Genomic DNA, 72,089 nt, shown 5'->3' with positions numbered 1-72,089 from the left:
GTTTATAATTGACAAAGGTCTTGACCTCTCATTAGGTGAATGTGAAATATTATCCTATCTCTAAATAGTATTAATAATTTAGATTATATCTAAAGTCACCAGCCTTGGCAGGGATAGAGCCCCAGTGGCACTGACCTGCTCCTGGAAAGATGAAAGGCAAATAACCCAGGGTCAGATGGTGGGGAAACAGTGATTTGGATAATGCCTAGGGCACACAGTAGGGAGGAGGGCATACCTGAGAGGCAGGATTTACTGAGACATCTTTCCAGGAAAAAGGATGCTGCAGGTGCATTTGTCTCCCCTGTCCCTCAGTGTAAACCCAGAACCACCTGAGGGAAGCAGCACAGCACAGCACTGGCTGCCTAACCCACCTACACCAAGTCCCACATCTCTCCACTCTGGCTAGACTACCCTTCTCAGTCAAGCTTGCCTCAGTTCCAGGATGGCAGAACCCTCCACAAGAAGACCAGCATGGACCTTTGCCCATACCACAGCTCTAACACCTGGAGTTTTATTTGTTTGTTTGTGTTTTTAAGATTTATTTATTTACTTGAGAGAGAGAAAGCACATGAGAGGAGGGAGCAGCAGAGGGAAAGAAGCTTCAAGCAGACTCCCTACTGGGTCTGGAGACTGATGGAGCTCCACCTTATGACCCAGGAGATCATGGCCTGAGCTGAAACCAAGAGTCATACACTTAACTGCAATATTAAAGGTTAGCAGGCTTGGCTAGGATAGAACCAGGAGGCTACAAACAACCTGGAGAAAAGGCAGACAAACAACCTGGGGGCCAGACAGTGTGGAAACATCACTCTGAAAAATGATCTACAAAGCCCTGCCCACACCACATCTCCCAATGAGAGAGTTCTATAGGACCTCAGTTCTCATGAAAGTGCTACCAGATCTCATTTCACAAGCAGACCAGAGCACACTTAGTTAAAACGCACCACACTCAGGCCAGGGACCAAACACTACACACAGCAGGCAAGAAGAGTCTCTGTGAATTACTGGCCTGAAGGATAGAGTAACAAAAACACAACAGCAGAGAGCATGCAGCATACACAAAGATACTTACTGAAATGCCAGGCCATAGACACTATATGACCTCTTCTTCATAAATCCATTACTTTCAGGAGCAGGAGACATAATTGACTTTTCTAACACAGAGAAGAAGTCAGAGACTTAGATAAAATGCCAAGACAAAGGAATTTATCACAAATGAAAGAAAAAGATAAGGCCATGGTCAGAGATCTAAGCAAAACAGATATAAATAACATGCCTGATGGAGAATTTAAAACCACAATCTTAAGGATACAGAGGGAGCTTGAAAAAAGAATAAAAGACATCAGGGAGACTCATACCACAGAGATAAAAGAGTTTTAAAAGAACCAATCAGGGATGAAGAACACACCAAATGAGATTGAAACAGGCTTGGAGCAATGAACAGCAGGCTGAAAGAAGCAGAGGAATGAATCAGTGACCTTGAAGACAAAATAATGGAAAATAATGAAGCTAAGCAAAAGAGAGAAAGAAGAATTATGGAATACTAGAATAGACACTTAAGGAACTCAGTGACTCCATCAAATGTAATAATCTTCATATTATAGGAATCTCAGAAGAAGAGAGAGAAAAGGGGACAGAAAACTTATTTCAAAAAATAATGGCAGAAATCATCCCTAATCTGAGAAAGGAAGCACAGAGAATTCCCATCAAAATCAACAAAAGCAGGCCAATACTAAGACACACTGTAATTAAATTTGCAAAATACAGTGTTAAAGAAAAAATGCTAAAAGCGGCAGACAAAAGAAATCCTTAACTTATAAGGGAAAACCCATAAGGCTAGGTGGGGATTTCTCAACAGAAACTGGGCAAGCTAGAAGAAAGTGGCATGATATATTCAAAATGCTGAATGGGAAAAATCTACAGCCAAGAATATTCTATTCAGCAAGGTTATCATTCAGAATAGAAAGAGAGATAAAGAGTTTCCCACACAAACAAAAACTAAAGGAATTCATGACCACTAAACAAGCCTTGCAAGAAATATTAAAGGGGACTCTTTGAGCACAGAGGAAAGACCAAAAGTGACAAAGACAATTAAGGATCAGAGAAAGTCACCAGAAACAATGACAAAATAAGTAATAAAATGACAATAAATTCCTATCTATAAGTAATTACTGTGAATGTAAATGGACTAAACTCTCTGTAGTCAAAGACACAGGGTATCAGAATGGATAAAATAAATAAATAAATAAATAAAAGTCCTATCTGCACACCACCTATAAGAGGCTCATTTTAGACCTGAAGCCACCTGCAGATTGAAAGTGTGGAGATGGAGAAACATTTATCACACAAATGAATGTCAAAAGAAAGCCAGAGTGGAACACTTAAATTGGACAAACTAGACTTTTTTGTTCTTGTATTGTTTTTATCCTGCTTTGGTACCAAGGTAGTGCTGGCCTCATGAAATGATTTTCAATGTATTCCCTCTATTCCATTATTTGTAAAATTTTTATAAAGATTGACATTAATTATTTTTTTTAATGTTTGGTTGAATTCACCAAGGAAACCATGTATTCTCGGGCTTTTCTGTGCTAGGAGATTTTTGATTCATAATTTAACTTTCACTTAAGATCTTCTACTTTGTGAAATCAAGATTCATGATTCAATCTTGTAACTTATCCATTTTTAGGAATTATTTGGGTTTTTTCCTAAGTTATCTGATTTGTTGGTATATAAGTTTTTGTAGTATTCTATTACCATACTGTGTATTTCTGTGGTGTCTGCTGTACTGTTTTCTCTTACATTTCTCATTTTTTTTCTTAGTGGGTTAAAGCATTGTCAATTTTGTTTTGTTTTTCTTTGAAAAACTGGTCATTACTTTCAATGTTATGTTATTATTTATTCTGGTCTCTATTTTGTGTATTTCAGATTTTTCTTTGTTATTTCCTTCCTCTACTAAATTTCAACAAACTTTCTTCTTTTTCTAGTTCCTTGTGGTGTACTATTGTTTATTTGCACTTTTTCCCTTAATACAGCACTTATAGCATAAATTTCACTCTAACATCTGTTTTTGTTTCATCCCATAGGTTGTAGAATATTGTATTCTCTTTTCTTTTGTTTTGAGACATATTTCAATTTCATCTGATTTCTTAATGGCCCACTGGTTGTGCAGTAGTGTGTTGTATAATGTTTACATATTAAATATTTACAAAAACAAACAAAACTACAATGAGATATCCCCTCGCATCTGTCAGAATGGCTAAAATCAACAGCACAAGAAACAACAGGTGTTGGCAAGGATATGGAGAAAAAGGAACATTTGTGCACTGTTGATGGGAACACAAACTAGCGCAGCCACTGTGGAAAACAGTATGGAGGTCCCTCCAAATTACAACTACCTTATAGTCCAGCAATTGTACTATTAGGTATTTACCCAAAGAATACAAAAACACTAATTCAAAGTGATACACGTCCCCCAATGTTTATAGCAGCATTATTTACAATACCAAAGATATGGAAGCAACCCAAGTGTTCATCAGTTGATGAATGGGTAAAGAAGATATGGTATATACGCACAATGAGATGTTACTCAGCCATTAAAAAGTACAAAATCGGGGCACCTGGGTGACTCAGTTGGTTGAGCCTCTGCCTTCGGCTCAGGTCATGATCCCAGGGTCCTGGGATCGAGCCCCACATCGGGCTCCCTGATCAGCAGGGAGCCTGCTTCCCCTTCTCCCTCTGCCTACTACTCCCCCTCTTTGTGCTCTCTCTCTTTCTGTCAAAAAATAAATAAAACCTTTTTTTTTTTTAAGTACAAAATCTTGCCATTTGCAACAACATGGATGGAACTAGAGGGTATCACACTGAGTGAAATAAGTCAACAGAGAAAGACAAATGTCATATGACTTAGCTCATATGTGGAATTTAAGAAACAAAAAAAGACAAAACTAAAAATCGACTTTTAACTATAGAGAATAAGCTGATGGTTATCAGAGGGGAGGTAAGGGGAGGGATGGGTGAAATAGGTGAAGAGGATTATAATGTTGATCACTTATTAAGATGAGTAATGTATAGAATTATTGAATCACTATATTGTACACCAGAAACTAATATAATGTTCTATGTTAACTATTGAAATTAAACTTTTAAAAAATATAAACATAAAAAATAAAAATGAAAGTTATAATATTATGAATGGTTGAGACTGTACTAGACAAGAGTGAGAGAAAACTACAGCTGAGCATGTTAAAAAAAAAAAAAAGTACAGTTTTGCCCTAAAGTAGAAAGTAAGTTGGTCCTAGAATATGAAAAAAACATAGTAAAGGACAAACGTTGAAGCAAGTGGATTTTATTTTCTTGGTTTATAACTCCTGAATTTAGAGGGAAAAAGATATATAAAATGCATTCCAACCTTGGGACACCTCATGGCTCAGTACGTTAAGCATCCAACTCTTGATTTCAGCTCAAGTCATGATCTCAGGGTCATGACATGGAGCCCAACAGGCTCCATGTTCAGCACAGAATGCTTGAGATTCTCTCTCCTTTTCCCTCTCCTTCTGCCACTTCCCCTGCTCATACTCTCTCTCTCTCTTTCTCTCAAATAAACAAATAAAATCTTTTTTTAAAAAGTGCATTCAACCTTTAGCAAATTTGTTGTACAGTTTTGATGGTCTTGTTTTCTAGCACATTTATCTACAACTTTATAGATAATTCTTTATGTTTCATAAACCTATCTAGATTGCAGAAATTCTGTTTCCTACCAGAATAATTTTTCTGCTCTTTATGTGGACACATTTACTCAATTAATTAAAAAAAATGCTAAGGACAAATTTTTTTCACCTGTGAAAGAGTTGTTTCCTATACTTGAGAAACTTTCTTCTATGTTCATTTTAATATATTTTGTGTTCACTTTGGTTGACTAGAAAACCAAGCATTATTTCTTAGGAACCCATGAGCCCATCTTCAAAAATTGACAAAATCTCCTCTGACAATTGCTCACTTTGTTTTCCCAACATGACAGCCTATGGTTAGAAAAAAGTAACAATAAACTAAAGTTTCAGGATATCCTTTATAACTAAAACTATCTTTGACATTACCCAGAAGATCCCTGGAAAAATCACAAAGATTTGTTCTTTCATCTAATAAAAAAAAAAGGATGGTCTTGACCAAGATGGTCTTAATGTCCTCCTCAACTTGACTAAACTTTAGACCAGCTTCTTCCAGATGCTAGACCTCTAACATCCCTTTCTTAGCCTATTTACTTTAGAAAACTTGCAATAATAAATTCTTTCTCTTTCTCTTCAAGACATAAATCTTTTAAAAACCCTCTTGCCAGTTTTAAAGAGCAGGACCATCCTTTGCAAAGACCTAGGAGGCATCTCTTTGAAATGTATTATCAAGGAAGATAGTGCCCCTATCCCTTATTCTGAGTAAGAGACTAGCTGTAATGACTGCCTTGCTCTAAGTTGTAAAACCATCTCCTGTCATGCAAGTACAAGAAAATGTACTTTTCCTATGGGAAATACCACTTAGCAAACATGAGTACCCTACAATGCTCTCACCTCAGCTCTTCAAAACTCTCCTGATGTGTTCTTTTGTTTTGTTATTTTACTGTAGTTAAGATTTTAGATCTAACCTATGTCCCCTATTGCAGTAGCCTCGAATAATGTCTTTCTTGCCTCTTTAAACTTGTCAGGTGTAATTTCTGCTTTGACCCTACAAATAATTAGATTTGATTTGTTCCACAGGATCTTAATCAGATTCAATAGAGGAAAGGCTGCATAGGAAACATTGTCAAATCAAAAGAGGTACTTAACCTTCTTTAGATTAAGGTAAAAATGCTACCAAGGTAAATATTTCAGAAAGTTTACATGTTATGGAAAAGCCTTAAAGATTTGTCAATGCCTTACTGTTAATAACTAGCTTTTAACCTCAGGGAAAGTGTTGATCAAACTCTAAGAAAATAATATGTGGAGGGGCGCCTGGGTGACTCAGTGGGTTAAAGCCTCTGCCTTTGGCTTGGGTCATTATCTCAGGGTCCTGGGATAGAGTCCCACATTGGGCTCTCTGCTCAGTGGGGAGCCTGTTTCCCTCTCTCTCTCTGCCTGCCTCTCTGCCTACTTGTGATCTCTGTCTGTCAAATAAATAAATAAAATCTTAAAAAAAATAATATGTAGAATACTCCAGTAAAGAATTTTACTCTCCTCCAGCCCATATTAGTGGCTATACTAGATTAAATTAATCATAACAATTCAGTTTTGGCATCTGGACTAAAGGAACAGATGAAGGAAATTTAATTATGACTGCTTATTTAGAATATTATTAATATTTTAATTTTATGTATATGTATGAGATAGCACCTCCTCTTTTTTCTTAAATAATCTCTAAGCTTCAATTTAATAAAATCTGCTTTTGAAAACTGACATGAAATATTTTAAAATTGAATCTAATTCTTACTGGACTCCCCCAGATTTATAATTTCTTTAACTGAGTGTCTTACTTTTTATGGCAATACGGTTATTTGCATAGATTTAAAAAATCTCTCCTTTCTACCACAACCTAATTAGACAAATCAGTGTTGAACCTGGAGAAGCATATCTAAGAATGAATCTCATTTAATCAGGCATGACAAGACACTGTTAATGAAAAAATTTGACTTTATATATGGATCTATTGTCTACAATGTTCTTCCAGGAAAACTGGCCTCACAGGGGCAAAGGAAGATCACTTGCTGACAGTTCAGGAACCTTAGCAAATTTTAGGACCTCAAGAAGAATTCACATAAACTTATAGTTATTATAGGTGAAGTCTGATGGAGTTGGTTTCCTAATCTTGGGAGAGAAGAACAAATAACAGAGCCTTTTAAAGTCTAATCCAGGATTCCTTATAATGACTTTAAAATCAAACTTCCTTCTATAGCCTCTCTAGTTTTATATTATTGGCTGGATATATATTAGAAAAGCAAACTCAAGGAGGCCATATGGATACTACTAGTCTTCCAATAAATTATGCTAATAATCAGACAAAACCTGATGAGACCAGCCTTTTGGATATTATTTTATGATCACAAATGAGGGGGGGTGTAAAACTGTCAGAAAAGTTGCCAAAGACTTGGAAAAATAGCAAAAGAAATTACTGCGTGTACTTCACCCCACCCCCAGAGTTCTAATGTTCTTTAAATGTTATAAACATTTATTTTAAAGATACTACAGAGGAGAAATATGTATTCAAAAAACACAGAGTCATACACAGAAACAAAATATACTGGACCAAAAAAGAAAAAAAAGATACCATATGCATTCTTGAAAGGAAAAATCTATTAGACATCATTTATTAAAAAGCAAGTCTATAAAAGGATGTAATGCCCTTCCAGCGGAATGTTGGTCATTTGTCTAATAAATTCTCCAGAAATATCTGATTCCATGGGGCTGTACGCCTTGGATAGTTTTAGGTTGCCTAAACTATGTAACAAACTCTTTAAGGATAGAAGTTAACTTGTAGAAAATAGAACAGTAATACATATGTTTCCAGCTTATAGCAATTTAAATTATTCCTGTTCAGAGTTGCAAATAAATTTCATCTGATAGAGAATATAAATTTCTGTAAATCAAATTCTCCTTGAATTAGTTTTAACACTACTGGTTTCCTCATTAAGTAAAGAGTTAATTGAAATCTTTGGCACATATTCATTTTCATATTTGTATGAGAATCATGACTTTGTGTTTTTGAAAATTATACTTTATTTACGTATTTATTTAAGTAAAATTTACATAAGTGAAATATTAAGTATGTAAGTAAAACAATAAGTGAGAAATACATTTTAATTGGATTGGATTATATGTAAGCAATCATAATAGTTACTATTTATTAGATTTCTAATAAATAGTACCAATACTGTGATGATGCCAATGCTTTATCTCTCCAGTGACCCTGCATTATTACTGTACCCACTTTTTAGATGAAGAAACATGTTCAAAACTATGTAGTTGCCCAGGATCCCAGAACTGGGAAATTAAAATCCAAAAAATGAAAGTAAATCTAGCTGATTTCAAACCTATTTCCCCTAGCAATGCTGCCAGCTAATCTCTTAATCTTTCCGGGTGTTAGTCTTTCCCTTGTTACCCAAGGGCAACCTTTCAAGGTCCCACAAGTTTTTAATTGCCATACCTTTCCCAGATACAAGGCTTCATTCACGCAAGCGAAAGTGTATTCAATATATCAAAAAGTGAACTTTTAGTTTGAAGAGTCAAGAGACAAAAATAATACAACACGACACTAATTAAAGTAATTGAAGAAAGTCAGCTAAAGTAATTAATAAAGCATCCAGTTAAAATACTTATTTAGGTACCCCATTGTGAATGGGCACATTTTAAACAAGAAATAAATGTGAGAGGAACCACAATAAAAGAAATTAATGACCCCTTTTAACATTACAAGTGATGGGACGTCTGGGTGGCTCAGCGGGTTAAAGCCTCTGCCTTCAGCTCAGGTCGTGATCCCAGGGTCCTCAGATCAAGTCCCACATCGGGCTCTCTGCTTAGCGGGGAGCCTGCTTCCTACTCTCTCTCTCTGCCTGCTTCTCTGCCTACTTGTGATCTCTGTCTGTCAAAAATAAAATCTTAAAAAAAAAAACATTTCAAGTGATAAATTGAAGCTCAAGTAAAATAGCAACTCAAATTATGTGTAAAGAGTGTTGTAAGTTCGAAATTCGGAGATACCAAAACAAGATAGGCAAGAATGAAAAACCCAGAGAAAGCTGTCTGCAGAGGCAGTGGGAGATGGCCACTAAACAAGGTCTCCAGCCTGAGTCTCCACAAAGTCTTGCGGAGGACATAAGAAAGCTACCCAAAAAACCTGGGTCCTCTAACCTTTTATCTATATCACTATTCAATTCGTCAACTCATTGTGCCTACATAATAGAGCCAGGAGGTCTGACACACTACAGGTGTCAGCTGCAAATAACTATCAGAAGGAAAACACACACACACACACACGAAGAATCATGCTAATCACATGCTTCAAAACTTCTCACCAGATAATCTGCAAACCTAAAATATTTATTTTTTTAAAGATTTTATTTATTTATTTGAGAGAGAGAGAGAGAGTGGGAGGGAGAGAGCACAAGCAGGGGAAGAGGCAGAGGGAGAGGGAGAAGCAGGCTCCCTGCTGAGCGGGAGCCTGATGTGGGTCTCAATCCCAGAACCCCAGGATCATGACCAGAGCCAAAGGCAGCGGCTTAATCGGCTGAGCCACCCAGGTGCCCCAGCCTGAGATAGTTAAATTGGGTAAGCCTTTGCATTGGAAACTTATATGTAACCTCGACCTTAACTTTTTCTGAAGCTGATCTGATTTCGGGTGATGTAAAGAAAGGGCCCCCCAATCTGCTTCACCCCTGAGGCCACGTGATAGAGCTTGGAACTTCAAGTGAGAGACAGCTGGGTTTAACTGGTTCACTTACCAGCTCTGTGACTGTGAGCAAATTATTTTTGTCCTCTAAATCCCAGTTAGATGAAGCAAAAGAGCAAAAGAATACCTACCTCATTAAGTGATAGTAAGAATTCAACATAATAAAATACTGAGTACCTAGCATGCGCCTACCATAAGAGATCTATTCAACAAATGTTCTCATTCCCTTCCCTTCTTCTTGCAAAGTGTAATGGGAATGATTCAATGATCTCTTGCCTCATTTAAAATATTCTATTCCAGAGACAAGTTATGCCTACTGAGTTTTTTCCCAATAGAATTAAATCACTGGAAACCTTTAAGTTCTATAGAACTGAGTGCACCTCCAACTTTTCCGTGTCTTGGCACATTTAGAAAGTAATACTATTCACACGGCACACAGGGATTAAAGAGTGAAGACTGATCGCAGTCAGAGGCAACAGGCTTATGACTCTGGCACTTCTGTGACCCATTTCCTACCCCAAAGATGCAGTTGTCCATATTTAAGCTCATCAAAAACCCACTTGAGGCACAAAAGTGAGTCACGGATCACCTATTAGAACTCTAAAATGGTTCTCAAAGTGTGGTTCCCAGAGCAACAGAAACCTGTTAGAAATGCAGTCTCTTCACCACCAGACTCCTGCAGAATCAGAAATTCTGGGATTAGAGTTCAACAACCTGTTCTAATAAACCCTGCAAGTGAATCGGATGCACAATTAGGTTGAGAATTACATATGCTCTGTATGGCTCTCTGAAGTTCTTAAATAACAACACTTTCCATTTTATTGAATGTTCTCATTTTTAAAAAATCTTGCCAATGTAGTGATACATGTAACCCTGAGGTAAGACCCACTCTTGGATTATCTTTCTCCACATACGCACATCATCATCAAGACTGAATAGGAGAGTTCTATCCCCTCTTACAGCCCAGCAGCAAATGTATCCCCTCATGGGCCAGACTTTGGTATTTGCAGGGAGAGGGATAAGGGAAATAAAATACAGAGTCCAACTGGAAAATACTTCTTACAAAACCTTTTCAAAGACGCTTAGGTCCTTTGCTCCCCTCTAGGACCTATTTCCTTGAGCACCTATGTAACTTGATCTTTTGTTAAAGCCATTCTTGCCTAGTAAATGAATGAGATTTCCTACAAGAGGGGAGCCCTTGACCTTTCTTACTCCATTACATTGTGAAAATTAAAGTTAAATAGCCTAATGGAGAAGAGGGGAATTTATTTCATATTTAATAATTAAAGTCATCATGATGATCAATTGAAAGCATGCAGGGTATTAGGTAGCAAATGTGCAAAAGAATTGTTCTCTAGATTAAAGTGCCATTTTATTATAAAGTAAGCATTTTTAAAAATACTTTTACAATTCAAACAGCATCTCTTATCCCTTATGACCACAAAAATGAGAGACTTGTTCTTTTGTTTGTGAGTGATTTCCAAGTGAAAGAGTCACAGTAGGAGTGAGACTAAGTACAGGTCCGAAAGATCTTAAAAGAAAAGACTGATTCATCTTTTGACATTTTGGTTTCTTGTGTACTTATTTAAAAAGTATACTGTTTTAGTGGAATGGGTTTTAACAAATGTCAACCCCAAGCATTTTTACATTTTTTAAAAAAGACAATTCTACACATCAGCTGCTTCCTTATTCACACCTCCAACCCTGGTCCAGTCTGAAGAGTGTGCACTTAATAGTCGCTAGTCTCCACGGAACATTCATCAGAGGACTTAAGGTCTCCCAGCACTGTGGTTAAAGATTTCTCTTTGTTGTTCCACTAGTTTATATTTTGTGTGTTCTCTTCCTCTCATGAATGAATGTTATTCATTTCTATTTTTAATTTTGCTATTTTATACTTAATTAAATTCTATAATATTCATTTCTGAAAAATACCTTCTAAATTTCATAATGTTCTCTACCAAACAGTCTCTAAATTAGCCACAGTCAATAAACAATTTACTCTCCTATATTTTTTTTCTGGTTATATTAATCTAAAAAGAACTTTATTTACGCCAGATAATTAAAATTTTATGTGTTTATTACTTTGTCATTCATATGCAAAATAATGTCATTATTATTGGCTTTCAAAAGATATAATCTACTTATTTACAATATTTAAAACTGTGTTTTTGATTATTTTGTCGTGTTTCTGTGTTTTTGTTTGCTTGTTTGCTATCTGTAGGTTAATTTTTGTCTCTACCAAACAAATGATTTTTAAAATGCTGGATGGGTGTCTTTTCATCCACCATCCAATGCTTTATGTACAAATATAAGGAATTGTAGCCTTCCATCCAATTAAAAAACGGGCAGAGGACCTGAATAGACGTATCTCCAAAGACCTACAGATGGCCAACAGACACATGAAAAGACACTCAAGATCATGCATCATCAGGGAAATGCAAATCAAAACCACAATGAGATATTGCCTCATACCTTTCAGAATGGTTACTTTCAGAAAGGTAAGAAGTAAGTGTTGGTAAGAATGTGGAAAGAAGAGAAACTTCATGTACTGTTGGTGAAATGCAAAATGGTACCGCCACTTTGGAAATCACTATGGAAGTTCCTCAAAAAATTAAAAATAGAATTACCATGTGATCCATCAATTCTACTTCTGGATATTTTTTTTTAAGAAACAAAAACATTAATTCAGAAAGCTATATGCATCTCCCCCATGTTTACTGCAACTTCATTTACAATACCCAAGATGCAAGCAGCCCGAACATCCACCAATAAATGAATGGATAAAGAAGATGGGGTATATAAAAATAAGGGAATACTATTCATCCATAAATGAGAATGAGATCTTGCCATTTGCAATAACATAGATGGACCTAGAGGGTTTTATGTTAAATGAAATGTCAGATAGAGAAAGACAAATACTATATGATTTCATTTGTATGTGGAATCTAAAAACAAGACAAATGAACAAATAAAACAGAAACAAACTTATAGATACAGAGAACAATTTAGTGGGGAGGCAGGGAGAGGAATGATGAAACACGGGGAGGGGATTAAAAGGTACAAACTTCCCGTTACAAAATAAATTAAACATAAATGCAATGTATAGCATAAGGAATATAATTAATAATAAGTTATAATAATTGCATATGGTGACAATAGCTAGATTTATTATGGTGATCACTTCATAACATATATAAATATTGATAAACTATATTATACATCTAAAACTAAAATAATACTGTATGTCAACCACACTTCAATTAAAAAAATTTGTTTTGGGGATGCCTGGGTGGCTCAGGTGGTCAGGCATCTGCCTTTAACTCAGGTCATGATTCCAGGGTCCTGGGATCGAGTCCTGCACTGGGCTTCTTGCTCAGCAGGGAGCCTGCTTCTCCCTCTGCCTACAGCTCCCCCTGCTTATGTTCATTCACTCTCTCACTCTCACTCTCTCTTTGACAAATAAATAAATAAAATATTTTTTAAAAATTGATTTTAATTAAAAAAAAAAAAAGAATGGTAGCCTTCCTCTGGTGATTTTACCAAGAAATTCTAATTTACATAGAAATAGACAATAAAATGTAATGGTTTTGAAATCAGAGATTCCTGGGTTCTAATTCTAGTTCTCCCTCTTATGCAAGTTGAATGAGAATGAGAACGATGCTAAATTTCCAGTGTATGGCATATAGCATGCCTAACAGCAACCAAAAAATACTTTTAGGGTATTTGGCTGAGACATATCACTTTTTGACCTACAAAGTAGATTCAGTCAATTGAGTTGTTTACATGGGTCCCCACTGTATTCATCAAAATCCCAGTCATTCTCAAACACCTTATCTAATCCTTCTGGATAAAATTAATTTCTTTTTTTTTTTATTTTTTTTTTATTTTTTTTTTTAAAGATTTTATTTATTTATTTGACAGAGAGAAATCACAAGTAGATGGAGAGGCAGGCAGAGAGAGAGAGAGGGAAGCAGGCTCCCTGCTGAGCAGAGAGCCCGATGCGGGCCTCGATCCCAGGACCCTGAGATCATGACCTGAGCCGAAGGCAGCGGCTTAACCCACTGAGCCACCCAGGCGCCCTGGATAAAATTAATTTCATTCTCTAGAACCTCTCAAATACTGTGAAGTTTTAACTCACAGACTTCATTTGACTGCTGAAATTCTCTTTTCAGAATTAGGTCAGACATATATGCATTAAATAAAATAGCATAGCTCTTATGTCATACTGCCTTGTATCATAATTGCACATAATATTATGAAAACTAGGCTTAAAGTCCTCTCAAATCCTTAAACCTTCCATTAAATTCTCCACACTGCTTAACATAAAGTAGACATTCTGATATATGTCCCACTTGATGACCCATAATTACAACAGATTATTTGAAGCCAGTTGAGGAAAGAGAAAATTGAGTTTGTTTCCAACATTCCATTCATTCTCCATCTTGACCCACATTTACTAGACTACACTCCTTAAGACAAGAAGACAAAACAACATATTTTACCTTCTGACATCAAAATATCACAGAGAAAGATCCATCTCTAGTTTAATGATTTCTAAGAACTAGGTCATATGCATCTTATTACCACATAATTTGGGCATTTCCATACAGCCAGAGTGAAGATTACAGTGCAGCTAACGAATGCATTCAAATAAATGTAAAAAGTCAGTGTGCATTATTCAAATCCAAAATACATTAAGAGCGGGTTTTATTGGCCTGTATCATCAGGAGAATTTCCTCTCCACTTAGTTTACTTGCATTGGTACAGCTTTAGGGAAATGAATCTACAGATAATGCTGTACTTTAAATCGAGCCATGGAGGGAATCCTATAATTCTCATTTATTTCCTGTATTATCTTAACTTCCATTTCATAAGAAAAATATTCCCCAATAAACTAGAGTTAAAACTTTGGTGAGATGGGATCTATCCAAAGAGCTTCTTGAACTCTAGCCTTCCAAAGGACATAAATTCTGGGAACTGGTGGGCACTCCTAACTTCTTGAAGATTTTCTTTTAGTTCCCTTTCATTGTTGGTCACACTCCTAGTCCTCAACGAGTTTTCCAGTCCAGCCCTAATTTTCCTCTTGCAGCTCCATGGGTTGTGTCTCCTTCTTGCTTTAGTCTAATATGTACCAAGTACACTAAATTTAGCTGTATATCACTCTCTTTTAGGTATCAATTGTGCACTTTATACGTAAGGAATAAAACAAACCTCAAAATTCCTTACATGAGAATTTATCCCTACTTCCTTAAGCCTATATACTATATATTGGGTTCATTAACAAAGAATCTATTAAGAATGAAGGGAAGTGTGTGTCCATATTACCATTCTTGGTATCTTTTCTCCACAGGCTCAGGGAAATAATTGGAACAACACATTTATTTCTAATGGTGGTTCACATTCAGTGGCACTTCTCTAAGTGCTCTGCATGGATTAGTTCATTCAATCCTCACAACAACCTCATCAGGCAGGTACTATTATTATCTCCATTCTACAAATGAGTAAATTGAGGCACATGAGGCTAGTTAACTTGCCCCAGATTAAACAGTTAGTGACAGACACGGTATTTGAACCCAAGTAATCTGGCTCCAAAATAAATGTTTTCAATTCTTACACTACACTACCTCTTTTGAGATGAGCAAAAAAAGTCAATCATCTGAAATCTCCATATTAAGAGATAATACAATTAATATTTTAAGTATTCTTTCAAGCATGTCTTCATAAACCTTTTCACTCCCAAGATAGTTCTTTCACTCATATGTCTGGCACAGTGACCTCTCTCTCCACATGGCTCCTCATCTTCTAGGGCCTCAGGGTCGTCACACTTCTCTCATGGTGGCACAAGGCTCCAAGGGAAAGTGCTCCAAAAGAAGAAAGTGGAAGCTGCCACTCTCTTCAAGCTAAACCTGGAAAGTGGTGGAGCTTCACTTCTGCTATGTTCTGCCAGTCAAACCAGTCACTGAGTCTGTCCAGATATGAGGGGAGAGTTCATGGATGTCCACATCTTGACAGGAGGGCCATCAAGATATTCTTGGCCATCTTTTATCTGCCATATCATAATTAGTATATATTAAGCAGTCTTTCAAGAACGTCTTTAGACACATAGTCACATACACTATAAATTTTAAAGAAATGGAATTACCACACAAATGCTATTTTTGTGGACATCTCTCTTTAGGTAGTTGAATTTTCTCCTCCCACACACAAGCCTCCTCCCCCCAGCCTGGTAGCCAATGTTAAAATCCTTTCCTGTAGTTATGTAATTATATGTTTTACACACACATACACACACACACACACACGTACACACACATCTTTATGTAGTCATTTAACAGTAGACAAAGATTCTTTCCTTGACTAAACTTTAGTTAGGCTCTGCTAAGCCCTCTTTTCAGCCAGACTTTGCCCTTGAACTTCAGTGTCTGTCCTGTTACATAGCCCAGTTTTAGAAAGAATCCTAAGTCAGTTTATAGCAAATATACACTAGTTATCTGATTCTGTAATATATGAGGAGATGCCTCGTCCCCTACCTCAGATATCTGATCACCTTGGCTGCCTTCAGCAAGAGTCCTGTGAAGTTGGTATAGACAGAATGCCCCCTTACTCCTAATGTTTCCTCTTAATGATTTTTTCATCCACTGGTCCCACCCAGCTCCTTGCCTATAAATTCCCACTTGTTCATGCCATATTACTAATTGAGCCCAGTTCCATATGGAGGGATTTCTCCCCCTATTATAATAGTTCCTGGATAAAATCTGGTTTCACTGTTTTAACCACTGTCCTGTTCTAGTTTTTCTTTAACATAATATATTGGAAATCACTCCAAGTTGCATGGAAAGGAGTTAATATTCTTTTTATTGGATATATACCTAGGCTATTAATATACCAAAATGCATTAGGCCATTCCCTTGAAAGATAGAAAATGATATTCAAGAAAATTATAAAAAGAAAGTGCTGATGGGGGGAAAGAGGTGGATTAAACAAATGGGTCTACTCCTGACTCTTCCTGAAAGCTTACTAACTTGCATTCACGGGAATTTTTTGCAAATCTCAAACCTACAAAAACAGGGATAATGGAACAGCACGTAAGAGCAACAAAATCTTAGAAGCTAGAAAGCAGATGATGTTTTGTCAGTCATGTTTCAGACCTGAGAACATGAATTTTTGTCAGTATTGAGGAAAGCTAAAACAAACCAATTTATACTATTAAATCCCCTAAGGATCAGAATTGGTGACAACGCTTATCTCTGGAAGAAGGGCTGAATGGGGACTAAAGTGGATTGGTTGCAAGTCTATTCAAGAAGCAAGAGAGAGAAGGAGACTGGGTGGGTCAGTTGGTTAAGCATCTGCCTTCAGCTCAGGTCATGATCCCAGCATCATGGGATCAAGTCCTGCATCGGGCTCCTTACTCAGTAGGGAGCCTGCTTCTCCCTCTCCCTCTGCTTGCTTCTCTCCCTGCTTGTGCTGTGTGTGTGTGTGTGTGAAATAAATAAATAAAATATTTTTAAAAGAAAGAAAGAAACAAGAAAGGTGACATCATCAAGATGGCAACATAGGTCATTTCTGTCTTCAGTACCCCTCACGAGAAGACCAACTACCAACTATCTATAGACAAGACACCACTGTGAAAATCCCAGAACCTGGGGGTAAAGCTGAGACACATCCCTGGGTGATAGGGTCAAGAAGGGCCACGGTAAAAGGGTAAAACCAGCAGTTTCATTTTTACCTCACTGCCCCTCCTCCAGGCCAGCACAACACCATGAGGAGAGGGCCCCCTTGAGCCTATGATTTCTCCAGTGTGAAAACAGAACCCAGAGAGGACATCCAGCTGCCCCAGCATTGCATGCAGGATACTTCTCAGGAGGTCCACTCAGGTCTTTCATCAGGAGGATCACTGAGAGAATCTGCAGGGCCAGACCACTAGAGATCAGACAGAGAAGGAGTTATTGCAACCAGTGCTCAGATCTTGGAGGACCACATTCTTTCTCTCAACTATGCCTAAGCAGAGATTTCAGCCAGCAGCTCTGTCCATCTGAAGAACCGAGGCAGTGGCCTAGTCTGGCCAGAGCTTGGTTGGCAATTTTCCCCAATTCGGGTCCCTAGCCAATGGGCTAAACCTGCTATGGAGTCTGTTCTATAGCCCCAGGCAGTCAGGGAAGCAAATTCTCAGTTCTATCCAATGGCAGAGAATAACCTCCAATCCTACCTGATCACAAAGTCCAGGCTATCATATGATCCAGCAATTCCACTTCTGGGTCTATATCTGAAGGAAAAGAAATCACTATCTCAAGGAGATATCTGCACTCCCATATTTATTGCATCATTATTTATAGAAGCCAAAACCTGAAAACAACCTAAGTGCCGATTAATGGATGAATGAGTAAAGAAAATGTGAGAATAAAGAATAAACACACACACACACACACACACACACACACACACACACAGGACTATTATTCAGCCATAAAAAAAAATAAAATAAAACAAAAAGCCCAGCAATCCTGCCATTTACAACATGGGTGGACCTTGAGGACATTATGCAAAGTGAAATAAGAGAGAGAAAAACAACTGCTGTATGACCCCACTTATATATGGAATCTAACTGAATTCACAGAACGAGTAGACTGGTGGTTCTCATGGACAGGGGGAGGTGGGAGAAATGGACAAATGTGTTCAAAGGTTAATCTTTCAGTTATAAGATGAATATGTTTTGGATAGCAAGCTCCTCAGGAGCTTCCCAGGTATAATCTGAAACTAGTCCCCCCGTGTAGATAGTGGGGAGATACCAAAGAAAGACACAAACATTGCAGGTTGGTAGACAGCCGTTTCAGAAAGCAAAGGGAACTCACAAGCAAACCTTGTCTTGGGCAGCAGCAAGACATGTAGATCTCTGCACCTGTCACCAAATGTTGAACATTTATATAGAGGTCTTAACTGGGTTCAGTCACATATAATGGCCAGCCCCAGCCAGATGGTTTCAACACCACATCACCATCTCAAGGTTATGTCCTCGGAGCAGCCTTCAGGAGCAGGGAAAGCAAGGGAATCCACATTTCAAGGATAGGGGAGGGGTGAAGAGCCTTCAGTTGCCAAGGTCCAGCTCACAGGTCAACTGGTGGTCAGGTCTTCTCAACGATTTTCCCCAACAATGGGTTCTGGGATATAATATACAGCACAGGGACTACACTTAATAATACTGTATTCTTCATTTGAAAGTTGCTAAGAAAGTACTTCTTGAAAGTTCTCATTACTAAAAAAAAAAAAAAAAAAAAAAAAATCTATCTATGTGAGGTGTTGGATATGATAACTAACCTTACTATGTTTACCACTTAATAACATATATGGGTATCAATCATCACCTTGTATACTTTAAACTTACACAGTGTTAGATGTCTATTATATCTCCCTAGAGCAGGGGCAGGGTAGGGGGGAGGGTGGAAACAGATCGCAACTCCAATCAGAACAGACAGAAGATTGCCTCCTCACCCCACCCAACCCCCAGCAGAAGACTGGAGGTTTATTCTCTGAAGAAGGAAAATAAAAGATGTGGCAGTTACTGCTATGTGTTCACCAAAATCAGTTTTCCTTTTCCTTCTAGAACACAGCTAAACAATATCTACCAATCTCCCTTGCAAGGAGATACAACCATGTGACTGAGTTCCAGCCATTAGAATGTGAGTGAGAGTGATGAGTGCCTCTCATCATAATTTCCCATACATTTGTCCCCTTTTGGCCAACCAGATGCAATGGATCCAGCATAAATTTCAAGGCCATAAAATTGAAATAGCCTGACTCCCTAAGGTGAAATAAGTAAGACCAGCAAAAGACAAATATGGTATGATATTCCTTATATGTGGAATCTAAAAAAGCCAAACTCATAGTTATAAAGACTAGAGTGTGGTTGCCATGCTGGAGAGTTGGGAAATGGGGAGACATTGGTCAAAAAGTATAAACTTCCAGTTAAAAGATTAATAAGTTCTGGGCATCTAATGTACAGCATGGTGATTATAATTAATAATACCATATTATCTCTTGAAAGTCTGCTGAAAGAGTAGATTTGAAATGTTCTCACCACAAAAAAAAGAAATGGTAATTACATAACACAATGAAAGGTGTTAGCTAGCACCACAGTGGTAATCACTGTGCAACATGTAAGTGAATCAAATCAACATCTTGTACACCTTAAATACATGCAGTGATAGGTGTCAATCAGATTTCAGTACATCATTCTGTCACACAACTCCAGGGCACGCAACCACATGGGGAATTGTGAATGATGTCCTTTGGACTGATGCAAGATGGCAGCCTGAATTCCTGTTAAACTCTCTCTGTTTTGAATGGCAGTAAGTTGCTTTAGACTTTTCTACATTTGATACAGATGAAAGAGTTCTCAGAGGACAGTGCCATTCTGGTGAATGAGTGCTCAAAATCCCTACTCCCCATTGTTTTGCTCCCATCACTTTTATTGTCCTCACCACATGGTATTGTCATGTCTCTGTTGATAGGCCAGTTTTCCTCACTGAACTCCTCAAGGGTAAGGGAGAGAAGATGACATGGAGGAGGACGTTCCTTTGCTTTTCAGCATGAAGGCAGAGGTTGAATGAAAGAGTGATGGGGGAAGATGTCAGGTTTTTCTCAAGTGGCTATTATCTAAAAGCTCAAAGATATATCCATGTAGTGTGGCATGTGGCTAGATTTTGGCCTAAATAAATAAGTCTTCCAGCTCCCTAAATAACCATATAGAAAACTACATACTGAACATTACATTACATTTGGAGTAAGCAAAGTATGGACTTTTACTGTGTTAAGCCATTGTGATTTGGGAATTTGTCTATTATAACAGCTAATATTCTTTATCCTAGTTTCCATAGGACCTATCACCCTGAAGTGGGGAGCTCTTATAACAAAACAAAGCTACAAAAAAAAAAAAAAAAACCCTCAAATGTGTGGGGTTGACATGAAGTTCAGGTAAACAAACATGAGAGTCTGGAAGGCCAGAGACCCTTGCAATGCCAGGTAAAATATTTGCTAAAACTGCTGTCTATGATAACTTGAAAGGTAGGCCCCTGCCTACAAGTCTGGAGCTCCAGAGGAAGTGGCTGGAAAGTGGTAGATCATATATAACGGCTACTATTTCCTGCTGTCAGCAAGGTATTACATGTAGAAGATGAGCTCAGGTAAGAATTTGTCTGGTTTTCAAGCAATAACAGAAAAGGATAGAATCCAAAGTCAGAATGCTTTACAGGGTTGGAAAATCTGTCTCTTCTTTCATCAAATATTAAGAAATAAGATTTTAAAATACCTTAAGCAACAAAATCCAAGGAGACTTTTCAGCTAAGCGAGGGAATTCAGCTTTGCAGCAGATACAAAATAAGTGCGCCATCTTCCAACCAAGCCACAACTCAAAGCAGTCATTCTTAAGTTGAGCAATGTGAGAGTGAAGAAATACACAGGGAAGGGCTGAAAATTATGTTCTAAGGAAAATCTGTGTGAGTGGTCACCAGTATTTGGAGCTTACTGAAAGTAACTTTTTGATCAAAAACCACCAAAATTTTGGTAGTACTGCCAATGAAATCCTGAGGCTGGTTTAAAGAAACCTGATTCGGAAAAATATTCATACAACCCTCCAGAAGGAAGGGACAATGAGAGCTACACCCACTCCCAAAGAAGGCAGACTCATTAAAGTCTGTGTCTGATGTGAACATAAAAGGTAATGGAGGAGAAAGAACCTCCCGGAAGGAGAGCCAGGGGCCATGAGGAATGGTATCGAGGAAATTGCTCTCCAAAAGCAAAATGAGCAACACAAGGAATTTCTTCATCCTGAGGCAAGGACACCTTTATAATGCTTGCTTAACAGAACTTCAGAATCTATGGATCAGAGATTGTTGTATGTCTCCATTCTTTTTTTGTTTTTTTTGTTTTTTTTGCTTTTCTTTTCCTGAGTAGAGTTTTCGAGTTTTCTCTGTGTTTATCCCATCCCTGCTCCACCATCACCATGCTGGTAGGAAGAGCAGACAACTTTTCTTCCTTGTGTATATGTCAGTGCTTCACGAGTAGTCATATCCTGCCCTCATAGGGGGACTGCGTATCACTCAGAAATCCCAAACTCAGAACTGGATGTAGTGACCAGATAGACCGTCTGCCCTGGGGAGGTGTGGGAGGTGATATGTTCTATGTGTAGGAGGAATATGAGACACATCCTAAGTGGCCAGCAGAGAAAATGATCAAAAAAGTCTCTTCATATTCACAAAACCCTCTTTTTCTCCTCCTGGACACATGCTAGACTACATTTTTCCAACTTGCTTGTATTTAGGCATGACTGAGTTTGGCCAATGGGAAATAAATGTAATGATGTATACCAGTTCTAGGCCTGACCCATGAAAACCTCCCAAGGTGATCCTCTCTCTTTTTTCCTATCTGCTAGCTTGATTCAGAGATCCAGAGGATTCCAAGGCCCTCAGGGAAGGGAGAGACACAAGATCAAACAAACAATAAAAAAACCTGGGTCCCTGTAGAACCATGAAAGAATAAGGTCTCCTCCTCAACAAACAGTTGAGGAAATTTTCCAGAACAAAAAGATAAAGCTCTATCAAAGGAAAAATGTACCAGACAAAGTTGAACAGGCAAAGAAGACTTTATTCAAGGCCATGGCAACATGCAAGAGAAACCAGAACTAAGTCCAGCTCAACTCCACTGAAACAAATTTTGGAGAGGCTTTAACACACAGGTGAGGGGATTATAGGCCACTTGTTTTTGCTAATTGGCCTTCCCCAAAGGGAGAGTAAATTTTCTTGTATCTTTTCTTTTTTAAGATGTATTTATTTATAAGAGAGAGAGAGAGATCAAGGGGGGTAGTGGGCATCGGTAGTAGGAGAGAGAGAATTTTAAGCTCCCGGCTGAACACAGAGCCCATTGTGGGTCTCAGTCCCACCACCCCAAGATCATAACCTGAGCCAAAATCAAGAGTCAGATGCTTAACGGACAGAGCCACCCAGGCGCTCCAGATTTTCTTGTATCTTTATGACAGGAGGTAGTTTTAGAACGTGGAGCAATTTTTGCCTACCTAAGTTAGGCAAAAATCGGTCTCTGTTAAACCAATGTATTCAACTCAATTTGTCATTGGTGTTGGAAAGGATAAATAGTAAAACACAAAAAAAGCTAAACCCAAGTAGATCTCACTATATAGTAACTTAATTATGAAAAAGGTGATATTTAAATTCTGTAGCAAAGAAGAGCTTGGCGCAAATGACCACTCATCTGAGAGAAAATGAAATCCTACCCCTATCTAAACAATATATGAAAATAAATTTAAGCTACATTAAAGACTTAAATATACAATACGGGATAAAAAATTTTAAGAAAAAAATAACAAAAATAAGGTTTTTTAAGAAGGTAGATTTATTTGACTTTATAAAAATAAATTGTTATATATGTGAAAGATGCCCTACCAAAATCAGTGAAGAAATAACAAGTAATCTATGAAGATACACTTGAACTTGCAGGTAATTAGAGAAAAACAAATTAGAGTAGCCATATTATGAGTTTGTATTTAAATTAGATTTGCAGTTTTTCTTTACTGAAGTCAACTTCGGTGGTGCTGTCAGGAGAAGGCACAACTAGCAGAAATGTGAGTCATTAAGAGTGTTTTTAAGAAACAATCTGCCATTATCAGTTAAATTTAAATTCATATAGCCTCAGACCCAGAAATCCCCTGCGTGGATATCAATCACATAGAAATAAAGGGCCAGTGCATAAGAATATCAATATAAGGATATTTATTGTAGCATTGTTTGAAGAGGCAAAAACTGTCATCCTAAAGGGGTTTTTAAGGGCACCACTGATGAAAACAGCTATTTCAATAGATTAAACCACAAAAACTGAACCAACACACTCCGTTCCATGTAAACACCATAGTTGACTTATCAAGAAAGCTAGTATTTTCCTTCCCCTTCCTTTTTTACGCCCTGTCTCTTGGTTTCAATCATTCAGACACTTTGAAATCTTGGAATTCCATATCAGCAAAAATCACCGGAACCCACAGAAACAGTCACATGTCCAGAGCTTTTCATCAGAAAGAAATTACTCTATTTCTGTTTTCTACACTCACCACTGTTTCGCTTTAGACCACACCTCCTTCTAATAAGATACTGCTTTGAGATTCCAAGAAACTGAGTAATGATTATACAACTCAAAAACAGCAGTATCTACTGTAATCCTCCTCACATGTAACAATAATCATCTTTCTCTAGAAAGGCGTACACCAAATTCTCAACAGAAGAATAACTCTACTTGCTTGATGAAATTACCATTCATTTTAACTTTCTTCTTTCTATTCTATAATTTCCACATTTCACTCAATAAACAGTACTTTTGTCATCAGAAGCCACAGCAAATATAATGTTTTAACTTAGCATTATCACAGTTCTAATTTTTGTCTTCACCCATATTGATAAGTGTATTTGAGAATGGGAGGGAAGGAATAATCTTTTCTAAAAGATACTTCTTTGAATAGTGAAATGAAAAATCTCATTAACAACATATAAAAATGAACCAATAAAATGGCACAGTGATTCTATGTCTGGGCCCACAAATAAAATTTTCGATGTAGTTTTAAAGGAAATGGTCCTTCTATTTTAACAGCCTCTAAAACTTGAGAAGCTATTCAAAGAACTACTCTCTACTTCCTTTTGTCCAGTAGCTATGTATACAAAAGATAGATGGTAATACACCTACATAAGTAAAATTTTTTTTTCTCTAAGGAAGATTTCAGAAAGCATAACTCTATGGAAAATATATTAGCCAATAAAATCAAGTTACTGCTTTTCATATTGGGGATCTTACTGAGAAATAAGTCTCTATAAGGTTATATCATAAGCAAAGATAATAGAAAGCATCTTGAAGAGGTCACATACAAAAGAAATCATAATTCTCACCTAACAGGGAAAAATCACATTATACGTAACCTTTGTAGGAAGAGGTATACTGAATGCACCATGAGCTTGAGGAGTTTATGCCAAGGAGAACTAAGTCTCCACGTGAGTTGTCCTTTTGATTTAAAGTTATAATACCTCGCCCTCCCCCAGTTCCATATGGTGTTATTTCAGCAACTCATAGCTCTGAAGGGAACCCATATAATAGAGACAAAAATCTATCTCGGTCTCATGCTTGCAAATATCCAGAACATAAAGCAGTGTGAGCAGTGGTAAAACAACACCAGAACCAAAGTCAGGAGTTCTGGATCTTAGGCCAGGAGGTGCTGCCAGCTGACATTGAGTGAGTCCCAGAATTCACTTTCCTTTCATGCATCCCGGTTAAATTAGATGATTTCTAAGTATCCTACCAGAAAGTCTATGACTTTGGGGCTGGCTGTTACCGGGACTGAGGAACTAACAGCTTCTACAGCCTGCAGAGGCCACCAAGGGCCCCCATTCTTAACCCACCATTCCCTCGTGTATCTGGCCTGCCTTCCTTCCTTCAGTCGGCCCTTTCCTTCCTCCTTCTGACAGTTCCTTGCCTTTATTCAACAACACCACCCATTATTCCCCAACAATAATGGCAAAATCCATGGCACCCTTTCTATGGGTCATACAGTTTACATTCATTTCCTCATTGAACACTGACACCTACCTTATGAAATAGGGTAAATTATTTTCTCATGTTATAGGCCATGAACCTGAGTTAGACAGTTTTTTCTTTACTCTACCTCTGATCACTACATTCCAGTATATACAATAAAGGGGCCATTAAACACCTGATATGAAGTCCTTGGCCATGGTGACCAGAATAAAAGGATCACGTGGGTGATCTCACAATGTCTCAGCTCATGGCTGCTATTCATGGATTCTTTGGCAAATCCTTTGAGTAATGCCTGAGGTTTACGTGGGGATGTTAAATCTCTTGGGAGAAAGGAGTGATTTCTTTCATCCTACAGTAGCCTGTGCCAGGAGTTGTACTTTTCCACTGTAACAGAAGAGTGGGTGTGAGGTGTCTACTTTGACCAAGGACAAAATCACCACACTCAAAGCAACTAAAATTCAGCAGGTCAGGAACCAGAGACAAACACTTTGGTCACTGAGACTTTCTTCCCTATTTAATCAATTGACTATAAACTCTCCCATTTCTCTATGCATATATATCACTAAGATGTTGTGAAAGTTAAAGGAACTATCAAAAGCATCGCATTGTGTTTGTAAAGAATAAAAAGGCTTTGTACACTTCAAGAGGTTATTTTTCTCTAAGCATCAATTTCTTGATTTGTAAAATGAAAGAAGTACCTATTTTCAAGGGGTTTGTACAGATTAAGCAAGATAACTTACATCACCTCACAGCTGTTAGAATGGCTATTACAGAAAAGACAAGAAACAACAAGTGTTGGCAAGGATGTCCTGGAGCAAAGGGAACTCGTAAGCACTGTTGGTGGGAATGTCAATTGGTGCAGCCACTAGGGCAAAGAGTATGGCAGTCCCTCAAAAAATTACAGGTAGGGGCGCCTGGGTGGCTCAGTGGATTAAAGCCTCTGCCTTTGGCTCAGGTCATGATTCCAGGGTCCTGGGATCAAGCTCCACATCAGGCTCTCTGCTCAGCAGGGAGCATGCTTCCTCCTCTCTCTCTGCCTGCCTCTCTGCCTACTTGTGATCTCGATCAAATAAATAAATAAATAAAATCTTTTAAAAAAATTTTTAAAAATTACAGGTAGAAATACCATGTGATCCAGCAATTCCACTCTGGGATATGTTTCTGAAGAAAACAATGCCCCTCATTCAAAAAAACATATGCACCCCCATATTTATTGCAGCATTATTTACAATGGTCAAGACAGGGGAACAACCTAAGTGGCCATTGAAGGATGACTGAATAAAGAAAGTGCAGAGTGTATGTGTGTGTGTGTGTGTGTGTGTGTGTGTGTGTGTGTGTATACAATGAAATATTATTCAGTAATATAAAGGAATGAAATCTTAGTGGGCTCCCTTTCCTGTCTCACTCTGGCCATCTTGGTGGCTGCTCTTGGCTGGGGCTGCCCTGCACCTAAGGCAGGAAGATGGGGGCCATAAAGAAGGTAAAAAAGTCACTGGGGCTGATCAACTCTAGGCGCCAACTGATTAAGAAAAGTGGAAAGTACTCAGTGGGATACAAGCAGACTCTGAAAATGATTAGAAATGACAAGCTAAAGTGGTCATTCTCACCAACAACAGCCCAGCCTTAAGGAAATCTGAAACAGAATAATACGCCCTGTTGGCCAAAACTGGTATCCATTGCCACAGTGGCAATAATATTGAGCTGGACACAGCATGTGGGAAATAACATGCACTCTGGCTATCATTAAGCCAGATAATTCTGATATCATTAGAAGCATGCCAGAAAAGACTGGTGAAAAGTAAGTTGTGCAAATATTTTTCTTTAGTTAAACTGTCCAGAGCTTGTTTAAAAAAAAAAAAGAATGAAATCTTGCCATGTACAGCAACATGGATAGATCTTGAGGGCATGATGCTAAGTGAAGTAAGTTAGTTAGAGAAAGACAAATACTGTATGCGCTCACTCACATGTGTGATCTAAAAAAACAAAACAAAACAAAAAACAAAAACAAAAAACTGAGCTCATAGATACGAGAACAGATTGGTGGCTGCCAGCAGTTGGTGGGGGGTGGAAAAGGGGAGTAAGGGGTCAAAAGGTCCAAATTTCTAATTATAAAATACATAAGCCACAGGCATGTCACGTATAGTGTGGTTACTATAGTTAATAACACTATATTGTACACTTGAAAGTTGCTAAGATTCTCATCATAAAATTCTCATCATAAGAAAAAACATTTTTTGAGGCACCTGGGTGGCTCAGTGGGTAAAGCCTCTGCCTTCGGCTCAGGTCATGATCCCAGGTCTGCCTGCCTCTCTGCCTACTTGTGATCCCTCTCTGTCAAATACATAAATAAAATCTTAAAAAAAAAAAAAAAAAGAAAAGAAAAAACATTTTTCATCACTATATGTGGTGACAGATGTCAACCGGTCTTACTGTGGTGATCATTTTGCAATACATACAACTATCGAAACATGTTGTATACCTGAAAGTGGTATAATTTCATACATCAATTTTGCCTCCCTAAAAGAAATAATAATTTATGGATGGTAAGAGTCTAGTACCATTTAATTCAGGAAACATTAGATACAGATGTAGGTAGAGATAGTAAAGGATATGATGTAACGATACACACATATATACTCATAAGCAAACATAGATGATAGACCGACTCCCATCCAGGAGGCTGAACAGACGGAATCTGATGCTTACTCTCAGCCCCATGGACATTATTTAGACCTCGGAATATGCTCAAGCTATCATAATATAAACACAATCACACAGACACACACACACACACACACACACAAATGCATCCTTCTCTGTTTACAGCGAGTATGAAAAAGTCTGGTGAAACCATGTAAGCAGAAAGCAGCTTCAGCCGAGACCCCAGAATAGATGAGTTCATTTTTACTACAAAGGGCTCTGGAGCCACCGTGTGGCCACATGGCACAGCAGCCCACCACCAAATCCACACCACAGAAGCTGTGAGGTCTGAGCTTTCCAATACCCCCACACTGAGAAGATGAATCGTTTCCTTGATTGGAAGAAGAACCCTAGCCCTTCTCAGACGGAAACAGTGCAGAGAGCTTGCTCTATTGTTTGAAACTATTTTTGGTGTTTTGTGTTGGATGATCCCAACTGACCGCTCTCCCCTTGAAGCTCGCGGTGGGTCCTGAAGGATTCTGTCACTGCCAAGCAGTAGGAAAGACGCCTGTTACGTGACGAACAAGGGCATGATCAGAAATGAGCTCTAATAGAGGTGTGTGGACAGAAAGGAGGGCTGTTCAGGAAGCTAACCGCATGCAAAAGCAGGACTGACAGGCTGACCAAGGGCTGGGTAGGAGAATTCAACTCAATTTTTTGTTGTTTTGTTTTTCGAGCGGCAGCTACGAAAAAGGCTAGAGACAGGAAGAAAGCTCACACCTTCATTAGCTCAGTGAGGAGGGAGGAATCTTGAAGCGCTGAGGAATCACAACCAATATACGATGTTAGAAATTCTCTGGTTTACCCAAAAGAGCAGTGCTCTAGGGAAGGAGCCCCACTAAGTTTATAAAGCTTTTCTGGACATAACGTGCTGCTAGACCAAAGAAAACTTTAATCCATATAAACCACTTCTGATTTGGAAGAGAAAACAAGACCTTTCCTTTTCTTTGCCCCCGGGAAAAAATCTCTCACCCTTTGGAGGCCAAGTTCAAAAGATCCACTTCTCCATTGTATCTTCCCTAACCAACAAAATGCCAAAAGCATTGCTTTATCACTTCTTTGAATTTGGGGCACCCCTGACTTTATTTGATTACCCTGTACTTGGTTCTAAGTAGCTCTGATTTCTTTTCCCAGTGAACTCAGGTATTCATAAACTTTTCATCCCATTTTACCCAAACAAATGTTAGACACTGAAGACAGAGAATACCTTGTCAATTTTTGCAGGTTCAGTGTCCTTACCTTGCATGCCCTTCCCTTCCTTGCGTTCCCTTCCTGACCGGCATCAAACCTAAGCTCACTCACTGTCCTTCGCCCCTCTTTCCACAAGGCTATGTACATCTCACATTTCTCTTCTTCTAATCCCCGAGAAAACAGGGTCGCTGCTTCTGCTCAAAGACAATCTTTCTGCCATGGACTGCTTTTCCTCTCTGTTCACTTTTCTCCAGCACCTAACTCCATCAATTAGTCTCCTTTTTTCATAGCTGGTCAATCTCTCTCTTTACACAGCTCTCTTCTCAGCCTATAAGAAGAATCTAATCTCCCTCACCCTGTTCCCTGACTGTTGCCCTAAGTCTCCTTCCTTTCTTATCCAATATGTTCCCCATTTCCACCTTGATACACTCAGTCTGGCTTCCTCCCTCAATTCATTTCATACAGTTAATAAAGTCATCTCAAATGTCAAATCCAACATTTATTCCTTACCTTTTATTTTATTTTATTTATTTATTTGACAGACAGAGATCACAACCAGGCAGAGAGAGAGAGGAGGAAGCAGGCTCCCCGCCGAGCAGAGAGCCTGATGTGGGGCTCGATTCCAGGACCCTGGGACCATGATCTGAGATGAAGGCAGAGGCTTTAACCCACTGAGCCACCCAGGTGCCTCCCCACCCTTTTTTTTTCATAGCACTTCCACTGTTTTATTATTATTATGACAACATTCTTCTTAAACTCTCTCCAAGGAAAAGCAGTTTATTAGCTCTTCACTATATACTATGTTCTTTAGGGAGCCTGAGAAGTCAAGTGAAAAGAAATGGTCCTGGCTCCCAACAGGTTACGGTCTAGCAGAGAAAGTTGAGTAGGAGGTAAAGAAAGTGCACAAGAAGTTTCTTTGTCTCCTGTTTCTCCTATTGAACTTTTCCATGTTCTCCCTTCCCTATAATAAAGGTTTCTCCAGTTTTTGATCACACACACATCAATATATATATTGATATATATATCAATATATATATCCCTCATATACTTATAGATATAAGAACATACATACAATCAGAGGATAATATCTCAAGATAATAAGGTGAAATTTGTCATTATCTATGCTGGACATACATTCACATTTCAAATATTCTTCTGGATAGCTTCTTAAAAATTACTTTGAAATGAAACTGACAAGGAGATTTAACTTGGAGTAAGAAAAGATGCCAGCTCAAGGAAGTGGAGAAAAGGGAACCCTTATACACCGCTGGGAATGTTCACTGGTGCAGCCTCTATAAAAAACAATATGGTGAATTCCTAAACAAATTCAAAATAGAGCTACCATATGATTCGGCAATTGCACATCTGGGTATATAGCTGAAGGAAATAAAGTCACCATCTTTTTTTTTTTAAGATTTTATTTATTTGTTTGACAGAGATGACAAGTAGGCAGAGAGGCAGGCAGAGAGAGAGGGGGAAGCAGGCTCCCTGCTTGAGCAAGGAGCCCAATGTGGGGCTTGATCCCAGGACCCTGAGATCATGACCTTAGCTGAAAGCACAGGCTTTAATCCACTAGGGCACCCAGGTACCCCTAAAGTCATCATCTTGAAGAGCTATCTGTACCCCATGCTCATTTCAGTATTTTTTATAATAGTCAAGACAGGGAAACAACCTAAGTGTCTGTTGAAAGATGAATAAAGAAAATGTGATATATATCATATATATTATATATATATACATACATAATATATAGTATTAATTACATGATTATATTATATATTATGTATTTGATATATAGACTTGTATACACACAAATACACAAACTGGAATATTATTCAGGGATTAAAAAGAAGGAAACTGCCATTTATGACAACATATATGAAACTTGAGAGCATTAGGCTAAGTGAAATAAGTAAGAGAGAGAAAGACAAATACAAGCAAGATCTCACTTACATGTCGAATCTGAAAAAACTGAAGTCATAGAAACAGAAAATAGACTGGTGGTTGCCAAGTATCAGTGCAGGGGTGGGGAGGTGTGGAATGAATGAAAGTCGTCAAAAACACAAACTTCCAGTTATAAGATGAATAAAGTCCTGGGAATGTAATGTACAGCATGGTAACTGTACTTAACAATACTGTATTATAGGGGTGCCTGGGTGGCTCAGTGGGTTAAGGCGCTGCCTCCGGCTCAGGTCATGATCTCAGGGTCCTGGGATTGAGCTCCACATCAGGCTCTGCTCAGCAGTTAGCCTGTCCCCCCACCCCACCCCGCCTGCTTCTCTGCCTACTTGTGATCTCTGTCTATCAAATAAATAAATAAAATCTTTTAAAAAACACTGTATTACTGTATTATATATTTGAATGTTGCTAAGAGAATAGATCTTGAAAATTCTCACCACGAAAAAAAATGTTAACTATATAAGTTCATGTGAAAAAAAATATATGTATATATGTATATACATCTTATTACATTGTACATCTCATATAACTGCATGTTATATGTGAATTATATCTCAATGAAGTTGGGAAAAGTAAAAATAAAAGACAGCAACAAAACACGCCAGCTCTTTCACCTTCTTTTTGTCAGTTTAGGCTTTCCTTGTGAATATTCATCTTCTAACCGCAATTTCTTGGCAAGAATCTTTTTTTTTAAGTAATCTCTATAGCCGGTGTTGGTTTGTACTCACAACCCTGAAATCAAGAGTAGGATGCCCCACTGACTGAGCCAGCCAGATGTCCTCTTTACAAAAATCTTTTAAGTGACTATTTAAGTTAGACTTTATATTATAGAATTCAGCACAAGATGCTGTGAGAAACTGGAAAAGCTGCTAAGTGGTTCTGGATCATTGTGCACAAATACTCCACTCTTAGAAATATAAATGACATACATCATATAAATTTGCCTTCTTGGTACCTTGAGTATTGGTTTTCAGTTATGGCACCCGGGTAATTTTTTTAATTAAAAAGAAAAATCAATTCTAGGGTAGTAGGGAGTCCCATGGTGGAACCAAGTGGTGTTCCCACTGAGTATTCCCCATGTCCAGCATACCTGGAGGTCCAATAAGAAGACCACGTAAGTGAACTTCTACACAAGGCTGCTCATGGTCGAGATACACAAGAGCTCTCTTTGGTACTAACAGCCTCCAGTGTAAGACTGAGCTGTGAATAACAAGTTTACCCTGAACCTTCAGACAGGCTTCAGAATGTGGAAGACAGTAAGCCCAATGAAGGAAGAAATCAAAGTTCCCAAGTCTGGTATGAACATAAAGATCAGAGTTGGAGGCAAGAAGGTGGTGGAGACTTCCGGTTGTTCACCAAAATTTGCTGCCCTTTCCCATGCTAATACATCTTAACATGCGGCCACCCAGCCGCATGCAGCCAGAGCCTGCATCTTCCTGCCTACCTTGCCATCTGGGTAAATTATCATCAATAGAATGTGAGTGGAAGTGACTGGGCAACTTCTGCCTCAATTCCTAGTAGCAAACCATTGCTTTGGACTTGCACTCTCCCTTTCTGCAACTGGATGATGGATATTCCTAGGCCATCCTTCAACCATGATGCCAAGAACAGTGCCCTAGGAGAAAGCAGGGCAACCAGATGGAAGCAGTCAGGGTGCCTGAATGACCTCGTGGAGAGAAAAACCAACTTGGAATACTCATTGCAGGACTATTACCTGACCATGAAACCACCTCTTTAAACACCATATGTGGTCCTCTGTGTCAGAGTAGCTTAGCCAATGCGCTAACTGATACCTCAGGAAAACCAAATTGTGGGATGGTTTCTGTTAACTGTTACTCTCTTGAATCCCCCCAACCTGATGCAACCTGAGGAAATTTTGGCTGCTTATATGTGGTGGCAGAGGTGGTATAGTACAACAGAAAGAGAACTGGGATAGTGTAGATTTTGGTTGAAGCCCCAGCATGACCTCTAAAAACTGTACAACTTTATCGAATTACTTAGACTTTCTAAGCTTCAGTTCACCTCTAAGGAGGATAATAACAATATAGTAGGGATACTGAGACAACCAAACACAGTTCTGGGAAAGACTAGGCATTTCATAACTGATGGTATCCTCTCTTCTGGAAGCTCAGATCCAGGAATTGGTAGGCATGGTTCTCTATGCCGAGGACTTTACAAAGCAGAGTCTGTTACCAGAAATTTTGGGTCCAATTCTCCCAATTAGCCTTCTTAGCTCTCTGTTGAAGCAGCTCTCCCTACCTAACACTCTTACTCCCCCATCTCCTACCACCCAAGACGCATAAGGTCTGTAATTCCTGTGACAATGGCAACTCTGAACCTACATGCTCCTGTAGCAGAAAACAAGAAAGATAAACACACTAAGGAAGGTGGGTAAGAGTGTGTTCTGTATGAAATAAATAACAGTGGATATGTGCCCACAGTTTGGGTCTAAATGATGTCCAAACATTCATGAACTCCATATTTATGTGCCCGATACAACTCTCTTGAGACCAAGGGCTAAAATCACATTCCACAAACATTTACAAAGACTCTATTCCATCAATCTCTAAGTTACAAGAGATATAAGCATTAAAAATGGTAAGGCCTCAGGAGCACCTGGGTGGCTTAGTCAGTTAAGCATCTGACTCCTGATCTCAGCTCAGGGTTTGATCTCAGGGTTGTGAGTTCAAGCCCCATGTTGGGCTCCATGCTTAGCATGGAACCTACTTAAAAAATAAAAAGTTAGTTGATTAATTAATTTTTTAAAAGGCAAGGTCTCAGCTCTCTTAAAACCCCCAATTTAATGAGGGTAACAGAAACACATATAAAAATCTTCAATACAGACAGACTCTAAAAAGTGTTATGATATATCAAACAAGTTAGGGTATGGGCTTAGCTACCATAACAGAGAGGACCAAAATAGAGTGGTTTAAACAAGAGATTTATTTCACTATCATGAAATGTTTGATATGCATATGTGATAAAAAGAGGAACTGCCTAGTTTAAGTAATATTAGGAAAGTGGTGAAATCCATCCTCCTGGTTCCAGTGCTCCTTTTTCTTCAAAGATACACCCCTTTACAACCTCTGAAGTGTAAGTCTTCAATATCCTGGTATATCGCCCCCTATGCTAGAATATATTTTCAAAAAAGTGCTTAAGTATTTATTTTAGTAGGATGTGAATAACTTGTAAGGTTTAGCATGGTACCATTTCCAGGGACTTTAGCCCTTTGATGAATTACAACAGAGATAAAGACAATATAATATATTTTATCATGGACTTTTGAGCATCATTAAGCAGTATTTGGGCAGAGATGGATCTGTATCAAAATAAACCACCTATTCTTAAAACATATCTAGAATGGATGTTGACTGTTAACAGTGTTGGTGAATGAGCAATAAATTGCATTGGGGGAAACACATGGAAGAATTTTTTAAACCTCCCACCCCAAGGTTAGGTCTTCTCTCTACACCCAACTACTTTAATTTACAGAATTGGGGATAAACTGACCACATACCATACTCTGATCAGTACCAGGTGATCTTGAGTGAGTGAAGAGAATTTATCATATGAAGCTCACAGAATCAGAAAACTAGGCCAGTTCAGCTTTATCGTGTCTGCACTAAAATGATCATTTTGACAAAATATTTCTCCATGAACTTTGGGTATAATTTTTTCCTCATCTTAAAATAAACCTGACTGGGGCCCTTGAGTGGCTCAGTCATTAAGCAACTGCCTTCAGCTCAGGTCATGATCCCAGGGTCCTGGGACGGAGCCCACATTGGGTTCCCTGCTCAGTGGGAAGCCTGTTCCTCCCTCTCCCACTCCCCCTGCTTGTGTTCCCTCTCTCACCGTGTCTCTCTCTGTCAAATAAATAATAAAATCTTTAAAAAAAAAAAATAAAATAATAAAATAGACCTGGCTATTCTTACAGGGTAAGAAGTAGACTCGCAATTATGTTGATCATAATTTGAATTACTGTGCCCTTAGGAGTTAGTTTGATTTCCCAAGGAGATAAACTAAAGTTCCTGTCATCAACTTATAATTTGCTATGTATTGCTCATTGTGATTATTTTTTCATGGTATGATCATTTTTATCTTATGTTTTACACCATCATACTCCCATTCTTCTTAAATGGCAGTCCCATCGAGTTCTAAGATTAGGTTGCTTATTGGTCAGGGAGAGGTATTCATAGATTCTAAATTATTATATTTCCCCTGTGCTGTGTTCATGTGAAATCACTAGTTCAGAATTTGATCCCAAATAACACTGAAGAACTGTTTTGTTAATATGCTCTCTCACTATACTTTAAGTTTGTTACAAAATACTCTGAATGACCCAAATCTGTTTGTAGCTCACTGTTGAATTCCTCTTTTAAAATCCTGTAGTTCCTATGAGTCATGACAAAACCAGCAATCTGGTTTTCAAAATGTGTAATAGTCTAACACTGTTTTCCACAAATCATACTGGTTTTGAAAAGCTGACTCAGAACATTTTTAGATGTTTTGGCTTTGTGTTTCTAAAAAAAAAAAAAAAAGAAGAAGAAGAAGAAGAGAAGGAAAAAAAAAGGAAAGGAAAGGAAAAAAGAAAAAAGAAAAAAATCTGGTCATATCCAAAGCACAGGTCATTTTGGCCATCTGCATGCAAAATTGCAGAAATTTCATCTGTAATATTAACTCCTGACAACTTAATAAAAGTTCTTTAATACCACAGTTTTTAATCCAATATTATGCTGCCTTTAAAATATCTACAAACTAATTTGTAAACAGCCTCATATTTTCAATCTTTTTACTTAGAAACATACTTTATTCACCACACTAAAATACCGAACAAAAAAATTTTCAGAAGAAATGAAGAAATAAAATTCTTAGTTTAATTATAAAACAAAATATCTGGGCCTTGATTTTAAATATTAATTAGAAGAAGAAAAACAGTCTTAATTGGAGTTGGCTAAAATTAACCAACTTACATTAATATAATCATGACCTTGCGCTCTTCATGAGCCAAATAGATTATGAAAAAGAAAATGTCCTTTGTTCTACGAAAGCTTAAAATATGAAAGCATATTGCTTTGTTCGATCCTTTAAGACCCAAGGTCATTTTAAAAATTCAACAATGCTTAGACTCATTTAAAAATCTCTCTTAATTCTTTGTGGTTTGTGCTATAAACACAGACTATTTTTTCTAAAACTTTTTTTTAAAGATTTTATTCAGTTATTTATTTGGGGGGGGAAGCACAGAGGGAGAATGAGAGGGAGAAGCAGACTCCCTAAAACTTTTTTAAATGATTATTTTCTAGTTTCACTAGAATTAAAAAGTGTAAGATTCTGTTTCTACCACAAGGCGTCAGGCCATGGTAAGTTAATCTTCAAAAGGCTATATGCGACCCTGCGCAAAGTCAATGACTACACCAAAAAATACATGTTGAAACATGAACAGTCCCTAGTTGCCTTAGCTTTGATTAAAGAACAATCACAGAAATTGCGGTTGAGCGAGCACTTTCCTTTGTTTTTCTAATCAGATTAGCTCTGAGGATGTTGCAAAACCCTCTTGCAATTCAGGTCTCAGACACTCTACCCTGAGGCTGGTTCCAACTCCGAGGAGTAACACCCACCCCACCCCACTTCCCCACCCCCACCCGCACCCGCGCAGACGTTCTCTTTCTCCGTACCCCTTATACTTTAAAGACACCCCCCCCCAAAAAAAACTCTGAAATAGCGACAGTAGCTTTATTTTCAGGTTGGAGTGCGTAATGGGCTAGGGTACGGGAAGCTGGCTTTAGTATATCAGAGGCAAGGAAGAGGCAAAGGCAACGTGGGGCTTAAGGGCCTATTCAGCCAGGGGACAGGGTTCATGCGGTTTAGGGTACAAGATTTGTACCATTCAGGGGGCAAGTCACTCTCAGATCTTCACATTCGGATTCCTCAACTGTAAACAGCAGTCACTTCATAGAGTTATTGCTAAGTTTAAAGCGGGCTGGCGAAGCTCTAAAGCAGTCCGTCTCAAAGTGTGATCTGAGGGTGCTCCAGCATCACCGGGAACTTGCTAGAAATGCAGAATCTCGGGCGCCTGGGTGGCTCAGTGGGTTAAGCTGCTGCCTCCGGCTCAGGTCATGATCTCAGGGTCCTGGGATTGAGGCCCGCATCGGGCTCTCTGCTCAGCAGGGAGCCTGCTTCCTCCTCTCTTTCTGCCTGCCTCTCTGCCTGCTTGTGATCTCTCTCTGTCAAATAAATAAATAAATAATCTTTTTTTAAAAAAAAAAAAAAAAAGAAAGAAAGAAATGCAGAATCTCAGGCCCAGACTTGAGGATCAGGAAACCGTGAGGGGGAAGGCCACCAATCCGTTAGTTTAATAAGGCCCACAGGTGGTACACGTTCAAGTTTGAGAACCACCGCTCCGAGGAATGGCACGAACGTTCGTTCCTGGGGAGATTAGCGAAAGCGGGAGGAGCAGGCCTCAGGGGGAGACAGGGCCATCCGAAAGAACACCTGGAACGGCCTGCTTGCAATGTGGGGAAACGCTCGGTTTGGCCGCTGGGACGCCCCGAGGGCTGCCCCTCTGAGGCAGGAGCCCTGAGGACGCCCGGCACCTGCAGGTGGCGCTGGACAGGCCTTGACCAAGAGGCGGGGTCTGCCGCGGGGGAGCAGGCTCCGCGCTCCGGGGCTCGGACGCCGCGTGGGGCTGGCGCGTCTTCGCAGAAGCTGTGCCGCAACTTACCGTCTGGTCGCGTCGAGGAGCGGGTGAGTCCCTTGAATCGTCCCGGCTCGCTGCTTGCTCCCCGCCTCGGTGTGCCCCTGCGAGAGCGGGCGCGGGCTCGCAGCCGCGGGAGGGGTGTAGCGGCTTGCAAGCCTCCCCAGTCCCGGGGCGGCGGCGTTCCGAGGCGAGAGCAGCTCAATTCGCCCCTTATGCGCGGCTCCAGCGCGCGCTGCCCTCCAGCCCAGTTCTCGGCCCAAGCACACTGCTCCGTTGTGGCCGGTCCAGGGGCTGGGAGCCAGGGACTCCTAAGGAAGTCTTTTCGCTGGGGGCCCGGCGGATAGGATGGGTTGTTAAGTTTGCCTTTCGGTTGGATTCTGCCGGCAGGTTTTTCCAACTTGGCAACAATCGCAGCGAGTTTGCATAGCATTGAGGAATGATTGGTACACAGTGCTTAAAATCGTGTGACTTGCCTTCGGGTTTCCTAGTAACAGGGAGTTTTCGTTTGAAGTTCTGGGAACGTTAGTCCTGCTCTTTCAGGCTCGGGTTTGGGGTTCAAGTTCTCTCCAAACAGGCGATCAAGGAAGGCTTCGTATATGTCATGGGTTTGTAGACACAAAATTTACAAACACTTCTAAATTTCTTGGTCTTGTGCTTTGGTGAGTGCTGTGAAGTGTGTAAACCTGGTGATTCACAGACCTGTACCCCTGGGGATAGAGTATTATGCCTCCATCAGAAAGGATGAATACCCAACTTTTGTAGCAACATGGACGGGACTGGAAGAGATTATGCTGAGTGAAATAAGTCAAGCAGAGAGAGTCAATTATCATATGGTTTCACTTATTTGTGGAGCATAACAAATAGCATGGAGGACATGGGGACTTAGAGTGGAGAAGGGAGTTGGGGGAAATTGGAAGGGGAGGTGAACCATGAGAGACTATGGACTCTGAAAAACAATCTGAGGGTTTTGAAGGGACGGGGGGTGGGAGGTTGGGGTACCAGGTGGTGGGTATTATAGAGGGCACGGATTGCATGGAGCACGGGGTGTGGTGCAAAAATAATGTATACTGTTATGCTGGAAATAAAAAAAAAAAAATTGGTCTTTTAAAAAAAAAAAAATCCCCACGACATCCTGACAATTACTTAGATTTAACACAGATATTAAGCAATGCTTTAAAAACAAAACAAAACAAAACAAACAAACAAAAAAAAACCAGCCCAGTGAAGAAAAACATCTTAACCTATACATAGTTAAATGTGGGGAAGCGAGTATACACTTTGAAATGTAGAAGGTTTGGAAATGCAGTGCAATCCATATTGTGCTCCGGTCATTGAGTTTCTTCATATTCGAAACTCTTTGACAAAAATATGAGTCACTTGGGCCGTGTCAATATTTAGCAGGAACAGCAGGTCAGCCATCCTCATTCAACAAAACGGAACAGTCACATCAGAAATATGTTTTGCTTTTTTTAAAGGGATGAGAGTTAGAGAACTTTGGGTCAAATCTGGAGTTCCTAAAATCTGAACACTGTGTTGTTTCTTTCTTTCTTTTTTTTTTTTCATGAAAAGATGTTACTGTGGAATTTAAATTATATATTTGGTTAATGTCTGATGGAAACCAACATATTTAATTTGACGGATATTTTATTTTCTCACCTTCTGGCACAAATTGGACTGCGGACCACAGAGCCAACAGGCTCTCTCACTGCTCTGGGTTCTTCCATGTCCTTGCTCTCTAGCATGGTCTCCCTACCACGCAGATGAATGGGTGGATACTTCTCCAAGGCCTCTTAGCCTTTTCACCCAGTTTCTGTACAAAGTGGCCCTCAATCAGCAAACACTGCCAACTTACTTGAGGCCCCAGGACCAGGTCTACAAGAGAACCCTTACCCTTTCCATGCCACAGTCTGCCTATAAAACTTTTTCTTTAGAATCCATTGCACTACCACACAGTTAGTTGTTGAAATTTCTGCCTTTTCCCCTAGACTTTGAGTTTGTGAGAGCAGAGGCTCCATCCCATTTAACTTCGTATTCTCACTGTGTGATACTGTTGTTCACAATACAGTTAATGAGTTAATATTGAATAAGTGTAGATTTGCATGTTAGCATCTTTGCCATGCTACAACTCAGAGTGAAACCATCTAAACATAGAGAATTATTTCTTGTTTGGTTGCAGTAAATAAAATTTCTATTCCTGGGGCCCCTTGGGGGGCTCAGTTGATTAAGTGTCTGCCTCTGGCTCAGGTCATGATCCCAGAGTCCTGGGATGAAGCCTCTCGTCAGGCTCCCTGCTCAGCAAGGAGCCTGCTTCTCCCTCTCCCTGTGCTCCTCCCCCTGCTGGTACATGCACCACGCTCTTTCTCTCTCTCTGTCAAATAAATAAAATCTTAGGGGGAAAAAAGCCTTCTATTCCTATTCCTAGACACATACATACCTCCCAGATTACTGTATTTATAATGTTGGTTAAATCACTAAATGATTTGGAATTATACTTATTAAGGAAATAGAGTGTAAGCTTCTCCAGAACAGACACATAGTCTCATTTCTCTTTCCTCCTCTGTGTCTGTCATCGAGTTGAGCTCCATAAATACCTGATGATTGGCATTTGCTTTACTCAGAGCTCTTTTGCATGCCAATGATAGATACAAAAATCAAACTCAAGCAAAAAAGGGGAATGTACATTCACTTGTGTAACTGAAAATTTCATGATCTGGTCTCAGGAACTGTAAATACTTAAAATATTACCACCAGCACTCTTCTATGTCTTTCCCCATCTCTTGCTTGTACTTTAGTGTGGTGGCTTGTTTTTGTTCTCTTGAAGATATCTTCCTCCTTAGAGCATGTAGAAGAAAGCACAGTAGGCTTCTATCATACCAACTTAACAAAGAGTTAGACATCTCTTTATCTTCCACTCCTCTATATAAATATTAGAGAAAGACTCTAATTGGTTCAATGAGGGTTATGCCATCCCTAAGCCAGTCAGTGCCATCAAGGGAACAGAGAATTCTGATTAGCCAAGACTGAGTCATATGCCAAAGGAGGGCCCTTTCTCCAAATGGAGGAAATGTTTAAGATCATTAAAAAGTAGGGGGGAGGGGCGCCTGGGTGGCTCAGTGGGTTAAGCCTCTGCCTTCAGCTCAGGTCATGATCTCAGGGTCCTGGGATGGAGCCCCGCATTGGGCTTTCTGCTCAGCAGGGAGCCTGCTTCCTCCTCTCTCTCTGCCTGCCTCTCTGCCTATTTGTGATCTCACTCTCTGTCAAATAAATAAATAAAATCTTAAAAAAAAAAAAAAAAGTATGGGGGAATATGGGCAGACCAATACAAATATCCTCAGCATGAATGTTGCAAAATGTCAAAATACATAATATATAGCAAATGTCCTCAGAGCGCTTGAACAAAGGTAAATGATTGGCATGACAGAAAGATGGCTTCTCTTTATTTTTTGAGAAAATCAAGCCTTTAAATTTAGAGAATGTTTTAAGTATTTGAAGCCACTCCTGGAAACAACTCTCCACTTAGTAAAGTGTTACAGGTGTTCTGAAATTAAGAAACACATGTTTCTCATAATCAAGTTGTTATATATCTAATGTGTTTTTCTCATTGAATTTCATAAAGTGAAAATTGACGAGGTATTCCTCTAGAAATAAATTTAGAACTAATAAAAACAACAAATAGTATTATGATATCATGTGTTCCCTTCCTTTAAAAAAAAAATGCTACACCAATGCTCCATCCTGAGGAGGATCTGTGAAGGTTGTTAAGGCAAAAATTCCTTTGTCAGGTAGTAAATTTGACAAAACTAATTTCCACAGCTTTGACCAGGAGAATAGGCATATCAGTGACTGAACACAACTCAATAATTCCATTGGAAATATACTAAAAATTCTTGCTTATCAACAAAAACCAGCCTGTTACTCTGATGAGAAAATGACACTCTGAATATACAGCCTTTTGGTCCTTTGTGCCACTATCAGGGTTCACTTTACCGAGAGTGTCTATTCTGTTTATTGTCTGAACCTCAGAATGCACTTCCCCATAAAATCATTTAATTAGCATTTCAGATTACGGTATCAACCCCAAAAGTCTATCAAATATAACTTCCTAAAGTATGATCTTATATCAGCTAACTCCGCTCAAAAAAAAAAACTTTCCTAATTCTATTTTACCTTTGAGCAGAGCTGGCTTTCCTCTAAATGGCACCTGGAGTTAACTTATAAAAGGTAACATCTGACCCTTTGAATTCCCTATAGACATGTTTGTCATTCATTGCACCAATAGCTGGACAAAACAAAGCTGTTATTGACACAAGGACACTGGTTTGAGATTCTGACAGATTATGTGAGGTTAAATGGTAAATCAGTCACTATTTTAATTGCACTTTGTAGGCCACTCTAGTCCTTGTGTGAGTAAATTCTTCTATTGCCCTATCAAACATTAATGTCTTAAATAGTACAGACATGAGGAAGATAATGATGTTTATTTTCTTCGGTGGCTGACGCTATCCTATTTTACAGAACTAATGGAGAGCAGACAAGACATTACAAACCAAGAACTTTGGACAATGAAGCCTAGGAGAAATCCAGAAGAAGATGATTATTTGGTAATATGTTAATAATACTTCATTGAAATCTAGAAACAGAATTTCAGTGCTGTCCTGTATCTCCTAGGGTTGAAACAATGATTTTTCACCCTAGTCGACAGGTATCTTCACTCTGATTCCTATCACTGATATCGCTATGGGCAAAGAAAGGTTCAGGGTGGTAGATAAGAGAAATTGTACCTTGACGATGGTCATGGACTTGGCTGAATAACCTCGAATAAGTCACTGAAAATTCCAGGTCTTGGTCTATCTATAAAATGAGAGAGTGGACCAGATCAGCTCCAAGGCCCTTCCAATTCCCTCTAACACTCTGTGGTCTAAGTTTCTTAAGAGAATCATCAGTGCCCATATAACAATGTAAGCATACATTTTTTCCATAGGCAATATGGCAGCTTAACAAGAGATCATCAAGTTAATTGATGATTCACCATTTAAACAAATAAATTCAGTTTTGGAATAAGAATCATTTGTCCCACTTTTATGCCACCAGGAGATTAAATGTTTCTTACTTATATAATTTGACTGAAAAATTGGTAGAAATGTTTGGTTCCAAACTCTTTTTGCCTTTCTAAATGATATCAACTGCAGTTCTTACTGAAAGTATTTTATCTTAGTTATTTTAATAGGAAAGATAGTCTATACAATAATTTTATATAACATCACTTTTTAAAATTATTTTTCTGAATTATTTTTAAAGGAATAAGAAGATATTATACGTACATATTCTTTAAAATAATTGTGCATAAAATAAAAACATTTTCATTTTTCAAGTTAACCATCATAATTGCTTTTCCATAATTTTTCATCATTAACCAGAAAATTGATCTCAGTTGATTGTACTTAGATTGTTTCAACATGTAGAGATGACAGAAGCTGTATCATGCTCAACTCCCTTCTAAATGGAGCAACTGGAAAAAGATGTAACAGTGATTTATCACTGAAAGTAAAAGTCAAAGGGCAAGAGGCGACTTTTGAACACTAAAAATTATAAAGAACTATGTGAGTTAAGGTTACTCTGCATAAAATGAGGAAATCAACAATATAATATATCACATTAAACTTTAAAATGTTAGAGTTTTTACATAGAGAGCTGTAAGAAATGAAGAATAAGATAGTTGTTGAAATCACTGAGCATCAGGGAAATACAAATCAAAACCACTGTGAGATACCAGCTCACACCAATTAGAATGGCTACAATTAACAAGCAAGGAAATGACAGATGCTGGTGAGGATGTGGAGAAAGAGGAGCCCTCCTACACTCTTGGTGGGAATGCAAGCTGGTGCAACCACTTGGGAAAACAGCATGGAGGTTCCTCAAAAAGTTGGAAATAGAACTGCCCTATGTCCCAGCAATTGCACTACTGGGTATTTACCCTAAAGATACAAATGTAGTGATCCGAAGGGGCACATGCACCCGAATGTTTATAGCAGCAATGTCCACAATAGCCAAACTATGGAAAGAACCTAGATGTCCATCAATAGATGAATGGATAAAGAAGTGGTATATATACAATGGAATACTATGCAGCCATTAAAAGAAATGAAATCTTGCCATTTGTGAGGACATGGATGGAACTAGAGGTTATTATGCTTAGCGAAATAAGTCAATCAGAGAAAGACAACTATCATATGTTCTCCCTGATGTGAGGAGGCGGAGATGCAACATGGGGTGCTTGGGGGTTAGGAAAAGAATAAATGAAACAAGATGGGATCGGGAAGGAGACAAACCATAAGAGACTCTTAATGTCACAAAACAGTGTGGCAGGGGGGAAGGGGGTAGGGAGAGGGAGGTTGGGTTATGGACATTGGGGAGGGTATGTGATATGGTGAGTGCTGTGAAGTGTGTAAATCTGGCAATTCACAGACATGTATGCCTGGGGCTAATAATACATTATATGTTTATTAAAAAATGTTTTTAAATTATTTTTTAAAAAGGTAGTTGGTGAAAAAGTAAATCATTAAATCATCAGACTATGAAACATCCTAAGTTCTTATTAAGAGGGTTTTTTTTTTTTTAATTTTCTGGTATATCAGTCAGCTAGGGAAATGACAAAATATTCAATGTAACCTTTTTTGAATTGCTAACTGCTCAGAAATGCAACTGGGTAAAGAAGTATAATGTTCTTGGGAAATAGATCATCTCTATGGGATTTAACTATGTATATAACTTTTGTACCTTCTGATAGAGTGTTTGTCAATCATTACTTACACAAATGAGATATTTTAGAAATACAAAATCAAATTACAGCATGATAGAAATTATATATTTTTATAATTGTATTGAGTATATTATTCCTGACCCTTCGTACTTGAATTAATGAAGAATTCGCTCTTCAGTTCTTTGTGGAGAGTTGCCCAGTTACCAATAAGAATATTATAAAACAAATTCAACCATTACAAATACAAGTTTTATTATTTTTGCCAAAGATTACTGGATTTTTTTTTACGTTTTCAATTTTAGTTTCCCACTTACATTATTCTGTTGTTTCATGCCTCAAGGTAGAAACACAATGGTCTCAGCTTTAATAGATAATCTTCTGTCTTTAGAAAAAAGCGTGTATTCCTCTGTCTAAAAGAAAATCAAATAACAGAAATTAATGGAGAATCCCAACATAGCTAAATCCATATTCAATCAGTGCTACATAGACGGTGACTTCAGCTAACCAGTATCCAAAAACAAGGTTCTGAATGCCCTTTTTTACTGGTAAGCACCATAAACAGAGTAGGTAATGCGTTGAAGAGAAATCCCATTATTTGTCTAAGGTGTTGATTTTCTTTGCTTTGTAGGATAAGGACTCGGGGGAGACCAGCATGCTGAAAAGAACTGTGTTTTCTCACATGCACCCAACAACCCACTTTGATGGATTTGATTGCCCCGCCGAGCTTCAGCACAAACAAGAACTCTTTCCAATGTGGCGCTGGCCAGTTAAAATCACTGCTATCGTGTCATCTCTGACTTTTCTGTACACTCTTCTGAGGGAAGTAATTCACCCTTTTGTAACTTCCCACCAACAGTGTTTTTATAAAATCCCAATCCTGGTCATCAACAAAGTCTTGCCAATGGTGTCCATCACCCTCCTGGCACTGGTCTATTTGCCCGGGGTCATAGCAGCCATGGTACAGCTTCGTAATGGAACCAAATATAAGAAATTTCCACGTTGGTTGGATAGATGGATGTTAACAAGAAAACAACTGGGGCTTCTCAGTTTCTTTTTTGCTGTGCTGCATGCAATTTATAGTTTATCCTATCCAATGAGGCGATCCTACAGATACAAGTTGCTCAACTGGGCATATCAACAGGTAGGATGACCATACTGCCTACATCACTGAACTAAAAAGTCTAAATCTTCCAACAAATTAAGGCTTTCTTATTTTAATATCAATACCCCAAACCTCTTTTGAAACTCTGTGTCGGGAAGGTAATCTGCATAATTCTCCTTTGGAGCTTGGTTGTATATAATTTCACAAGGAAGAATTTTTTTTTTAAGTTGAAAATAGTAAACTATAACTTTAACAACTTAAACACATATTTTGTTCCTGGACAGGGCTACACAGCAACCTTCTTCCCCCTCATGAGATGACTTTTTAATGTTCATTGTTCTTATCTACCACACAAGCATGCACATTACAATCCTAACATCAAGTAACTATGATATAAATTAGTAAACAAGTTATATATATAATTTATATATATTTTATATATATATTATTCTACATATATATTTTTTTTTCCAGGAAAGAGATTGATAGCTCCAACTCATTTCTCACAGAAGAATGCACAAACAAAGCCACAAATTTGCGGAGGCTCCTAGTTATCAGGCCCTCCATCGTAGACAGAGGGAACGTAGGAGGAGACTGATCTGCCGGGAACAAATATTGTTTGCATTCCTTCTCTCCCCTTTTCACCCTCTGGTAGGTCCAAAAAAATAAAGAAGATGCCTGGATTGAGCATGATGTGTGGAGAATGGAAATTTATGTGTCTCTGGGAATTGTGGCACTTGCAATATTGGCTCTATTAGCTGTGACCTCTGTTCCATCTGTGAGCGACTCTTTGACGTGGAGAGAATTTCACTATATTCAGGTAAATTATATATCAAATAACTCTGGTCCCTCAAAAAGGCCAACCTTTTCTGCGCTTATAATATCATCAAGTATATTGACTTTGCCCCATAAAAAATAACAAATGGTTTTCCGGTTGCAAAGATCCCACACTTGTTCCAAACAATAATGTGCTCTCCAATAATTTTTCCCTATCACTTCTAAGTAGAAGTGTTTTCCAGACATAAATAAAAAGCATTACTCAAAGAAAAATATATCTAACATTTGGGGGCACCCGGGTGGCTCAGTCCGTTAAGCAGCTGCCTTCGGCTCAGGTCATGATCCCAGGATCCTTAGGATGGAGCCCCGCATTGGGCTCCTTGCTCAGCAGAGAGCCGGCTTCTCCATCTCCCACAATTTCTAACATTTGAATGTTGTTAGACAATTTTCTAGCCACCTAATAACAACATGGGTGATACTTTAGGAATTTAATAGTCATGGTTTATTCGTTCCCAAATAAACATATTCTTCTGCCTGCCCTCTGATTTTACTTAATGCCTTTTACGTTACACAGCTGTATACTCCCTTTAAAAAAGCAACTCTTCTTGAAATTTGGAGTTTTGACTACCAAAGTTTTTCTAATATTTAATTTTAAAGACTGCTTTTTCCAACTTGTATTTTATGTAGCCTACTGACTTCTCAGTATTCTTGGGATTCAAAATTATCTCAGATTTACTGAGGTTCATCTTCTCATGGTAGATTACAGCCTAAGAACAGCAGGAGGCAGAGGACTAAATTTAATTTCACCATAAGCACTGCTGAGATTTTTTAAAGCACATAGCCTTAGCTTTTACGGGTGGACATTTTTGGAAGTTCCCACACAGTCAGACATTTCTGCACTATCCCTTCTACACGTCTATACATGTCCTCCTACAGGCTCTTTATCAGGACATCTGATTAAGCAGGAAAACCTGTCTCCATCTGAATTATTACAATAGAGCTTGGAAATGGTGCCACATTTTCCAAGCACAGTACTTGCTGATTGTGTAGGTTTAGCTGGATAGCCGAGTTCTCTGTTCCTCATTAAATAACTTTCTTTGTACGTTTGCTCTGCCTGTCACATGTATGCTGAGTACCACTTTTTTTTAAAGATTTTATTTATTTATTTGACAGGCAGAGATCACAAGTAAGTAGAAAGGCAGGCAGAGAGAGAAGGGGGGAAGCAGGCTCCCTGCCTAGCAGAGAGCCTGATGTGGAGCTCGATCCCAGGACCCTGGGAGATCATGACCTGAGCTGAAGGCAGAGGCTTAACCCACTGAGCCATCCAGGCACCCCTGAGCACCACTTTTTAGATTTAATTAGGAATTCAGGCACTGCATCTTGACCACCCAGCCATGCTGCTATGTACACAAGACCTAGTCCATAGTAAGTATACAGGACACATTTGGTAAGAGGAATATTCAACCAAGCATGTGGATTTTTCAATTAATAACCTAGAAACTTTCCCTTTACAATCTGAGAACTAGTTGTTCTGTGATTTACCTTGGAGACTGATATTCGAAAATGTAAACTTAGCTGTTTGGTTGTATTCATTGGGGCTTAAGAGTGCTTACTGCTGAATAATTGTGAGTTGGATTCATTCTGGCAGACTAATGACCATTTCCAGTAAAGCGAATAGAAGTCAAAACTTACCTAGAAGAGCTATTGTCAGAATGCTATAAAATTACATAGGGGAACAGCTATTTTTGAGCAACTTTTTCTGGACAATGCCAACTTGTATCATCCCAATACAAGTTGAAATTGTTCTTCACATCTTCCTATCTCTGTGTGTTGTTTCAAGAGTGGAAATAGCTGTTGGCGTTTTCCCACCTTATCAGGATGTTTGATTTTTAACATAGGCCAAGCTCATTCACCTTAGCATTCATGTACCAAAATCAGAGTCACTTACTTTGGTTGCTTTCATAATTGATAAAGATCACTGACATCAGATTGATGTTTGCACTAATCGTCAACCTGCTAATATTTACTGAGCACCTAAAATGCACAAATCATTGTGTTTATTCTGCAGGGGATCTATGATGAGTAAAAGTCCCCGATTTTAGATGTCTCTTGATAGGCAGAATGAAGGCAAATGCTCAAGAGACAAAGCACCATAAATTTTTTTTTTGAAGATTTTATTTATTTATTTGACAGACAGAAATCACAAGTAGACAGAGAGGCAGGCAGAGAGAGGAGGAAGCAGGCTCCCCGCCGAGCAGAGAGCCCGATGCGGGGCTCGATCCCAGGACCCTGAGATCAAGACCTGAGCCAAAGGCAGAGGCTTTAACCCACTGAGCCACCCAGGCACCCCTAAAGCACCATAAATTAAACATCATAAGACAGATGAACAAAGTATGGAGGAAAGAAAGATGGTGTTACTGATTAGCTGAGGTTGAAAAACTGATTGTGAATTTTCTCAACTTAAATAAACTGGGGGCAAAATACCACCCAAAGTAAGGAAGGGGAGGTGGGAATGTGTGAGGAAAATGGAAAGATGTGAGTGGACAATGTTGAGAAATATGATAGGGAAATGATTACAGATGTATGAAGGAATTTCCAAGCAACAGAACAGAAGAGGTAGGATGGAATAAATTCTTATTCAGCCAATCCCAACAAGATCATTTTTTTTTTTCTTTTGCAGAGCAAACTAGGAACTGTTTCCCTTCTGCTGGGCACGATACATGCATTGATTTTTGCCTGGAATAAATGGGTAGATATAAAACAATTTGTGTGGTATACACCTCCAACTTTTATGATAGCGGTTTTCCTTCCGATTGTTGTCCTGTTTTGTAAAGCCATACTATTCCTGCCATGCTTGAGGAAGAAGATTCTGAAGATTAGACATGGTTGGGAAGACGTCACCAAAATTAATAGAACTGACATGTCTTCCCAGTTGTAGAATCAGTTGTTTACACGCATTTTGGTTCAATATTGATATATTTTACCATAAATGTTTCAGATTTGTATTCGTTTAATAAAATGACCACTTGAGGGTCTTAACATATCTTTGCAGCTGAGTCATGAGTTTGAAGTTTGTGTGGTTCTCTGTAGATTTGATTCAAAGCAATAAACAAAGCAATCTTTAGCACATCCCCTATGTTCAGTAGAACTAAGCATAACAAAACAATCACATCTGATTCGTCAGACTGTATAGCATTATAAATAAAATGCCTTGTAGTCCCCATCCTTACAACTCATTAAAAGGTATAAAGAAGCATGAAAAAATACATTATCTGGTTCTACCATGCAAGTATATCCATTATTTATGATTGTTGTTAAAGATAGGTTTCCTTTTCCTGTAACTGGGTGTTATTCGTAAAACACCAATTGCAAAAAACACAGATTGTGTCTACACGAGTAAAGCAACAGAATAAAATCAGATATATGTCCAGGCAAAATAAAAGTCAAGCTATCCAAGAGAAAAAGTAAATTCACTTTTCTCTGTATGAGTTACATACAACTCAGTTGGAAATAATACATTGGTGAAAGCATACCTTGAACCATTTCTTCAAAGAGCGAGTAGACGTCTGTTGTCAGGACTCACTAACCCAATAGACTATATACTTCAGAGGTTTCTTATAATTCACAAAACTGACTACAGACCATATCTTTTGTATAGGTAAACCATTTATTATGATTTAAAACAACAGAGCTAATGCTAATGATACAAATAAGGAAAAACAGTATATTCATTGAGTGTTCATTTTTAAAAATTTTTTTATTCTGTTATAAAAGGACAATTTTCGGGAGGCCTGGGTGGCTCAGTCGCTTAAGTGTCCAACTCTCGACTTTGGCTCAGGGTTGTGAGATCGAGCCCCTCATTGGTGTGGAACCTGCTTAAGATTCTCTCTCTCCTGGGGCGCCTGGGTGGCTCAGTGGATTAAGCCGCTGCCTTCGGCTCAGGTCATGATCTCGGGGTCCTGGGATCGAGTCCCGCATCGGGCTTTCTGCTCAGCAGGGAGCCTGCTTCCCTCTATCTCTCTCTCTGCCTGCTTCTCCATCTGCTTGTGATCTCTCTCTGTCAAATAAATAAGTAAAATCTTTAAAAAAAAAAAAAAAAAGATTCTCTCTCTCCCTCTTTCTTTCCATACCTTCCCCCCCGAGACTTTCTCTCTTAAATGAATGAATGGATGAATGACAATTCATTATTACATGGGGGAGCTAAGGAGCCTTTTGGAGTATAAATTTGGGCTCTACACACTATTGAGATTCAGATTTACAGAGAGAGATCTATGTCTGGAGATAGTGAAGAGTTCCAAGTAGCATAATTGGAAAGAGCAGACAATGGTGCCCTGGGGAAATAATTCACCATTAGAGAAGGAATCTAGGGCTCTTAAATTACAAAGCAGATTCTTCAGGGGGATATAACAATGGTACTTCTTTACTAAGCATGTGATGCGTATCACGCCCTTACCAACCAGCCCTGAGATGCCTCAGTCAAGTACCTGCCCTCTCAGCTGCATTGCGTGATGCAGAGTGGCAACATCTCCAGGACTAGAGGGAGAGATCAAGTTCCAGCCTTCCTGGCACCAAGACATCATGGAGGCTGCAGCTTGGGAACAGGGTTCCAACCCGAAGCAGCATTTCCATGACGCTGTAAGGACAGCAGCGGAGTTCTGGCTTGGTTACTGGGGTCCCGTCTCTGTTAGCCATGGTAATACACAACAACAGGCCTATTTGAAATACAGAATGTATCCTTTAGGGAATTCCTAATGGTAGAAGGAAAGGAGTCTACGAGACCTTAGAAGTAAGGCATAAAAAGATATAGATTCAATTGGTACTCATAGGGTTTTGGAAACAAGACCATTCACACTTGGGTGATTTTTCTGAATTTTTTACAATGATTGGATAGTATTGTTATTAGAAGAAAACAACAAAAGTTGTCTTAAAAAGAACAAATATTATATTCTGATATGAGCTTGGATTTTCCTTTTATTCAACGGATTTTTAAAAATTATGTTAATCGCCATACGCAACCTCATTAGTTTTTGATGTAATGTTCCATGGTTCCTTGTTTACCTGTAGGACCTAGGGCTCCTTGCAATGGATTTAGAGAGCACCTCCCTATATAAGGCCCAATGCTAGATAGATGATATATCAAGATAGAAATGAGCAGTGCCGGGGCACCTGGGTGGCTCAGTCATTAAACATCCACCTTCAGGTCCTGGAATCCAGCCATCTGGCTCTCTGCTCAGCGGGAAGCCTGCTTCTCCCTCCCCACTCCCCCTGCTTTGTTCCCTCTCCCACTGTCTCTCTCCTGTGTCAAATAAATAAATAAAACCTTTTTAAAAGAAAGAAAGAGGCGCCTGGGTGGCTCAGTGGGTTAAGCCGCTGCCTTCAGCTCGGGTCATGATCTCAGGGTCCTGGAATCGAGCCCCACATCGGGTTCTCTGCATAGCAGGGAATCTGCTTCCCCCTCTCTCTCTCTCTGCTTGCCCTTCTGCCTACTTGTGATCTCTGTCTGTCAAGTACATAAATAAAAATCTTTAAAAAAAAAAAAAAAAAGAAAGAAAGAAAGAAAAAAAGAAAGAAAGGAAGGAAGGACCAGTCCCACCTACAGTCTCAGAGGAAAGACAAATTTTAGGTCAGCATTGGATTCTAGGCTTACTGGTATCCTTCAGGAGGAAATGACTATCTCTGCCTAGTATGGCAAAGTCAGAAAGTTGTGAGGTTGATGCAAAACAAAACAAAACAAAAAACTATCTAAAATAAAGCAAAAGTAAGCGTCCTTCAGATAGAATGGGGAACAAAAAGATAGGCATTTCTCAGGTCCTTTGATAAGGTGATATTTTTAATGAAACTACTAATACAATTAATGTGATTGTGGAGGATACACAGGGTCTCTCACTGGAGCACAAGGAACAGCACCTAGGAGAGCTGCCGGCCAGGAGCCCAGAGCCTTCCTTCCCGGGGGGCTTCCTTTTTTACTTAAAATGAAGTTTGTCTAGAGTTTATTTTCTTTAAGCATTTGCTTGCTCTATAGGAATCTTACAGTATTTCATTAAAGAAAAAAATTTAAATGATGTCTTTTTACTATTGTAATAATAATAATGTTTTAAAAATAATAATGTTTTAAGACCATAAAAAAGAAATGTGTGATTCTGATCTGATTTTCAGACCGTAGACCACACATCTGGGAAAGCCAACACAAGATCTGTAAAATTAAACATATAAATTAATAACAAAAATGGGTGATTTGCATTGGTAACATGAACTCTGGAATTTTCTTCCAAGAAAATGAACAAGTTGTAGCTCCTTTTCTGAAACTGGTCTTCAAAGTACAAGTATTAGAAATGTTCCAGCTTGGATTTAATGTTAAGTTTTCCTTGGTTAATTAGTTCTCTTTCTTCATGCCAATTTTTCCAGGTGTTTTCAAGAGGCCCTCGGAAGAGGTAATAAATTATTTGATCCATTTGTAGAAAATAATCCTATACTGGAAGAAATTAATGAATCACTGACTTGTGACCATGACACATGACCCAAGGCTAAAGTTCAGTCCTTTCTTCTCAGCTAATTCTACTTCTTCAGCTGGTCAGGGGGTCCTCACATTTCTCAGTAGTGAGATTCCCAGAACTATTAATGGATGCCCATTTTAACTGTGCCAAGAACAAGTTGCCAGTTCATGTAGCTGTAAAATTATTGACCTGGAAGAGACCAGTGAGATCACCTGAGCTGCTAATCCCCTGCTCAGAGGCATGACCCCCACTGAAATGAGGCTCCCTCAGCAAAATGTTAGTTATTTCTGGATAATACTAAAGAGAGAGGAGGGAAAGCAAACACGGGTACCGGTATTGTAATGTGAAGAAGCTGTTGATCTTCCCAGAACCAAGGCTCCCCTGCACCTCAGCCAGATCAAGGAGTGGCTGGTTGGGCAAGATCTGAGAGTCAGAGAACCAGGAAGCTAAACTCAGGGATTACTGATGCCTTGGCCCATAACATGGGAAATGACTTCAGACCTTCCCTGTTTTGTAACCTGAAGTTGTGACCACAAAAGATAAATAAAGGGTTTTCACAGTGTAAGAGTCGGAAGAGTAGGTTCTATTTTCATTTTTTGTAATATAACTTTTTTTTTTTTTTTAGAGAGAGAGAGAGCAGGAGAGGAGCAGAGGAGAGGGAGAGAGAGAATCCCAAGCCAACTCCCTGCCCAGCCCAGAGACCCATGTGGGGCTCAATCTCACGACCCTGATATCACGACCCAAACCAAAATCAAGAGTCGATGCTTAACACTACTGAGCCCCCAGATGCTTCTTTAATACAACATTTTTAAAGCAAAATCCCTCACAAAAGTCCAGCCTGTAATGGGGGTCAGATTTGAAGGCGGAGAGTAGGACCAGAAACTGCTTTTTTGTTTCTTCTTCCATTAGGTTCACGAGCCTCTGTGACAAATTGGGTTCCAAGAGCACAGTTTGAAAACCACTCCCCATTTATACACATAGGGGAATTTATCTTTTTGTCGAAGATCACTTATCTGCAAAGCACAGAAACCCACTCAAAGTCTCTCAGGTAAAGGAAGAAAATAATGCTAACATAAAGGGGACGCTGATCTAACCCACAGGTAGAGGGGACGACTGCCCTTCCGAACCCTAGAGCTGGTCCCACAAGACAAGATCTAAGTGCCTCTGCTCGCTCCATCTCTGAAGACAGATGTCTCAATATTGTGAAGTTAAAAGCAGGTTCTTTCCTTTTGTCTCAAATTCGGCAACGAGGCCCACAGCTAAGAACCAAAAGGGCTAAGTAGTCCTCCTTCACCTTTCAGTGGACAAGCAGCTGGTCAGATAGGGTTTGCCGAGACGTGCTTGTCAGCAGAACCAGCCCTTCGACCACTCAGTAGCGCGCCACCAATACCTCTCAGGACGGGGGGGGGGGGGGGGGGGGTGAGGGTCTCCTTAGGTCTGGGAAATGTGGGTTTCTAAAGAGAAACTATGCACACGTCTCACCTCACTTCACCAGAGCACAGATTAAACTCCTCACCTACTCAGCATCCTCAGCACACTTGGACTTGGCTGGAAGAGACACACAGCGGTCACACTGACTAACCCTGCTAGATGTGGATCATGATAAATGTTATGTGAACTCTCAACCCTGCTCTGAGCCTATAACCTTTGTATATTTCCATAGGAAGACTGTTTTTCCTCTTGTTAAAACTGTATCACACCATCCCTCTGCTGCAACCAATAATAACCGCTCCTCCTACATTCCACTGGTACCTTTTATTTTGGAAATAGATGTACTCAGAGAAGACAGCTGTCTCATCTTCTAAGAAATCTGTCTGCCAACGTACACACACGTGGTGCCTTTATCCTCTGCTTGTTAAAGCCTTGTCCCTGTCCCTAAGGCCAACTCCTCTGTTGTGGCGTCAAATCTCATCCCTTTTTCTACTCAGAGCTTATACACATCTTTCCTGTGTCATCAGTTTACCTGTCTCTGCTGTAGTACTCCCGTCAGGACACAGTATTAAAAAACAAATAAAGTGGTTTGAACCAACGTCCTCCTCTAGTTCTTGGCCCATCCCTCAGCAAACTTAAAACTCCTCAAAAGACTTGCCTGCTTGATAGCAGGTTATCTCTTCTTTTGATTACTATTTGTATGACATATATTTTCTCAACCTATGACTTGCACCTTTTCTGTTTTCCCATATTTTTAGGTGTGTCTGTTGAGGGCAACACATAATTGCTGGTTTTTAATCCAGTCTGGCAATCTATGGCATTCAGGCTGTATACATGTAATGTATTTATGAAAACATTTGAACTTCTCCCATTTTACTCCCATTTCCGTACCAGTTCTATGTTCTAAATTTCTTTATTATATTACTTTCCTTCAGACTGAGATTATTCATTAGTCCAGTTTTCCCCTCTATAGCAGTTATGCCTTTTTTTACTGCAAAATCTAACATTAGTTGGCACTTTTACCTCTTCTTGTGCAATGTATGAAACTTAACCCTTTTTTTTTAAAGATTTTATTTATTTATTTGACAGAGAGAGAGATCAGAGTAGGCAGAGGCAGGCGGGGAGAGAGAGGAGGAAGCAGGCTCCCTGCTGAGTAGACAGCCTGATACGGGGCTCGATTCCAGGACCCTGGGATAATGACCTGAGCCGAAGGCAGAGGATTTAACCCATTGAGCCACCCAGGCACCCGAAACTTAAAACTTTTTATCTTCATTGAACCCTGTCTTGACATTGCTATTATATATTTTAATTCTATATATATTTAGGCCCACCAAGAATTATAACTATTCTTTTATACAGTAATTTAGATTTATAAGCATTTACCTTTTTTAGTTGCTCTTTATTCTTTCCCGCATCTCATGGGTTCCATCTGATTTCATTTTCCCACCACCGGAAAAAAAAAAAAAAACTTCAGTGTTACTTCTAGTAATGCGTGCCTACAGGAAGAAAAAAAATTTTTTATAAGTTTTGGTCTGAAAATATCTTGATTACCATTTTCATTATTGAAGGCTCTATTGTTAATATTTAAAAATCTAGGTTGGGAGTTTATTTTCTTTCAGAACTTCGTAGAATGTTCCATTGTTCTCATGACAGAAGGGAAATCTCATTCTAACTGTTGCTTTATGAGGTTCCTGTGGCTACTTTATGATTTTTTTCTTTTGGTCTCAGTTTTCAGTACTTGTACTAAAATTAAGCTAAGTGTGGTATTCCTTATAGTTCTCTTTGTTGGGGTTGGTAGTGCTTCTTCAAACTGTGGTTTGATATTCGTCAGTAGATTGGAAAATTCTCAGTCGTCATCTTTTCAAATATTTCTTATGTCCCATTTTCTTTCTCCTCTGCTTCTTCCTGGGCTCCAGTGACTCAGCCAATATTTTCACTGTATCTCCGATTTCATAACCTTCTTACATTCCTTTTTTTCTCTGTACTTTATTCTGGTAATCACTTTTACCTATCTCCTCGCTCACTAGTTCTCTCTTCAATTCTGTCTAACTAGTTATTAAGTCCTTCCATTGAGTTTTGAGGTTTTTTGAAATTAATTAGTTAGTTAGTTATTTTGTTTGTTTGTTTGTTTGTTTAAATCACCTCTACACCCAACATGGGGCTTGAACTCATAGCCCTGAGATCAAGAATCACATGCTCTTCTGACTGAGGCAGCAAGGCACCCCCTAGCCACAGAGTTTTTCATTTCTGTCACCATGTACATTCAGTTTTAGAATTTCAATTTGGTTTGTTTTCATGGCTTACAATTTTCTGTCAAATTTCCTAATCTGTCCCAAATCCCCTTGAGGGAAGTAAGAATCCTAAAGACAAATTCATGAGGCTCCTATGAGTCTGTTTTTATTTTTAGGAGTTTTTCCCCCTTGGTTTTCACTCATGTCATTTTATCTCCTCATGTGACTGGTTATTTTATTGAGTGCCAGGCATGGTATGTTAAGACATTATGGAAATAATTTGAGGCCTTAAATGATGTTATCTTATTCCAGAACAAATTTATGTTTCCTCTTGCAAGTAGTCAGAGACACAAATAATGCAAGGTTTCCTTAATTTTATCTTAATAATTGTGTTTATTTGAAGCTGGACTTTCGCTCTCTGCAAGACTTGGATTATTTCTGATTCACATTTCTTCCACAGAGTCGGTTCTTTGGCATTTCAACACAAAGCCTGGTGGAGGGTGACTACCTAGCTCTCTCCCTTGGCATACTCTGGATTACCTATTTTGTTCAAATAATCTCTTGAGGCTGTTAATAATCCTGTTGAGTTTCTCAACCTCTCAGCTACCTATTCTCAAAAAACAAACAAACAAACAAAAACAACTTTGGTGCTGAGATTGACTTGTTGGGCTTCTTTCTACTTCCAAAACTTATTATTCTTCAACATCTTGTTAGATACCCGATACCTTCAGGCAAAGAGTTTTTATAATGAGACTTGTTTTTCTACTGGTTCTCATGATTGGCACATATAACTTAGGCAAGCATTACGGGAAGCAGAAATTCCTAGAGAGAGTTGATTGTTTACTGTTTCTGTATCCTCTTCTTTCATTTTCTTTTATTCTGAATGGCTTTATCCCTCACTGTTCCACTGCATCCTCTCTTGTCAAGATCACCACATGACCAAGTTTCAGTCCTCATCTCATTTACTCACCCAGTAATATTTGACAAGTTTGATGTTGGTGACTCTCCTTCTTGAAACATTTTCTTTACTTGGCTTCTGAGCAACCATATTCTCTCTCCTACATGCTTTCTCTGTTAACTTGGCTGGCTCCTCTTCTTTTCCCCATCATCTCAGCAAAGTTAACTCCTTGGCCCGCCTCTCTATCTACACCCACAATGTGGGCCTTCAGACTTGTGGCCTTACAATAAGACATTGAATGTATGTTGCTATGTCCCAAACTTATATTTTATTTCCAGCCTTCACCTTTTCCCTGATCCCCAACTTATTACATCTAACTACTTACTTGACAACTTTATTCATACCTCAAAAAAGCATCTCAAACATAAAATCCTAAAAGTAAAATCTTAAGTTCTTCCCCATCTCCACCCACGTACTCAAGATAGACACTCAGGAGTTATCTTTAAGACTGCTCTTTACCTCACATTCCACATGCAATTTTTCAGCAAATTCTACTGGCTCAACCATCAAGATATGTTCTGCATCCAGCTATGTCTCATTACCAAATCATATTGGTCCAAGCCACTATAGTCACACTTGCTCTTTCCTCTTCCTGGAATTCTCTCCCTTTCCCGTAATTAGTTCTTTTATATCATTGCATCTATGTTGCTATGTCATCTCTTTAGAGTGACCTTCCCCGACTATCCTGTCTAATGTAGTTCTCTCCCCGTGCCACTCTCTCCTTTTGTTTGGCTTTATTTGTGTAGTTCTTCTCACTATCCAACATTATATCTTTTATAGAAATACTTGTGTTTGTCTGGTCATCTGGTTCCCCCACTCATGAGCACAGAGATTGTGTCTTGTTCATAACAATATTCTCATGACCTAGAACAGACCTTGGCACATAGTAGAAGCTCGATAAATACTTGCTGAACGAACCAACAAATGAATGCATGACTAAGGAACACAGTTGTATTATCAATAAATGGTTGAGATGGTGGTGCTTAGGAAATAAAAAATTATTTAGAAGAGGGGTTCTCAAAGTATGGTCCATAGGCCAATATTATCACCATCACTGGGGAGCTTATCAAGACTGCAAATTTTGGGACACCCCCTCCAACCCATAGCCCATTGAGTGAGAAACTGGAGGTGAGGAGAGCAATCCCTTCCAGGGATTCTATTGCGTGATCAGTGTGAGAACCACTAATTTCAGAGGTAGGCCAAGCCTGGCCCACTCCTTGTTCTTAAGAGTAAAGTTGTATTGAAACATAGTCTCTCCTGTATGTTTACATATTGTCTAGGCTGGTTTTGAACAAAAACAGCAGTAATGAATAGTGGCAAAAGAGACCTTATTGCCCAAAATACCTATAATATTTACTATCTGGCCCTTTCCAGAAAAAGTTTGATGACCTCCAGTTTAAATCAGCACCTTAAATGTGTAATGATAGCCATGTAAACTCATTTACCTATATACCTAGCTCCTTTCCACCTAAATGTCACTGAAATTAAAGAAAAGCTACGATTAAAGGAGGATCCATAACAAAAAACAAGAAAAAGGTGGTATCACTGAAGCAGAAATTTAAGGAATTTGCAAAATACAAGCATAATTTTGGGGAGATTATGGGGAAGCAGATAAGATCAGATTAACAGAGAAACAAGTGGGAAAAACTGCAATACAAGATTCAAATAAAAGCTATTCCAAAAGGAAGCAAAAGTTCTTAAGAAAACCCTAGATGAGTTTTATGTTCAAAGCTAACCAAACCAAATCAGTCCTGGAGAAATCACTGGATGAGTCATTGAAAGACCAATCAGAGAATCTGGCCAGTGACCCTTTCACCCAAAGATCTAAACAGCTGGCTGTAGTCCTCATTTATAAACAAAACTAAAAGACTCCTGGCTTCAGGAGACTTCCTGGGAAAGGCTCCTGGCTTCAGTGCTGGGGCCTGACAAGCAGAGTCCAGCAAGACATCCACAATGCCAGCAGAAGACAGAAAGAAAAGGACATCTTAACTTGAGCCTTTGTATCGGGATTAATTGTCATGCACAGAACTTCAAATTGGGATTTCTGGAATCAGAGACTCTCAGAGTAGCTTCTGGCACTGAAGAAGTAGGACTATGTTCAAGGTAAAGAGGGGAAGTCCACTTTTACTAAGTGGACAAGACACATACTTATTGTTGTAGGTTAAATTGTGTGTCTCAAAAAGATACGTTGAGGTCCTAGACCCTACTAGTTCAGAATGTGACCTTACTTAGAAATAGATCATGGCAGACATAATTAGTTAAGATGCAATTGTAATGGACTATGGTGGGGCCTTTAATCCAATATGATTAGTGTCCTTAAAGAAGAGGAGAGAGACAAAGACGAGATGTGACATAGAGGGAAGACCACCATGTGAAGACAGGGACAGAGACTAGAGTTATGCAACTATAAGCCAAAACACTCCTGGGGTCACCAGAGACAGAAGACATAAAGACGGATTCTCCTGGAGGGGCTTTGGAAATTGCATGGCCTTGCCAACACCTTGATTTTGGATGTTTTGTCTCCAGAACTGTGGAGAAAAAAATTTCTATTTTTAAAAACCACTCAATTTGGGGTACTTTGTTAGGGGAGCCTCAGGAAACTAAATTGCCAGCCCTCTGGGCCACACATTCCACTGTGCTCCCCCTTTGTCACCAAAAATGGAACCTGCATTCACAGACAAGTAAGCAGGGTGTCTCATTAGGCCAAGGACACAGACCCTCACCAACAATAAAAACAGACAATCATCACCAAATATTTGAGGAAAATTAATACCAGTAGAAAGGATCATCTGATTTAAATAACAGAACAAATCAAACCTACAGAAAATTAATGGAGACAACAGAATATGGCTTTAAAATAAGTATAAGTAATATTTTTGGTGAGATCTAAGAAGATACTACATTTATTAGCAAAAACATGACTGCTAAACAGAAACAACTGATGTTCTTGGGAATCAGATCTTCATTGCAAAATTTTTAAAAAAATTGTATGCTGCATAGCACAATACTGTATATTTATCAGGTAAGGAAAGGAAAGCATGCAGAGAAGACAATAAAATACATTTTGGCATGCAAAAATATATGCACAGTTAAGAACATATATCAAACATCTTAAATGGAAACAGTGGTGGGGAGAGGGAAATGCAAATCAAAGAGGAATTTTGAAAAACAAATGAAATAAGACTTACATGAAAAAACAATGTTTTGCTGTGAACTAAGGTGTTATACTTAAGCCAACTCTTTACACTAGGGATTCAAAAAGGAAAAGAATTAGATGTTAATGGAAAAACGGGATTCCAAAATAGGTATGGTTGAAGATTAATTTATAGGACTAAAAGACTAAACTGAAGAAATTTCTCCAGAATGCAGCTCCGAAGAAAAAATTCATGGAATGGAGAATGTTTAAGAAAAGTTAAGGGATTTGGAAAAGGGATCTAGGTGATTTCAAATACTTCTTGTGTAAGTTTCAGAAGGATGGCATGGAAACAATTCAAAAGAAAATAAATAATAAAAGAAAGTTTTCTGGAGCTACAGAAAGGCACTAGACTTCAGATAAAAGGGCTCCCTAAGGGAGAATTAGGAGGTGGGAGAGTATGGGAATGCACACCTATATGATCTTGGTGAAATTTCAGGCTACCAAGGATAAGGGGGAAAAAATCCAAATAAATTCCATAGAGGGGAAAAAAAAAAACCACACACACAGACTATTCACTTTAGAAAAAAAACATGTCTAAGTTCCAAGTAATTGAGCAGAGAGTAGGTGGTTATGTGCATTCCTAAAATTTGGCTCTAGACAAAAGCTGGATAGTAGATGGTATTACTAGAAGGGGTATCATTAATAATGAACTAAGAATACTAAAATTATTACTTTCCTCATAAAGTCTCATGTTTTGACAGGAAAAAGACAATTATAATTCTGGTTCCTTCTATAAATGAACTGGTGCCAAAATATCAATGCACTGTCACCCCACTTTTTATATAAATTTGGCCCAACATCCATCTCACATAAGAAGTGTATAGTTTATAAGATCACATTCTAATTTCTACATATCCACAATCCAAAATAATTTCCATAAATTCTAATAAGCAGCATTATTTCATGTCATAAATCCTCCATGAAGTTCCCCATTTTGCAGATGACACTGAGGACAGAGAGAAGAGACCCTCCCAGAGTCACATGCTTGTATAAGGCCTGATACCCAGAGTTCCTGACGTTCTAACTGCTGGGTCATGTGAAGAGCTTAGCACTGATCCTTCTACACTCTTGTGTTTGGTCTCCTTTGGGACAAAGGATGGGCATTTGTGTCACTGGGTTGCCAAAGAGTCCAGAAACTCAAAACAAAGCAAATTTCTCTGTCTTTTGCAAAGCTTAGCAAAGCTCAGCAAAGCTCACCACTCAGAGGCAGGAAATCTGTGTTTCCCTCAGGTTACCAGATGAGCAAGTTGCATTAATAGTGCTGGGAAAATACCCACCTGAAAACCCATGTTCAGGCATTGTTCAAGGACTACTAATAAATACTTTGCAGCAAAATTCTTCTTTCTATTGAGACAGAAGGCTAGAAACAGTCTGACACCCCCATTAATCACCACCATAACTTCCTGACTCATCATGGTTTTTCAGATCCCTGGGCCTTGTAGGTAAAATTTAAACAATAACTTTGGCAATCATTCCTCCTCAAAAGTAACTAGAATAATCAATAGTAAAATTCCATGGACTAGTCACAGTAGGGAGATATGCGTTTAAATTAAGAGGCACCATTTCTTCCTTTTAAAAATCTGGTTTTTGGGGTGCCTGGGTGGGCTCAGTCATTAAGCGTCTGCCTTCAGCTCAAGTCATGATCCCAGGGTCCTGGGATAGAGGCCCGCATGGGACTCCGTGCTGTGCAAGCCTCCTTCTCCCTCTCCCTCTGCCTGCTGCTCCCCCTGCTGTGCTCGCTCTCTCTCTCCCTCTGTCAAATAAATAAGTAAAATCTTCAATAAATAAATAAATAAATAAATAAATAAAATCTGTTTTTTCTAATCTTCCAAAAAGCAAATCTAATATGAAATTTAGTAAATACTGTTTCAAAAACCTAAAATTCAAATATAAAATAGCCTATTTATGTCTAACTTTTCAATACCTACTAGCGTTTCCTAAATCTATATTACACAGGCTATAAAATGACATCTTGTCTTTATCTAAACAAGTCTTTCGAATTTTCTTTGAGGCCAGTTGTTTTATATAGACCAGTATTTTACCTGCTCTTCCCATCTCGGTTAGTCAATCCCAAGCCATGTTCCCTTCTTCATAACAGTCCTTTGAGGGGAAAAGGCAAAACAAAACAAAAAAACAACCAACCTATCATTTTGTTCTTTTTGGAGAATAAGACAGAAACTGTGACTAATTTATAAGGAGATGTCGCTGAAAACCAAAGTTATTTCAAGTTTACACTACATTTGTGCAATATCACCAGTAGAAGAGGAATGGCTTTCCAGACAATTTTCTGGAAGGAAAATATGAGTCGGAAATACACCAACCCTGTAGAGTTAAACAATTCCAAGATAGAAATCACTTTCCTCCTTGGCAACCAAATGCCTGATTTTCATAATTCAACAAATAATTTTAAACTAGGACAACCAGATTTGCAACAGGAAAACTGGAATTTTATTATTAAATGACACCAGGAAACTGCAAATCCTACCAAAAGAAACAGCAAAATATTTTTAAAAGTCTTACAATGAATGCTCAGGAATCTTCTCCTTGAGGTAACTATAGAAAAAAAGAACATTTTGTCTGTGGAGGGCCAAGCTAAATTTGTTCCATAAAAGCTGGTGGGATCTATTTCTCACTTCTGAGGGGATAGAGAAGGAAAAATGCATCTCGTCTTTAAGAACATCCAGAATACAGCCAAAATTCTGCCTCCCACTTTGGCATTCTGCCTTTATCCTGAAAGATAATATCTTTGTGTTATAATAGCTGATGGTAAGAAAAACTGTCAACAAAAGGAGGGAGGCTGGAGAGACAGAGGGAAGGGAAAATTATGAACCCACCTGAGTCACAATACTCTCTCGGCTGGCATTTATTAATACAAATAGAATTAAAAAGTCAAATAGCCCTGTTAGCCAGGTATGGTGTAGTTCGAAATGGCTGACTAGGAATTCCGCCCCCACTCCCCGCGCCCCCACTTTCATTAAACAATTGATGAATGAATATTGCATTAGCTTGGTCTTTTTAATATTCCTAGATGGCATTAAAAAAAACCTTAAAATGTTAAGTGTGTTTCTAGTGACGAAAAATTCTCCTGTGTGGTTTTAGAAAAATCATTGAAATTATCAATGCTTTTGCTAATCCTTCTATGCTTGCCAGAACAAATATTTTTAAAGAAAGGCTCTCTTTTTCATTCAAACATTCGACTAGATGTAGGGAAAGTACATAATAAATCTCTAGGGCCGGCCATCTACCCAATCATTCAAGCAGAAGAGATTTTTCCAGAACTGGAAGAAAAAAGGCACTCAGCGACTCCAAGGTGTGGGTGAAGGGAGACGGGAGAAGCAGGCAAGAATCTGATGGACCTGCTTTCTCTGCATTATCCCACTTCCTTGTTTTCTGTGCTGCACAAACACTATTAAATATCAAGATTTGGCTTCTCCTGAATAAGACACTTAATAAAGAACCACGGTAGCCCTTTCAAGCCCATAAATGGTTTACAAGTGTTCACAGAATTTTACAACAATTTGATGAAAAAGCATGAAAAAATGAGGCTTGCCTAAATCGTATCACTACAAATACTTCTATACTAAAGTTGCTCAGCGATCCTGCATACAAAGCCCTTAGGATTTACTATTTAAATTTATAAGCTAAGAGGAATCTTAGCAATTGTCTAGTTCTAACTTCCTTGTTCTACATTCCTGTTTCATTTTCCCCAAGCCACGTATTGTATTTGCTTCAGGATTATGTTAGAGAAAAGGAGAAATGCTTTTGGAAACAAGGACTAGATGATAACTCTTTTTTAAGGGAAAAGAAAATGAAGGGAGAAGGGAATTTAAGCATATTGCATGCTACAGGAAAGATACTTATGGGGCATAAAATCATTTCTGATGGAAAGAATACATATGAGGTTGTCAGTTTGCTGGAGTACATTTTGGTTTCCTCTTTTATTATTATTATTATTTTGTGAGAAGGCCAGTTTTATACAGCATAGAATCAAGAGTAGAGCTAAATAATGTATTTTGCAAAGTTAAGAGGTGTGACCATGAGCCCCCTGATCCTGGTTCTAGCCTGTCTACTAAACTGGGTAGGTTCTCCAACAGAGATTGTAATTCACCTGAAGCAACAGTGGAAAACAAGGAGAAAATTGTTAAGCGCTCTATGGTAGAAGCTCAGTTAAGCATCATCTCTTGATTTGGGCTCAGGTTATGATCTTAGGACCGTGAGATCAAGCCCCGCCTCCAGGGAGTCTGCTGGAGAGTCTCTCCCTCTCCCTCCCTGCCTGCCTCTCCCCACTAACTCAAGTGCATGTTTGCACTCACTTGTGCTCTCTCTCTCTCTCTCAAAAAAAAAAAAAAAAAAAAGAAGTGATTGTAGATGTTGTATTATTATAATAAGTCCAGTCTCCAACATTCTTAATAAGGAATCAAACAGTGACAGAGAACTCACTATTTTGTGAGACAGTCTACTTTGTTTTTCTAAATGCCAGTGATTGTGCCTAAAACTGCTATTCAGATTTTCAACCTGAAGTAAGTTCCATATCTCCTCCTCTTTGTCTTGCAAAATAACAAATCCTCCTTTCAGACACTGTTACATCTGTTAATGATATAACCATTTTGTCCCACTTAAAAACTTTGTGTTCTCTTACAACTAAAAATCCAATCAATTACCAAGTCTTGTTGATTCCATTTTGGAATTGGTAGCTTTCAGCTTCAGGTATCAAATACCACCACAAAACAAACAAACAAACAAACAAACACCATCACAGCTGCTGTATACTCACGTATCACAAAGACCAACCCCAATACAATATGGAGGAGACTGCACAAGGATATGAATATCAAGAGGGAACATTGAGAACCATCTTGGAATCCAGCTAACATATAATATGACAGGAAAAATGACCACTGACAAAAATAGGATCTCTGAGGAAGAAGGTAACTTTCCTGGAAAGTCTAGCAGAAAAAACTCCAGCAATAACACTAATTGGTTCAATTTAGATCATGTGCCCTTCCATGAACCAATAATTATGACCTGGAATAGACTCCTACTTGAGTAGATCAGGGTCATGTCCCTATCTGTGGCTCTTGAGGGAAAATGGTGCCATCTCCACCTGATCCACTGAATCAAAAAGGAAGGGATGCCAAACAGAAAAACATCATTATGTCCTCTGTTCTACTTCACACCTGATGCTTCACTAAGTCTTCTAAATATTCTCATACCACCTTGCCTCTTTGCCCTCCTTTTCAAATGGCACAAGACTGACAAAGCACTCTTTCTAAAACTCAACTTGGATCAAGCTTTTTCTTTTACCAAAATCTTCCCCAATAGCTCTTCACTGCTTATAAAACCAATCCTTATCCTTGATCTGGCATTCACAGTCTTCCACCATCTTACCCCAAACTCCTTTTTAGTCTGATCTATAATTTTTCAGCTCTTGGTAAAACCAATGTACTCACTCTCCTCCAAAAATGGCTTTGTCTCCATGGTCTTGCTCACAGTGTTCACATCTTTTATTATCCAAGAAAGCCTTTTTCTCCCTTCTTCCATTATTCAAAGACCATTCATTCTAAAGTACAACTCAAAGCTTACTTCCATATAGTTTTCCATAGTCATCCTAGTACAGAGTAACTCCTCTATCCTTTCTCATGATAATATTTTTGTTGTATTATTGTATGACAAATGTGATGTACTGCTTTATTCTATCATGAATTCATATTTCAATAAATAACACATACTACCTACCTATATCTACCTATCTAGATCACAAACTTCTTAAAGGCAATGATTATGATTTGTATTTCTTTTCAGTGAATGTAAGGCTTAGCTTACAATTAATAAACTTGTATTTATTTGATTTTGATCTTATAACACTGCCTATTTGTAGATATTAAGGTCTCTAACCCAGTTTAGGAATTTGACTCTCTGATCAATGTACACATTAAGGAAAAGTGCCAGGAATCTTCAGTTACCATACACTGACACTCATTTGTATTTTTTTATATATATTCCATTCAACACATTAGCTTCAAAGTCCACACCCAGGAAAGAGCTGTTCAGTAATTAGGAAGGTACTGCATTCTTAAAAGATGTGTACTTTCTGCTAGATATCTACAGTAAATGAATCCCAACTTCCCCAAACAAATTGAATTACTGATGCAATAATCTAGATGATTTTAACCAACAGTCACATACTGCTAAGCCAATCTAGCTATCTTCAATGATAAGATTTACTACATACTGCTACATCACTTTTCAAGGAGCCTCTTTGGACCAGAGCACAGTCAATGCATATTGCTTCCAGGAAACCATTTCTGGAGGAATTTGTCTGTTTATGTCTTAGGCCAGAATTATTTGAGTTTTGGCTTGCAGTCTCTATTTTGCTTTTCCCATAGAAACATGTACTTACAGCATCCTGGATCCAAGGATGCCTCACCAAAAGAAAACGGGCACTCCTTCATCCTGAAAGGACAAGAGCTCTCCCAGGTAGACTTTTGGCACATACTCTAAATGCCGTGAACCCACTCTTCATTTCATCCTTCCCAAGTAAGTGTCTAACAAGAAGAAAAACACTCCTGGGGTACCTGGGTGGTTCAGCTGGTTAAGCATCTGCCTTTGGCTCAGGTCATGATCCCAGGGTGCTGGGATTGAGCCCCGTATCGGGCTCTCTATTCCGCAGGAAGCCTGCTTCGTCCTCTCCCACTACCCCAGCTTGTGTTCCCTCACTTGCTGTCTCTCTCTCTGTCAAATAAATAAATAAATCTTAAAGAAAAAAAAAAAGACAAAACACTCTTCTAGGTATTACACCAAACACTGTGCTAGGTGTTTGCAGATCTACAAAGTCATCCAAAGCTCACTCCAGAAAGAGAAGCAATATCAAATAACGAGCATGGTCTACATCAGTGATAGGATAAGTGCCATACATAATTAGAGGAGAAGAGAATTTTGTGTGGGCTGGGAGAACTCAAGAGAGATGTCATAAAGGAAAGGGATCAATCTAGTGAATCATTAGTAGAGGTAGGTCATTTAGTAGAGTCTCACCAGTGGATAGAACTGCAAATGAGGCCAAGAAGATGTAAAAAGAGAGCTTACACAAGGGCATAATAAGTAAAAGAAGCTAGGGAATTTGGAAGGATGCCAGAGAAGTTCTGATGGTCTATGTTTATCCTATATGGAAATTATTGAAAGTTTTGGAGCACCTGCAAAATAGTGTTTCAATATCAAAGTGAGGGGGCGCCTGGGTGGCTCAGTGGGTTAAAGCCTCTGCCTTCGGCTCAGGTCATGGTCCCAGGGTCCTGGGATCGAGCCCCGCATCAGGCTCTCTGCTCAGCGGGGAGCCTGCTTCCTCCTCTCTCTGCCTGCCTCTCTGCCTACTTGTGATCTCTGTCTGTCAAATAAATAAATAAAATCTTTAAATATATATATATTTATATATATATATATATCAAAGTGAGAAATAATTAAATCACTGAAATAATTTTAGAAGAAAAAGAAATAACTAAAAACAGAATCTTTTTTAATAGAAATCCGAGAGAGGTTAGAAAAAAACAATAAATGTCAGAGTCTGCATGATGAGTAGGAAGCATAGATTCTAACATTATAGGGTTTGGACCATAAAAAGTAATAATTTTATGTAACTGAAATAATTTAGCACTTTCATTCACATTTAGTGCTTTTTCCTGGTTATAAAGCAATCCATATTCATGCCCTAGAAAAATTTCTTGGACGTTTAAACTCTGTAATATATACCTGGAAACTTGGTAAGAATGAAAATTTAAAGGAAAAATTTAAAAGCTCTGTGATATAAAAGGGATGTATCAAAAATCTTTGCTCTAAAACGCAAATACATTGTTTTTTGGGAGAACTTCATTCAAAACCTATTTACAGATACTTTTGACATGGTTATATCAAAGTCTTAGCTGTTTATAGCACTTTGGATACAGCTTAAAGGAAGTGTGCCTGGGTGGCTCAATCAGCTAAGCATCTGCCTTTAGCTCAAGTAATGATCCCAGCGTCCTGGGATCGAGACCTGCATTGGACTCTTGCCCAGAGCAGAGTCTGTTTCTCCCTCTCCCTCTGCATGCCACTCCCCCTGCTTGTGCTCTCTCCCTCTCTCTCTCTCCATCAAATAAATAAATTAATTAAATATTTAAAACAAAAACAACAACTTAGAGGAGTTTTACTGCTGGGTGCATTAATGTATTAATAACATCAGAAAATTAAAACTCATGTTGAGAATAGAGATTAAAAAAACATGAAAAATTTACACTCACTTGATAGCATGGTCCCCTTAAGTATAAAACAAACAGCTACTTGCGTCTAAAATTATTGTAATTATAACAAAGTAATTTACATTCCTAATGACCTTGCATCATGAAGAAAATGTAAAATTACATAGCACTTAATATGTTTACTACAGTTCAAGAGATGACTATCAAGCATAATTTTTTTAAGAACTTTTGGACTTAAAAGAGAAATTTCCAATTACTGAAATAATTTCATAATTCCTTAAAATGATAAGCTGTGATGATAATAATAGCTTGGGAAAGTTGTCTATTACAACATTTTAACAATTAGAAAAAGATAAAATATTAAAGTAAATGATAAGATAACATGGAAAGTGCGATTACATTAAGAGTCACTATGATTCTAAGAATGACCTGTGGAAACATCGGAATACAAGGACACAGGTACAGAAGTCACTATTGCAAGAAGTTTTTAACAGTACTTCTCAGTCAGAATGCCATCCCACTTAAGAGGAGTGCTTCCTACTGAATCCTAATCTCTTTTCAGCCAAAAGTTAAAGCATAGGTTAGAATGTTATGGATACAAAATAATTGAGGGATTTAATAAAATCATTATGCTTCTTAATAGGTTTGTTACAGCTAGAAATTCAGGTTAGCAAAAGTCAAACAGGAAAAACAAGGATTTTAAAAGTTGGTGTAAGACGAGAAATACTAACTAAAATATTTATCACACCTATTTTATATTTTGTGGCTCTAAACATTCTAATTTTTCCTGCTTAAATTTCTTTTCCAGTAATTCTTTTTGGCATTCAAACCTTTGGCATTCAACCTTTTGGCATTCAACCTTTCCCAATGGAGTCTATGTGCTCTGAAGGAAAATGACCTCTTCCCTGGGTGGCTCAGTTGGTTAAGCGTCTGCCTTCAGCTCTATGGGTCATGATCTATGGGTCTTGAGATTGAGCCCTGAATCAGGGGTCCCTATTCATTGGGAAGTCTGCTTCTCCCTTTCCCCCGCCCTTCCCACCCCACCCCCACCACCAGTTGCTCATGCTCTCTCTCTCTCAAATAAAAATCTTAAGAAATAATAATAATAATGATTATGAACACTCATGTGGCAGACATCCCACTTAAGAAATAAAATATTAGTGTCTCAGAAGCTCCCCGAGTGCCCTTCCTTATTATAGCTGGCTCCCCACTCCCACCCTCAGAGATAGACACCAACCTGAATTTTTTGGTTAATCATTCCCTTGTTTTCCTTTATCATTTTAGCTCCAATGTATATACCCCTATACAAAACCACTTTCAAAATAATACTAAGATATTGTTTCTTTTTTACTTTCATTCTCTCACAAGTGAACAGTGGAGTTCTCCAGAGGCTACATGATCTTTGATACTGCAACAGACTGAACACAGAAACAAGTAACAATCCAGTTGCCTATTAAGCCAGGCATCAAAGAAATTTTCAAAATATATAAAACCATGCCGCTTTTCTCATGCTTTGTTTTGGAAAATATGGTTATTTTTCAAGATCTGTTATTTATGTTAACATGTAATTTGTCTAGTATTTTTATTTTGCAACAACATGGATGGAATGAGAGGGTATTACACTAAGTGAAAGAAGTCAGTCAGAGAAAGAAAAATAACCATATGATTTCATGCCTGTGGAACTTAACAAACAAAACAGATGAACACACATGGGGGAAAAAAGAGAGGCAAACCAGAAAAGACTTTTTTTTTTAATTTCTTTTCAGCGTATCAGTATTCATTGTTTCTGCACCACACCCAGTGCTCCATGCAATACATGCCCTCCCTAATACCCACCACCTGATTCCCCCAACCTCCCACCCCCCGCCCCTTCAAAACCCTCAGGTTGTTTTTCAGAGTCCATAGTCTCTCATGGTTCACCTCCCCTTCCAATTGCCCTCAACTCTGTTCTCCTCTCCATTTCCCCATGTCCTCCATGTTATTTGTTATGCTCCACAAATAAGTGAAACCATATGATAATTGACTCTCTCTGCTTGACTTATTTCACACAGCATAATCTCTTCCAGTCCCGTCCATGTTGCTACAAAAGTTGGGTATTCGTCCTTTCTGATGGAGGCATAATACTCCATAGTGTATATGGACCACATCTTCCTTATCCATTCATCCGTTGAAGGGCATCTTGGTTCTTTCCACAGAAAACAGACTCTTAACTATATATACAAGAGAACAAACTGAGGGTTGACAGAGGGAGGTGGGTTGGGGGTGGGCTGGGCTAAATGGGGGATGGGGATTAAGGGAGGCACTTGCTGTGATGAGCCCTGGGTGTTGTATGTAGGTGAGGAATCACTAAATTCTACCCCTGAAACCAATATTGCATTATGTGTTAACTAACTAGAATTTAAATAAAAAATGGGGGGGGAGACATGACTTTTTGTAGCTTACTTATATTAAAAAATACATTATTTAATTTCTCAATTTTAATTTGATAAATATTGACATACATGACCCACAGAAACAAAACTTTTAGAAGTTCTTCAATAATTTTTAAGAATACAAATAGGTTCTGAGACAAAAGTATTTGAGGGAGGTAACAGGAATAGTGCTGCTAGGTTGAGTACTATGCATACATTTTTGACCATTTTTCTTTTGGATTGCTGTTGCTCTTAAAAATTTGTACAGTCTTTATTTTTGGACGCTAATGATTTGCTTATATGTGTGTTTTTACAATGTGACTAGTTATTTTCAGTCCTTTTATGGTTCTTTTGATCAATTTTTGCATCAAAAGGATGGATCTTTTCCTCTTTTGGTTCACATTCTTGTATGTACATTTTATTTAATTGATCTAGCCTACTGAAAGGTCACATTTTCCTGTGTTTTCTTATGTAAAGATATTTTCCTAGGTTTTCAAGTTTTCATTTTGTAGTAAGTTCTTTTTTCCTAGAACTGATTTTTTTTTAAGATTTTATTTATTTATTTGAAAGATGGAGGTCACAGAGCAGCAGGCAGAGAGAGAGGAGGAAGCAGGCTCCCTGCTGAGCAGAGAGCCCTACCCTGGGATCATGACCTGAGCCGAAGGCAGAGGCTTTAACCCACTGCGCCCCCTCTAGAACTGATATTTGTGGGCTAAAGTACAACTTCTTTTTTTTTCCACAAAATGGTTTTTTATAAGTTAATAGAAACAAGAGTCCTTCCTTCCCACTGACATACAAGACCTGCTCTGTCATAAATCATGTTTTGTTTTTTTTTCCTCTGTGCCAGGGTCAGTTTTAATGTTGTCTTTTCTATTCCCTTGACCTGTTTATTTAACCCTGAGTTAAACCATTTTCACAGCTTTATATTAGCCTTGTATCTGGAAGCGCAAACCATCTTATATTCCTCTTTTCTGGAATTTCATGA

General features: G+C 38.6%; 2 protein-coding genes, 1 long non-coding RNA gene and 1 pseudogene across 3 annotated transcripts; 2 read left to right on the top strand and 2 right to left on the bottom strand.

Annotated features, from left to right (window-relative positions):
* The first annotated feature begins 26,440 nt into the window (after positions 1–26,440).
* Positions 26,441–26,780, top strand: LOC116569043 (annotated as a pseudogene).
* Positions 26,781–36,572: 9,792 nt separating this feature from the next.
* On the bottom strand, positions 36,573–38,140 carry LOC116569042. The gene is made up of 2 exons (XM_032304993.1): positions 37,119–38,140; positions 36,573–36,889 (listed from the first exon to the last, which is right to left on the bottom strand). The coding sequence occupies exon 1, from the start codon at positions 37,950–37,952 to the stop codon at positions 37,173–37,175; it is 780 nt and encodes a 259-aa protein (XP_032160884.1). The 5' UTR covers positions 37,953–38,140; the 3' UTR covers positions 36,573–36,889; positions 37,119–37,172.
* STEAP1 (STEAP family member 1) lies at positions 37,486–49,204 on the top strand. The gene is made up of 5 exons (XM_032304992.1): positions 37,486–37,569; positions 42,038–42,123; positions 44,911–45,423; positions 46,040–46,204; positions 48,842–49,204. The coding sequence occupies exons 2-5, from the start codon at positions 42,043–42,045 to the stop codon at positions 49,097–49,099; spliced, it is 1,017 nt and encodes a 338-aa protein (XP_032160883.1). The 5' UTR covers positions 37,486–37,569; positions 42,038–42,042; the 3' UTR covers positions 49,100–49,204.
* LOC116569044 lies at positions 40,168–55,717 on the bottom strand. Its single transcript, XR_004276828.1, has 4 exons — positions 55,470–55,717; positions 44,597–44,692; positions 42,304–42,373; positions 40,168–40,354 (listed from the first exon to the last, which is right to left on the bottom strand). It is a non-coding gene; the product is annotated as an uncharacterized LOC116569044 (long non-coding RNA).
* Positions 55,718–72,089: the final 16,372 nt, after the last annotated feature.

The sequence above is a fragment of the Mustela erminea genome, chromosome 11, assembly GCF_009829155.1.
Source record: "Mustela erminea isolate mMusErm1 chromosome 11, mMusErm1.Pri, whole genome shotgun sequence".
Taxonomy (NCBI): domain Eukaryota; kingdom Metazoa; phylum Chordata; class Mammalia; order Carnivora; family Mustelidae; genus Mustela; species Mustela erminea.
The sequence above is the reverse complement of the archived record's forward strand: the minus strand, read 5'-3'. Positions and strand labels throughout refer to the sequence as shown.

What these genes read in the sequence shown, in the direction of transcription:
- LOC116569042 (XM_032304993.1), bottom strand. Translation starts at nt 37,952, where the DNA reads ATGCTATGCAAACTCGCTGCGATTGTTGCCAAGTTGGAAAAACCTGCC.
- STEAP1 (XM_032304992.1), top strand. Translation starts at nt 42,043, where the DNA reads ATGGAGAGCAGACAAGACATTACAAACCAAGAACTTTGGACAATGAAG. An exon ending in CAGAAGAAGATGATTATTTG is followed by an intron (nt 42,124 to 44,910) that starts GTAATATGTTAA and finishes TTTGCTTTGTAG; the next exon opens with GATAAGGACTCGGGGGAGAC. An exon ending in GAGAATTTCACTATATTCAG is followed by an intron (nt 46,205 to 48,841) that starts GTAAATTATATA and finishes TTTCTTTTGCAG; the next exon opens with AGCAAACTAGGAACTGTTTC.